This window comes from Mustelus asterias, chromosome 10, assembly GCF_964213995.1.
Source record: "Mustelus asterias chromosome 10, sMusAst1.hap1.1, whole genome shotgun sequence".
In the NCBI taxonomy this organism is placed as follows: Eukaryota; Metazoa; Chordata; class Chondrichthyes; order Carcharhiniformes; family Triakidae; genus Mustelus; species Mustelus asterias.
The window spans coordinates 74645521-74706645 of NC_135810.1; the positions used below are offsets into that span (position 1 = coordinate 74645521).

At 41.6% G+C, this 61125-nt stretch overlaps 2 protein-coding genes across 2 annotated transcripts in view; both read left to right on the forward strand.

Annotated features, from left to right (window-relative positions):
• Positions 1 to 14628, forward strand: part of LOC144499679 (mitogen-activated protein kinase kinase kinase kinase 4-like) — a 308944-nt gene extending 294316 nt beyond the window's left edge. The window contains 5 exon segments of the mRNA XM_078221948.1: positions 1080 to 1180; positions 7888 to 8037; positions 9585 to 9744; positions 11804 to 11943; positions 12058 to 14628. Coding sequence (XP_078078074.1) covers positions 1080 to 1180; positions 7888 to 8037; positions 9585 to 9744; positions 11804 to 11943; positions 12058 to 12141 — 635 coding nt within the window. The 3' untranslated portion in view covers positions 12142 to 14628.
• Positions 14629 to 34208: 19580 nt separating this feature from the next.
• LOC144499455 (interleukin-1 receptor type 2-like) lies at positions 34209 to 59788 on the forward strand. Its single transcript, XM_078221441.1, has 5 exons — positions 34209 to 34332; positions 41259 to 41312; positions 54277 to 54409; positions 57192 to 57337; positions 59664 to 59788. Exons 1-5 carry the CDS (start codon positions 34215 to 34217, stop codon positions 59786 to 59788), a joined length of 576 nt encoding a protein of 191 aa, XP_078077567.1. The 5' UTR covers positions 34209 to 34214.
• The last annotated feature ends 1337 nt before the right edge of the window (positions 59789 to 61125 follow it).

Sequence of the window (61125 nt, forward strand, 5' to 3'; positions counted from 1 at the left end):
CCCTCATATTTTTGAATCATGAGATTACATTTACTACCTTCCAATTCTGGGAGATCAGCATCAATCCCAACCATTAACTCTGTAACCACCCCTTTTAAACTCTATAGAGTGCTGACCACCAGGCCCAGGAAATCGGTCAGTTTTTTTGTCTCTTTAATGTTGCAGTACTTTTTCTTTGCTAATAATCAGTTTAAGATTTTCAGTAGACCCTTGGTTTCGAAGGATTAATTGAGGCAAATAGCATATATGCTTTTAGGGGAAATTAGATAAGCGCATGATGGAGAAAGGCATAGAAGGATTGATGACAGTAGGGTTAGATAAAATTGGTTGGAAGGAGACTCATGTGAAGCATAAATTCTGGCATAAACCACTTGAGCCAAATTACTTGTTTCTGTGCTGTAGGTGTACATGCAATAAAAATGTTGTTTTAAAAAAAGTGGAAAATATTTCACTACATTTTAACTGAGATTCCTGTCTGACTTCTGTGCAGACACCCTCTTTTAATATGCAATAATGGTTTATGTTGAAATAGCTAACCTTTTATTTTGTATTGCTCTCAGAACATTACTGAATTCTAACTGTTAGAAAGTTGTCTTAAAACTTTTTCTTTGACTTATGCTGTATTGTTATTGAGTTACATCCATGCAATGGTATCATTATTTTAGTTCACTGATCCAATAAGACTAAAACAAATCAGGAGTATAATTTAACCAAACCTAGATATTGTGTAGCTTGAAAGGTGAATAAGGCATTTTTGGCTTTTCTGGTTAAAATGTTCGTGGTTAAAAATGAAATCTTTCTGAGTACTGGTTTCCCAAAGTTGGTTAACAATTGATGACACATTTTCCAAGATATTTGCAGATCTTAGTTCTTTCTTCCCATGATATTTCCACAGTTTTGAATTACTTCAATCCTTTTCCATTCTGTTCGGTTTCTATTTTATGCTTTTTGTAAACTTTGTCACAGCATCATGTTAACCTGCTGATTGAAATCGTAACGCTACTTGAAATTGTTTAATTATAATCTGCAGATATTTTGCTTCTGTCTATACAATACTAAAAACTATTTTTTTTTCCCAGTAAAATATGAGAGGATCAAGTTTTTAGTGATTGCTTTGAAGAATTCTGTGGAAGTCTATGCATGGGCACCAAAGCCATATCACAAATTTATGGCCTTTAAGGTGAGTGGTATCTCCAGAAAATATTTGTCATAGTTTTGGTTTGCAGTTGGTATTAGCCGTGGCCCAGATGAGTAGCGCTCTGGCTCCGAGTCAGAAAGTTGTGGATTCAAGTCCCAATCCGAGCCTAAAAGACTAGCCTGATGTTCTCGTGCAAATCTGAGGATGTGCTGCATGGATAGACTTTCAGTCAAGGTCTCATTTGCCCCACCAGGTCTTTAAAAGATCCAATGGCGTTTTTTTTGAAGAGTAACAGGCATGCTCTGGCCAATATTCACCCTGCCATCAGTATCACTCAAACGGTTTCCGTGAGTTGTTGTGTGCAGACTGGTTCCCACATTGCCTGCACTACAACAGCGATAACTCTTTTTTTAAAAAAAAGTTAATTTGCTGTGGTGTGCTGCAGGAAACACTATTGTGAAAGACGCTATTTAAATACATGTCCGTTCATGTTTTTGGAAAATTTATGCCGTGTCAACAGTTATGACAATTTTCCACAAGTACTACTACTAAATCTGGTGACATGAGGTTAGCACTGTTGCCTCACAATATCAGGGACCCGGGTTCGATTCCCACTTGGGTCACTGTCTGTGCGAAGTCTGCACGTTCTCCCTGTGCCTGCGTGGGGCTTCCTCTGGGTGCTCCGGTTTCCTCCCACAGTCCGAGAGGCTTGCTGGTTAGATGCATTGGCCATGCTAAATTCTCCCTCAGTGTACCTGAATAGACACTGGAGTGTAGCAACTAGGGGATTTTCACAGTAACTTCATTGTAGTGTTAATGTAAGCCTACTTGTGACACTAATAAATAAACTGTTTTTAAAAAGTCTTTAAAAACTAAATTAAAAAGCAGAATCATAATGATAATGGCTTTATTACTCTGTGGAGTTTGCATGTTCTCTGTGTCTGCATGCGTTTCCTCTGGGTGCTCTGGTTTCCTCCCACAGTCGAAAGATGTGCGAGTTAGGTGCATTGACCATGCTAAATTGCCCCTTAGTGTCCCGGGATGCGTAGGTTAGAGGGATTAGCGGGGTAAATATGTGGGCTTACGGGAATAGGGCCTAGATGGGATTGTTGTCAGCGCAGACTCGATGGACCGAATGGCCTCCTTCTGCACTGTAGGGTTTCTATGATTCTACTATCTGAGCCACAAGTTAAGTGGTACTGGGTCAGTTAAATCAGAGTTGAATGCATGGCTCAAAGAATGGTGTGGGAAAAATGGGTTTCAATTCATGGGGTGTTGGCACTTGTGCTAAGGAAATAAGAAACTTTTTGTTTGGGATGGGTCTCAGGTGAACCATGCAGGGGCCATTGTCCTGGTGAATCTAATAACTAGGGCTAGAGATATTACTTAAATCCCTTCTCATCTGTTTAGTTTAAAATGAGGGAAAATTTAGCAAGTTAAAGAGAAAGGCAATAGTGTAAATTGGTGATATGGGTAATGATAACCAGAGTGTGACAGGAAGGGTTAGTGTGTACCAACATAGGGTCAGAGCAGGGGAAAAGCAAAAAGACCTAATTAAAGGCTGGTGTTTAAACATACACAGCATTCATAATAAAATGAATGAACAGATAGCACAAATAGAAAAAGAGATTATCTGATAGTCATCTGAGAGGTGTGGTTGTAAGGTGACCAGGGATAGTTGACATTCAGAAAGATAGCCGGAAAAGAAAAGAAGGTGGGGTCACTCTGCTAATAAAGGATGAGATGAATACAGTACTGAAAACTGATCTTGGCTCAGAAGATCTGATGTAGAAATAAGAAATAACAGGAAAGAAGTCGCCGGTGGGAGTAGTCTATCTGCCCCCTAGCAGCAGCTAAACTGTAGGACAGAGCATTAATCAAAAAATAATAGGGGCTTGTAAGAAAGGGACTGCAATAATCATGAGCAGCTTTGATCTTCGTACAAATTGGACAAATTATATTGGCAAAGGTAGCCTTGATCACAGCTCACAGAGTGTATTGGGAATAGTTTTTTAGAACAATATGTTGTGGAATCGGATCAAGTGACAAGATTAATTAAAGATTGCATATTAAATGATACTCCAGGAAAGAGTGATCATTATATAATTGCTTACCTCAGTAATAACTATAGCTCCTCGCCCTTCGGGACCTATAGAGTCATAGAGGTTTATAGCATGGAAACAGGCCCTTCGGCCCAACTTGTCCATGCCGCCCTTTTATTTTTAAAACCCCTAAGCTAATCCCAATTGCTCGCATTTGGCCCATATCCCTCTATTCACATCGTACCATGTAACTATCTAAAAGCTTTTTAAAAGATAAAATTGTACCCGCCTCTACTACTTCCTCTGGCAGCTTGTTCCAGACACTCACCACCCTCTGTGTGAAAAAATTGCCCCTCTGGACACTTTTGTATCTATCTGCAGTCTTTTGACACAGTGAACCATACCGTCCTCTTCCAGTGTCTCTCCACTGTTTTCCAGCTGGATGGGATTATCATCAAGCGAACTCTCCACATGCGGAGTCTGCACATTCTCCCCATGTCTGCGTGGGTTTCCACCGTGTGCTCTGGCTTCCTTCCACAGTCCAAAGATGTGCAGGTTAAGTTGATTGGCCATCATAAATTGCCCCTTAGTGTTCCAAGATGTGTAGGTTAGGGGGACCCGTGGGATAAATACATGGGGTTACAGGGATAGGGCTTGGGTAACATGTTCTGTCAGACGGACAGAGTGCAGACCCGATGGGCCGAATGGCCTCTTTCTGCACTGTAGGGATTCTAAATATTTACTCCCTCCACCACTGGCACACCATGGCTGCAATGTGTTCCATCTACAAGATGTACTGCAGCAACTCGCTGAGGCTGCTTGAACAGTAACTTTCAAATGCATGATCACTATCACTTAAAAGGATAAGGGCAATAAGTGCATGACAACACCACCACCTCTTGCAGGTAGAGTATAAGCAGATGGTTTCCAAGAAATCCAAAGGGAATTCAGAGGAAATTTCTTTACCAAAGGGCGGTGAGAATATGGAACTCAGGATTACAGAAATGTTACTGTGCAGGAGGAGGTGGCCATTGGGCCCATCATGTCTGCATCAACTCTCTGAATGATCAAATAACCTAGTGCACTTTCCCACCTTTTCCACATAATCCTGTCCATTGTTCCTTTTCAAGTGCGATTCTAATTCCTTTTTGAATGCCACAATTGAGCCTGCTTCCAACACAATCTCAGGTAGTGCATTCCAGACCTTAACCATTCACTGCATTAATTTTTTTTCTCCCTATCAACTCTGTCCAGATCCCTTGTAATTTTGAATACCTCAATCAGCATCTCTCTCAGCCGCCTTTTCTCCAAGGAAAACAGCCCCAACTTCTCTGATGTCTTCATAACTGAGATTCCCCATGCCTGGAACCATTCTCATGAAGCCTTTCTGTGCTCTCTCCTATCCTTCATAAAGGACGGTGCCTAGACAGGATGAAATGCCCCAGCCAGGGTTGAGCTAGTATATTATACAAGCTCAACATGATATCCTGGTTCTGGCACTCTAAGCCCCTATTAATGAAACCCATGATACTTAATACTTTTTGTTTAACCACTCTCTCATGTTATCCTGCCACCTTCAATGTTTTATGCACATATACACCCAGGTCTCTTTGCTTCTACATCTCCTTTGGAGTTGTACCTTTGTCAAGGAGCAGAGGTAGTCTTAAGTGATCTTTGTTTGTCCTATTGGATATTAGAAATAGGTGTAGATTTATGTGAGTTTAATTTCATGTTTCTGTGTAAGGAAGGGTAAAACTCTAGTTACATTTGTGTTGAGCCAAGATGTTTGTTTCAGGGATTTTTTTGTTTCTGTTCAAGCTGTGACTGTGTTGTGCTGCAAGAGTTTATGATGTGTAAAGTAAATAGAGATTGGAGAAAGAATGAACTATTGCTTAGCAACCAGGGGCCACTTTCAGGGAAGAGATCTTTTTGAATTTTGAAGCGATCATAAGTTTGGTGTCCTTATTTCCAGTCTTTGATAATAATAGTATTCTGTTGTGGACTGAGTACCTGAGAGTTTGTGTGGAAGTTTAGATGCTATGGCCATTCGAGACAAAGGAATACTGAAAGGGGAGTTGGACAACCTGGAGGTAGATCCTTGCTAAACAGCTGTGAGAGTGCCTTGTTTGAAAAGATAGTTGGAAAGCCTGGATGTGAAACCATGATGAAAACAGCTGAGGGAAAACAGTGTTTGGAAGATTTCAAAGCATGTCATTTTGAGAGGGAAGTTTGGAAACACTCATGTGACAATCATCTGGGGGAGACTTTGAGGAGAAATCCATAGAGGATCAATTAAGTGGCATCTGCCACTTGGTTTCGGAGTGGGGTGTTGTCTGACCACCGTTAGTCTGTTGGGTTAGAGGGACTGAGAACATTATACATAAGATTTATTGTATAGTCCGTGATGTCCTTGAAATTTTTGTACATTTGTGCAGGTAAGGGGAGTGAAGGAATATTTATTCTGGTCAAACTTTTCATGTTTAACATTTTTTGTTGTCAAAAGTTAATTGGCATTCCTGTGACTCTATTCCTCCATGTTTTTTTCAAATTAAATGTTTTTTTTTGAACCAGGGTTCCATTCTGGTAGCTTCTCATCTAGCAGTAAGATTAACTGGGATTATGACACCTTTATTTTATACTGTGTCTCCATGTTCTTCCTACCAAAATTAATCTCTCACATTTCTCCACGTTAAACTTCATCTGCCACCTGTCCGTCCATTCCGCCAACTTGCTACTGTGGGGAATAGTTGAAGTAAACAGTACAGATGCTTTTAGGAGAAATTGGACAATCATTTGAGGGGGAAGAGAATAGAGGGATTATTATGGTAGATTTCAATGAAAAAGAGGGGAGAAGGCTTGAGTGGAGCATAAACATTGGCATGGACTAGTTGGACCAAATAGCCTGTTTCTGTGCTGTGCATGTAAAGTGAGCCAGCTATTTCTCAGTTTGGCTTGCTTCTGAAATTCATTTTCTTAAAACTGCATGCACCTTATAGCCAACATATCCACTGTATCAGAGGAAGCGTTTTTAATTGACTGAGGATCTGATTTTTTTTTAAAAGAGTCTATTTTTGATCGTGGCTTTTTACTATGCTCAGTCACTCCTCTCTGGTAAGATTCTAGACCAACTCTTGTTCTTTCCCTCCCACTCTCTACTGTCATGAAGTTATCCATTGAACTCTTTTTGCTTTTATTCACTGCATCTTTTGAACTCTCAATAGCCTCTCCTGTTCATTGTGATCATATTCTGCTGTCTCTATTTGTGCCCTCTTCTCCGGCTTCAGCTACAGGGCACAATCCCAAGTTAAACCAGTGATCAAATATGTAATCGTTCTCATAGATAAGCTGAAAGCCCAGACAATCCTGCTTTCAAACTAAAGAGCTCCAAGTCAAAAATACTAAATAGCTTCATTCTTTGTAAATAGGTCTGTAGATAGGTGTGGCTAAAGTACAGGAAGAAGACTGGTACTCATGAAAAGTACACCAGCTCTTACTGTCAGATTAGATCACGCTATGTGCCCTTTGGGTTCATAAAACTTAAATCCATTGGATTGTGGAAGTTACTTTAGAAGTATATAGTAGCATTTGATTTCAAGAATGTGTGCTAAAATACTTTTGACCATTCAAAACATCAATAATATGATGTAGATTTCTATTTACAGTATAGGTTATGTGAATGACACTATTATGTAAGCCATGAATTTGTTAAATCCATGGACTTGCAAAGATTAAGGATCAGCAAGAAAGATGAGATGTTGTGATAAAGTGGAAATTATCATTTCTGACTGTCCTTCACCCACAGCAATCTCCTGCCATCAGGTTAGGTTGCCCATCAATAAAGGGAGCCTGCCACCTCTTCTACTCTGGCCAATACATGACAATCATTCACCCAACATAGTTGATTCTTAACTCCTTTGGGGCAATAAATGTTGCCTTACCGGTTTCACCCACATTCCAAAAATAAGTTTTTCATTAAAGGTTCTTTCATACTGTCTAAGTACTATTAGTAAATGCAAATTTAAAAAATCTCATATACTCCAGCAATGTCACCTTGAGAGAGAAAGATGATTCAATTTATGAACAATAAACATTTAACAATAATTAGTTTATTCATGTTATAACTACAAGTCAGCATTTATTTCGTTAGAATGCCCATTATCAGCATTAATTCTACATCATTCTGAAGAAGAACACATGGTATTGGTGTCATAGAATCATAGAATCCTTACAGAAGGAAGCCATTCGGCCCATCGAGTCTGCTCCGACACCAATCCCACCCAGGCCCTATCCCCGCTTAGTTGATCCCTCTAACATCCCAGGACACTAAGGGTTAATTTAGCATGTCCAATTAACCTAACCTGCACAGCTTTGGACTGTGGGAGGAAACCGGAGCACCCGGAGGAAACCCACGCAAATACGGAGAATGTGCAAACTCCACACAGGCAGTGACCCAAGCCGGGAATTGAACCCAGGTCCCTGGAGCTGTGAGGCAGTAGTGCTAACCACTGTGCCACCGTGCTGCCCACATTCAATGTCAAGTCCTGAGGCCACGTGCAGCTTCTTGGCAGGTGGGGATAATTCAGAATTTATCTGCACATGAGAAATTATTTGAAGCTGTACAATAGATTGAAAAGGTTACTGCAGAGATACCTATGAGTTACTAGATTAAATGTGCAGTGATGCCTGACTTTGTTTTTTTCCTTGCAGTCGTTTACAGACCTGTTGCACAGGCCATTACTGGTAGATCTTACAGTGGAGGAAGGGCAGAGGCTAAAAGTGATCTATGGTTCCAGTGCTGGGTTCCATGCTGTTGATGTGGACTCAGGAACGGTGTATGATATTTATCTGCCAACGCATGTAAGATTATGTTCATTCCCTTTTCTGGAGAGTAAAATAGTATCTAAAAAAAAATTACTGATATGAGACGCAATGATGGTGTTCAAATGCTTGACAATTTTTGCGTGATTTTCAATATTTGAACAAAATTGCTGATTCAGAGTTTAATTTCATTTAAGACAAATCAAAGGTGATCAAAATTGCCACTTGTTTTGTCCTACTATAATTGAGGATTAATAAAAGCTTATATAGATGTATCTTAAAAACAAACTCTAAGTTCTGAATAAAGACCTCATAATTTATAAGTAGATCAAAATGCTGGAAATGTAAAAAAATAAATACTCATTTTTCCAAATCTGAATCTCAGGATATAAATGTGTTTTGTATAAACTCAGTACCAGAAAGCATCATTGAACCTCGGGTCCTTTGCACAACAGTGCAAGTTAATTTCAAAGAATGTGCATCTTATCTCTCAACACTGTAAATTTCTGGCATTACAGATGACTGCTGAATTGCATTGATACCTGCACAAGATTTAGAAGTGTTTTAAAAATGTTGTGCTTCTCACTAACAGAAGCTCTAAGGTATCCATAAAACAAATGTTTTTTTTTATGACAGCCAATTTTCAGCCTATCATTCCTTCCTTTTGGATATATGTCAAATACAGCAGCAAGCAATGGATAAATATATAGTGTGTGTGTATATAAGAGACTTATTACAGCAATATTAAAGGGAATAAAGCTATGAAAACAGATTGATGACTAGTAGACAGAAAGGAGAGAATAGAAATAATAAAAAATCAGTCTTCTGGATACCTTGGAGCTTAAGGTAGTCAGAAACTCATGATTATTTGAGACTCTTCTAAATCTTGTGCAAGACTTCATTTCAGCAGTCACTTCTCATGCCAGATCTTAGTGTTGACAAATAAGATGCACAATTTTTCAAATTAATTTGCACTTTTATACTGAGTTTACAAGAAACACATCCTGCGTATTGGATCGATGAATGTCCAAATTGTATTTTTACACCAAGAAGACCATTTTCGTCATTTTGATTTACTACTTTGAAATTGAGTGATAGAATGTAGATGCTTTGGTGGAATGTGGATATTTGTGTGCCCAATATTCCATGCTGTGACTGTCCACACATTTAAATGATTTGGAAATGGAAAAGCTGGAATAATATTTGCTGATGATATCTAATTAGGGGCGCAGCAAAGAGCAAGAATGTAAAAGATTGCAGGAGGAACAAGACAGGTTAATAATATTGGAAGGTAGACTGCAGACACAGTTCCAATGCAGAGAAATACAAATCAAGATATTGTGGGGAAATGAACAAGAAAAAAATGCCTTAAATTATCTATGGGAAACCAAAATCTTGGAGTATAAGTACAGAAATCTTTGGAAGTAGGAGTGCATTAAACAATGCATGTATTGATGCACCAATTGTTAAGGAGCTGCAGTAAGCATTTAAAATTAGTGATACAGTAAAACTATTAAAAATATCTAGATTGAGATGCCCATTGTTATTAAGTACTATGGGCTAAATTGAAGGCTGTTTTCTGGCAGATCCAAAGCAGCATCCAACCACATGCGATCATCATACTTCCAAACACAGATGGAATGGAATTATTGGTCTGCTATGAGGATGAAGGAGTCTATGTTAACACATATGGGCGAATTACTAAAGATGTGGTTCTACAATGGGGAGAGATGCCTACATCTGTCGGTATGTAAATGATGGATCATTTTATGTGGCTGAATTTGTCATTTTCTCATTTTATCCTTTTGCATTATTGAATATGGTAGTAGCCAACAGTTCATGTAATGTTTTATTTATTACAATACCATTTTACTTCACTAAAGAGCAAGAAACTGAGAAATTTATGCCTGTTAATTGATAATGCAGCTTTTCAAAAACTGGTCTTCCGTATTTTGTGTTCCCAAAGTTCCCTGATACAGCCACTTTGTAATATTTGCTACTAGGAGGCAACAAGCATGACCCAGAATAATGTGGCTTCTTTTTAAATTGCATTATACACGAGTGGTCCCATTCAATTGTAGCTAAATGAGAGGCATGAACAGGCACACTTATCATTGTGTTGTACTGTTAAAGCAAGTCACTCATTTAGTTTATATATTCATTAATTACATTGCTTTTTAAAAGCTAAAATTTTCCTAATTTATCTCGAAGTTTTATAAAATATACATTTATATGAAATTGTGATCTGCATCCCAATCCCTATTTGCAAGTGGTCTGTTAAATTTTCCTAATTTAATGTATAACAACAATCTATATTATTATTTCCAGTGTGCATATTTACTTTTTAAACTGAACATCCAAGAACAATTTGTTCTTCAAAGGACTTTGCCACATTAGTATTGAACCATTATTACAATAAAACTTCGGACCCCAACATATATAATATACATAGTTTAGTAAACTCACTTCAGAGGGTACAATAGTAAAGTTGCATTAGAAAAACATTTTTATCAGCATCAATAGCCAAATAACACTTTTCAACTTTTAATGTAAATGGTTCCTCCCAACTTTTTCTCCTTTCTTTATGCCACTGATTCCAGGCTGTAATGTATCATTGTTTGACCATTCGTGCCATCAGGGTTGGAGTTTACATCTCAGACTTCCCTGGTTTGCCTGCCTCAGCTCTTGCATTAATAAACTTGCTGAGCCATCAGCAAATTCCTTTCATTTTTTACAGCTCAAGTAAGCAGATTGTATTTTGCAGTTTTTCATTATAATTTTTATTTTGACTTTTTTCTCCAAAAACACACATCATGTTACAAATCATGGCAGAGACTACATAGCGATGGTTACATAAATTTACTTGCAGCTATCTTACTGGTATTTAGTGGGGTATTGACAAGAATTTTTAAAATTCATAATATGTGAAGTAGCTCTTTAAATGAAATACTATGTCCAAACTTTTCTTCTCCCCGAAAATTAAATTGTTGTCCTTAAAGTTAGTTCTGGCATTGTATTTGCTCTAACTGGAACAGCAGGATTAACTGTACCACAGAATAATAATTATTAATGTTTCTTTATACAAGATGAGCATTTGACTGGACTGATCTTATTATTTTTTCCTTCCCCGAGGGACTGAGTGTTATTTTTCCTTCCCCAAGGGAAATGCTATTCTGCTGCTATTTGACGTCAGCCAAATCAAAACATTTTCACCACTAGGCAGTGCAACCTCTCATGACCAGCACATTGCAGTTGTATGTCGCATTATAGATGTATTTCTGGGTTAATCCATATCTAGACTTGAGCCTTTCGATATCAAAGAACAAAAAAATTACAGGCCTTTCGGCCTTCCAAGCCTGCACCGACCATGCTGCCTAACTGAACTAAAACCCCCTACTCTTCCGGGGACCATATCCCTCTAATCTCATCCTCTTCATATATTTGTCAAGATGCCCCTTAAAAATCACTATCGTATCAGCTTCCACTACCTCCCCCGACATCATTGTTTCATCACTAATGAAATAGTGCTACTAAATACTGCAACTGATCAAAAGCATTGAAGTAATATCAGACTATCACAAGTAAATAAAGTCTTTTCATTCACATAAAAGAAATGGTGGCCACTAGGAAAATAAAATAATTTGAAGCAAGTTTTAGTTATATTTAGATCATGCACTTTCTTGCTAACCCTGGAACCTTTCACAAGCTGAATCCTTGTCGGCTTTACAGCTAACATCTGTGTCCAAAAAATTTTGACTTGGATTTTGAAATTCTGATACATTTTTCCTTTCTGTTTTAAACTCAGCTTATATTCGTTCCAATCAGATTATGGGTTGGGGAGAAAAGGCCATTGAAATCCGTTCAGTAGAGACTGGGCATTTGGATGGTGTATTTATGCACAAAAGAGCGCAACGATTAAAGTTTCTTTGTGAAAGAAATGACAAGGTACGTGCGTTTACATGAGTTTTTTTTATGGTAAGGCGTACTTGAACTTGATCGTTTGCTAATCTCTGCCTGTGTTGTAGAAAATGTGTCATATATTCAATTTTCTCTTAAAAGGTCTTCTTTGCTTCAGTCCGTTCTGGTGGAAGCAGCCAAGTTTACTTCATGACACTCGGTAGGAGTTCACTTCTCAGCTGGTAGGAGAACAAGTGATGGATTAAGAGCAACCCGAGTCTTCAGAAGATCTTTGAAACCTTGAATTAACTAACAACTGGAGAACAAAACTGCACTGATGCAATGCATTGCCCAAATCTGTCACTGAAATTAAGTGATCCATAAAAAGGCCGCAATGCTACTGGTGCTGTTAGAATTTTACTGTCAGGTGACAGCCAGTCTAGAATAGAAGAAAACACCTCATCTCAATTGTACATCCCTTGACTTAAGATGACTGCGTTTTGCTTAAGAAAAGTGCCCCAAGAATGCAAAAGGTTGGTTCTAATGTGGTCGGGCAAATGGGAAGTGGAAGCAATGACATGCTGACAGTAGAGAAATGTGTAACATGGGAAAGGGGAATTTTTTTTAATGTATATCATTCTAAGTGACTTTTCTTTTGTAAGGTGACAGAGTGTTAAGAAGAAAGAAAATGCAAGTTAGGAGTTTTTATTGAAATGTGAATGGCAGAATCAGAGCAATTAATTGTGTTGGTCTTTGCAAGGGAAGGGTGTTTTTTGTCATTTTCTGTATATCAGGTTTTGCTTGTGTTCTCCGAAACTTTTTTAAAATAAAAGTCAATTGAAATTTGTGTGGAGGACAAGGCTTTCAGATTTGTATGGCTTTGTGGGACAGACCAGAAACTTGATGTTTGGTTATGTTACAGTATTATAGATGCCTCTCTTCAAGATTTGACTTATTTGTAGCAGTGCAAAAGCAGATTAACAAATCCTACACTCGTAAATCTCCCAAACTACTTTTTTAAAAAATTTGTTTTGCCTACCTCATTTGTTTAAGAAAGGAAAAAAAAGAGGTGGTTTAGTCATTTTAATGTTATTTGTATCTAAAACTTACACATCTTTGTCTAATTTAAAGTTTATTGATACCAAATTTATGATCAAAATGTTTGTCTACTGTTGGTCAAATTGCAGCTCGTTTTAGCAGGCAAACAGTGTGACTGTTTTTGTAATTGGAAAATGCCAGCTGAGACCAGAGTGACAGATCAGTGGTCAGCTGTTGTGGTTAGAAGCAGAAAATGGAGGCAAATAATCAACTGTTCTAAATGTGGTTGACAGAGATTGACACAATTGTAATCCTCCAGTTATGTGCAGATAGCAACAACTGACTTACTTGTTACTCGGCCAGAATCAGATTCAAGTAGCAGTTTGAAAATAGTTTTACTAAGCTATTCTGTTGCATTCGAGTAAACTGTATATGTAGTAGGGAGCAGGTGGTTGATTTAAGATGCAATGCACTAAAACACTTAATTTCAAGAATGTAGTGAAACTGCTTATCAGTACAATATATCTTCCCAAACTTAGATCCAAAATTTCGCCGTGGAAAGATTTTTTTAATATTGCTGTCAACAGAATTTTATTTTACAAATGTTAGACATTTACACGTGTCTACAGTAATAATCTGTTGAACTGTCACTCAATTACTTGAGATACCTATAGTGTATAATATACTATACTGGTGATGTAATAATGCACAATAGCATTATATTGATCCTATGATATGTTAAACTTTTTTTGGTACTTTTTAGACAGCTGCCTTATGCTGTTATGTGCACAGGATCTCAACACTACAGGGCTTAGTTCTCTCAATGGAGACTGTTCATTCTACAATGAGATATTCTCAGTAGTGGTACAGTGAAATCAAAGATGTACCATGGGAATCTTTCATTCATTCATGTCACTGTGATTTTTTTTCCTCTACTAGCTCCTGGTCACTGAATAATTTGCAATATTTGTCCTATAATCCTCTGTTAACTGTAAAAATAATCATAGAAACTTCCTGACGTAAGTAGGTTTACCATGAGCAGAATATTTTTTGGATTTAATTAAAAAAAAGAGAGTTAAAGGTCCTGATGACAGTTAGAAGTAATCCTCTCACTCAGCAGAGTCTGTGATTAGCAACTCCCACCTATGAGAAGTGCCAAGGTGGTGTAACAGTATTACAAAACCACTACGTCTATATGTTTGAAGAATAATTTCAACACGTTAAGTTTTAATACTTCTAGATTTAGTGAAAATGCCTATAATTACTTTTGAATTTGCAACTTTATTTTAAGTCAAATAACGCTTGTTGTATGACTGCAGTGTCTTTATCTTATGCACGTTATGTTTGAGAAAATGTTTACAAAAATTGTTTTGTTACACTAATGTGCATCACATATTTATGTTTTTTCTGAAATTGTTTGTTATAAGTTTTAGTTTTGTATTACGAGTACACTTGATGTTTATAACCCTGAACTCTGCTGATAACCTAGAAGCTGATCTAAGACAAAATTGAGGTATTACTGTGTCTAGCTGCAAAGCAGATTGGGAAATATGGTTACAAGTAAACCTCTTCAAACAGTTTTCTGCTATGTGATCTAACTTATGTCCTCTGTGTATTATGGGAATTCCTGTATTTTCTCTGACGTTCATCTTTTCTTGAATAAAATCAACTAAATGCACACTGTGCATAACACACAACTGTAGTTTTGTGAAGCTTGTCCACAAAGCTTCAACTCTTTATTTACTTGCTGTCCCAGTGCCATTGCATGTCCTGTGACTAAGGGGAAGAGGATCTGCTCCAAAACTGCTTAGGGGTGTGTAAAAATATTCTTATCTCTCCACAAGCACTCCACCAATCTTCCTGACTTCAACTTGGTCCCATCCCAACACAGTATAGATGAGATAAGAGGGTAAAGGTTCTGGCTGGTAAACATATTTTTACTGGCACATACAAAATTGACAACTTCTGAGAAGTGGCAAGTTGGTGAACTATCTAACCTGCTGCTTGCCTGATTAACAACTCTCAACAACTTGCTTCAACTGGTTTCCTGCTGATATTGCTTGCTGGCGTCAGTCTGCTGTGCAGATTATGATGAAGTCTTGAATTCGATTCAAGATTCAAAAACACAAACTAAACAAAACAGCAGGATACGTTCATGTGAATCATTATCGCCAAAAACCAGAACATTGCCTTGAAAGTTAATAGCATAGGTGTTCTAACCTACAAGAATTTCCATCCTGGTGGCTACACATGTTGACGTTCTAGTTACTTACTATCATGTATAATAATTTTCAGTAAAATAGGTGCATTTGAAACCTTGTCAGATATATCCCAACTCTCTCATGGATAATGTGGCAGAGTTTAGCGGCATGATGGCACAGTGGTTAGTACTGCTGCCTCACAGCGCTTGGGGCCCGGGTTCGATTCCCGGCTTGGGTGACTGTGGAGTTTGCATATTCTCCCCGTCTCTGTATGGGATTCCTCTGGGTGCTCCCGTTTCATCCCACAGTCCAAAGATATGCGGGTTAGGTTGATTGGCTATGTTAAATTGCCCCTTAATGTCAGGAAATTAGCAGACTAAGTAAGTGAGGTGATGGGGATAGGGCCTGGGAGGGATTGAGATCGGTGCAGACTCGATGGCCTCTTCCTGCACTATAGGGATTCTATAATAATATCCACCAGAGGCATAAAATTACATAATAGCAAGCGCAATTTTATCACCCATCTCCAAACTTCCTTTTCTCCCAGGTCCTCTCTCCACCTATGCTGTGGCCTTCTGAATCTATATCTTTCCTGTAATTCCTTGTTTGACTAACCCTGTTCCAATGCTGTAGCTTGGCTGAAAAAATTCAAAGTCATAAATAGCACCTACTGTGACCATAATGCATTTTTCCTCCTTGATCACTCTACAGCATTCATATGGCCAACCATACCATCACCTTGCAGTGCCTTTTCGCCATTGTCCAGCTCAGTGCAACTTGGTTACATTCTTAACTACCCAATTGCAGCCATAATATCTCAAGAAAATATGTTCTTTCATACTTAAGACATTACCCTGAGTTTTCCATGAACCTATCCTTCACCCACCAACCTCCCCTCCCCTTCTCTCTCATCTAAATGCTTCTTGGCATAATCATCTGAAGATAATGGGACCAGCTTTCACATGGTGTCACAGGTCTACCCTTTCTTGACCTCCTGAATTGCCACAATTCATACAGTTCCCACTGATTTCATCCTCCTTCCCAGCTATTGTCACAGGGTGAACCAGACAGTTGCCACCTCAGCATTTGACCCAAGGCTGAGATTCTGATTCCACATACCCTCCATCATAATGACCACCTCCTTGTATCCACAGAACAAGCCACCTCCTCCCCCATCTCAAGCAACCTGCCTGTGCCATCTTTAGTCTTGACTATTCTAATGCTTTTGTGGTTGATGTTCCATTCTCCACACTTTATGAATCTACACCTTGTTCATAGTTGCATATCTTATCCTGCTTACACATTACTTCTGTTGTAGCTGACCTGAATCCTTGCTCTTTAAGATTTTCTCTAATATCCAACTCCTTGACCAAGATAATTTTTCACCCCTCATAGTATTTCATCGTTCGCACAATGTCAATTTTCATTTGATTAACCTTCTTTTGAACTGTTGTGGATAGTTTGTTCATGTTTCATTAGTTGTATAAATGTTGTCAGTTGTCTTCATTTCCATCTTTAGGATATGGCTACACTGTAGTGTGCTGTGTATTGTGTATTACTTGGGTAGGGAGTACAACTGATCTAATGCTCATTTTGCACTCCAGTAGAAGTTGAAAGTTATGACCTAGATACCCATTTCGGAAGAATAAATGGGCATGGCTTGTAAAACCATATGTGGCTGCATTCATATGTTTTTAGTTCAACGGTTGGTTAACTCTCACTCCATTTCTCTTGTAAAGTCTCGCACCAAATATTCCTCATGTTTCCCCATGTTTTTCTTTGTGTAACACCTTGTATTTATTATTAAATTTCATCTGCAACAGTTCTGCCCACAGGCAACTTTTGTCCAGGTCTTTCTTTAACTCCTTGGATTCGACATAAGATTTTGGCTGTTCCCATAATTTAGTGTGTCTGTGAATTTGACCAAATTGATTTTATTTCGATCTAAAAGCAGAATACCTATTCATTATCATATTACTGTTTTGGGAGTTTGCAAATCTCAAATTGGTTGTCATTTTTCCTACCTTAAAACAACAAGTAGACTTAAAAATGCATCATTGGTTGCAAAACAGTTTAGGACATCTTGAGATGATGGAAGATGATGTATAAATGCAGGTTTTTATTTTCTGAATCTAGCTGATTTACATTGGTTAAGAAATAATAGGGAAAGAGTTACTCATTAGAGTGGATGAATCCCCAGGTAATAAGAACAAAAGAAATAGGAGCAGGAGTAGGCCATCTAGCCCCTCGAGCCTGCCCCGCCATTCAATAAGATCATGGCTGATGTTCCAATGTACTCCTGATACAGTTAATTTACTGTCTATTGATGCAAAAGTAATTGATGTTTAGTTCCTTGATTTTGTTTGAAAATGAGTACAACATTGACTTGTTTCAAGCTAGATGACATGCCCCATTCCGTTAACTCTCTTCTGATATGTCCTGATGCATCCATGCTTGTTTCGCAAACTTTAAATTCAGAATATGTTTTGAATATATTTCAGTACTTGATTGCCATGTTGCTAATAGCTTTGTGATTACTGGATATTTTCAGAGGTGACGTGCAAGTGATTCTGCCAACTCTCTTCTATGTGCTCAATTAGCCGAATCAGCCAATCTTGGGAATTACAAAAATTGAGATGTTAGAATTAATCTCAATATTTTAGGAGATGGGGATGAAATTTAGCTGCTGTTCTTACTCCTCATCGTTATCCTACTCGAAAATGCTTATCTGTTCATGTCGCCTAGGAAGAATATTGGCCTTGGATTTGAAGCTGTCTGTAGTCAGATAGCTTGCTGAGGTTCCCACAGGAAGAATGATCATATGAACAAGGTACCTATGGATGGATGCCCCAGCTAAGGAAAGGAAGAAAAGTTGGGAAACTTCTCAGCTTAACAATCGAGCAGTGAAGTTGCTCAGATTTTCTTAAATTCTAGTGACTGAATTAAATGGGAAATGTATACTATATGTAAATTTGTGTGAATATTGTACAAGTGTGAATATTTCTAATCCTTAAAATGTGTACTTTTCAGACAACTTTGGTTTCATAATAAGTATTTAACAATTTTAATTATACAAAACTTTGTTTTTTTTAGCAATAGTAACTTTCATTTAAAATTTGCCATATGGAATTCTTGGCTCTGAAATTTAGTGCTCAAATTTTATATATTTGGCAGCATTGGTGGTAACATTGCATTCGACAAGCAATGTCATATTACTTGAAATAAAACCTGAGAAGCTTCCCTTACTGTTGTTCAAAGTATTAAGTGATCTTTATTTACCCTCGTTCATCTTTTCTGAAGTGCATATTCCCTTTTGTTCCATGAACTATATTTACTAATGTCCTACAGCTCACATCGGTATCAGCGCAGATTGATGTCACCATGATTCAGAGATATTTTCCCCAGTTTTTTCAGTGGTGCAGTAATTTTGCTTCTACTTCGTCTTGTCAATGCTGGGCATTGTTGAGTCATCGTGGTCACTGATATTTGTTTAGATAAAACATGTTGAATCATAATGTCATTTTTATTGCACATGTCTAGCCTTTGGGGCCTCCTTCACAATAATAATATTGCAGGTATTGATTTGTGAAATAACCCCCCACCATCTCCTCCACAATAAAACCATTACTCTCTTTTATCCAGTCTGACCCTCATCTGTACTCCCTCAAGTCAAAGGACATAGAATTGAAGGAACATGGCAGACAATTAGTTTAGCCACCCACCACCAATCTGGCTGAACCACCTTAAGCACAAATGGGCCTTGCTTTTGTCTGCTAAAACTGTTCACAATTCCAGAGTCATGCCCAGCTGCTCTATTTCTTAAATTCCTCTTTACTGTCTCCTCCACCCACACTAACAATAAGGGGCTTATAGACTACTTTGACCCTACGATCAAAACCATCCAATTAGCTGCCTCCACCTCATCTCTCCCACAATTCCAGACTTCTTTTAAAACTCCCTGCTGCCTAACCTTGAACTCGCATCTTTCTCTAGTTTGTCTCCTATCTGGCCCTATTTCCACTGAACTGCTGACCACCCAACATCCCCTCCTGGTCCCCGTATTAGCTGGTGTTAAATGATTCTTTCTTCATGTGTTGTCTCTGTCTCCTTTAAAGCAGCCATCACCAATCCTTAAAAATACCAAACATTGACCCCACCATTTTTGCAAGCTACTGTCCCATTTCTAATTTTCCTTTACACTACACTTGAACATGTCACCTCAAATCTATTTTTATTTTCTGAGTATAATATATTTGAATCTCTCCAAACAGTTTTCCACCCCAGCCACTTCCCCCAAAACTGTTCATCAAAGTCATAAATAACACCTCATTTGACTGACAAAGCTAAGCTATCACTCCTTGTCCTTCTCAGTCAGTCCGTAGCTGTTGGCATCATTGACCAAACTGTCCTTCTCTCCACACTTCTCCACTGTTATCTAGCTGGGTGAGACTGTTCTTGTCTTCATTCATATTTATGTAACCATAGTCAGCGTATCATTTGCAATGACTGTTTCTCTTGTTTTCAGACTGTTGCCTCTGGTGTCCCCATTTGTCCTTGGTCTTTTATTTCTTTTGTGCATACTGCCCATTGGCAACATCATCTGAAGCCACAGCATTAGTTTTCACATGTACACTGATGCCACCTAGCTCTGTTATCTATCAACAGACCTTTGCATGGTCCATGTCCTGCCCGCTACAACTCCCATGGCGGGCGGGGTGGAAAACTTCCACCCCAAAAAGAAAATGGTAGTTCAGGAGAGTGGGAACCATAAAACAACAGGTGAGATTACTTAGCTGGAGAATTGAAGATGCGGGCCGGAATTTTACCAGCCTGCCCGCCACAGGTATTGGAGTGGGTGAGGTGTGGAGCATGGGAATGTCCCTTGATCTCGGGTGGGATTATGTTTTGGGATGAGTGAGGCTGTAAAATCCCACCCGTGATGTCTACATTGCTTGCAAAGAGGTCCAGTCCAGAAAAATGTTATGTTTTTTAGAGTTAGAGCTAAATTACTTGAGCATTCAGTGAATCCTGAAAGGCTTCACCGTCATGGAGATGGATGGGGCTTTACAAGGTTTTCTGGCCTCAATTTATCTGTGATTTTGCTGGGAAAGGGGTTGGTTGAAGTTTGTACACTGCATGGTTTATAGCTTGCAGAGTTAGGGCTCTAGAGATGTCCTGGGGAGCTGAGAAGGTGGCAGAAAGTCACTAGTTCCATCCAATTCAGTTAGAGCTCAGAGAAACCCTGGGAGCCATTTATAGCTCGGTACAGCCTGGAGCAACCTGGGGCAGTGTCAGCTTAGTGAAGCTAGCGGTCTGGAAAAGAGGTAAGAGTGCAGCTTTGTAAATCTTGTGGAGTGCGATCACAGGAGAAAAGATTGAATTATTGGGATGTGAGCAGTCTTTGAGGCAATCATGAGCGGGAACGGCTTTGAGGAAATTCAGAGGCTGGCTCTTCATCAGGGTGCGTTGCTGAGAAATCCATAGGTTCTATCTTGGTCACATTTTCCATTTCACTATGCAATTAGGTAGATGTATTTGAATGCAGTTTGCCTGTTCATTTGTATTCGCCTCGTGTTGGTTCTGAATGTGTGTATGAGAAATAAATTGTTTTACTTTTCTGACTTTGTAAAGTTTATTTTGTTTGTTTAAAACTGGAATCTTGTGGCTTTATTCCTTTAGTGGGTAACTAGGATTTCAAACTTAGCCCACTTTAAGACAAAGGTCCCTAACTGCATTGCAATACTGTGTTGAGATAAAATCAGATTGTTCGCAACCTTGGTGTCATATTCAACCCTGAGATAAGCTTCTGAGCATACATTCATGCCTTTACTAAAATCATCGGTTTCCATCTCCATAACATCAGCGACCTTTGTCCTAGCCTCAGCTCTTTAGCTGCTGAAACACTCATTCATGCCTTCCATGACCCCCTTGGAGACTGATAACTTTAACAAAGAAATTTGAACTTCAGTTAATAGCTGATTTCCCATTTTAAAATGTTTACTATTACAGAAGAAAATCTCCATTGCTAAGCACTATTCTTGTATGCACATTATGCTCAATGTATATAACCATGGAATTGATAATCCCCTTGATTTGGAGTTGGGGACCAAGTGGAGTGTGTCAAAGTTCACAGATGATACTAAGCTGAGTGGTAGAGCAAAGTGTGCAGAGGACACAATGTCTGCAAAGGGATATAGATAGTGTAAGTGAGTGGGCAAGGGTCTGGCAGATGGAGTACAATGTTGGTAAATGTGAGGTCATCGATGTTGGTAGGAATAACAGCAAAATGGACTATTACTTAAACAGTAAAAAATTGCAGCATGCTGCTGTGCAGAGGGATTTGGGTGTCCTTGTGCATGAATCTCAAAAAGTTGGTTTGCAGGTGCAGCAGGCAATTAAGAAGGCAAATAGAATTTTGTCCTTCATTGCTAGAGGGATAGAGTTTAAAACAGGGAGGTTATGTTGCGGCTACATAAGGTGCTGGTGAGGCTACATCTGGAGTACTGTGTACAGTTTTGGTCTCCTTGAGAAAGGATGTACTGACACTGGAGGGGGTGCAGAGGGGACTCACTAGGTTGATTCCGGAGTTGAGGGGGTTGGCTTATGAGGAGAGATCGAGTAGATTGGGACTATACTCAGTGGAATTTAGAAGAATGAGGGGGGGGGGGATATTGTAGAAACATAAAATTATGAAGAGAATAGATAAGATAGAAGCAGGGAAGTTGTTTCCACTGGCAGGTGAAACTAGAACTAAGGAGCATAACCTCAAAATAAGGGGGAGCAGATTTAGGACTGAGTTGAGGAGGAACTTCTTCACCCAAAGGGTTGTGAATCTGTGGCATTCCCTGCCATGTGAAGCAGTTGAGGCTACCTCGTTGAATGTTTTTAAGGCAAAGATAGATTTTTGAACGCTAAAGGAATTAAGGGTCATGGTGAGCGGGTGGATAAGTGGAGCCGAGTCCACAAAAAGACCAGCCATGATCTTATTGAATGTTGGAGCAGGTTCGAGGGGCCAAATGGCTCCTAGGTCTTATGTTCTTCTCATTTTTAGCATGACTGAAAAAACAATTCACAGCTGTCCATTACACTGCCCTTTGAGTAGAAATTCAATTCTGAAATCAGTCCAAAGTGATTCTTAAACTAATTTTGTTTTCCATTCTCAGCCTCCGAACTCCCAATCCCAGAACTGGCCTTCATGGTAGGAGTGTAACTGGAGCTCCTCCCATGAATGCAAGCTAGACAAATCTTGCAGCTTTGTTTTAACTCAGTAATTTGGTTTTAGTTGGTTTTGTAAGCTTACTACTATAGTCAGTATTGTGCATAATAGAGACTTTCAACCTCTAGCTGCTTTCTTGCTCAGGGACCCTGGCAGGCTAATCTTGTCCATGAGCTTTCAAGTATACCTGCCCCCCATAAAGCCCATTACATGGCATTGTGAACCACATGGGCCATGTATCCAGGTAGAAATGCCGATTATCTATCTTTGAGACCCCAACACACTTTTATCTTGGAAGTAAATAGGAATTTAAAGCACAACTGTTTACAACCTGACATTCCTAACATTTCTCTGGAACTTTGGAGACTCAGTCTTATGAATGTTAGCGCCATAGGCTGCAGCCGCTGTCTTCGGCATCTTCTTGCTGGTAAAACAACATGGGTCCCTCATATTTGAAACAGTTATCTCCAGATTTAACTAGACAGTGTCCCGGATTCTAACTTCCATAAACTTGAATTCATCCAAAACCCAATTGTCCAAAACTTCCTTAGCTATGTGGTTAGGTTCTCAAAATTCTGACCTCTTCCATGTCCAAAATACTTTGTTCTAAAAAACTAAACCATGTTGAGTTTACTAGTGGAGTTTTAGATGTTATTACAATCATACTTAACGATATTCAAAATTGCAGTTTTACTCAGCAAATAGTGCACTGTTGTATCTTCAGTTTTAAAGCAGCTATATTAGAACCTAGCCTCAAAACTTTCATGAAGGCTGTGAAAATTGGTTCAGTTAGTTCTCAAATCATTAAGTTGTTTCTTCGATATTAAGGTCTGGATTTTCACACAGTTGGAATGACCCAATAGCAATTTAGAAGTGGCAGGTGGGAGCTGACTCCAGGATTCCCGCCCCCATTGTCAGTGCCCATTGTGGAACCATTCAGTTACCATCAAAAGAGACTCTGGTTTCAAAACTTTAATCTGATGTACGAAGGGAGAAGGTTTTAGGCAACCCAAGACCAATTCTGAAGATTTACATCAAAGTCACACTTTATGCACAGTTAGTTGCACACCTATGCCATTAATCTCTCTACTTACAATCATGTGTGAAACATATGTCTCTGACTCGATTGCTGTTTCCCATGAGTATACGCAATAGACATTGTCACACAAATGGAGGCCCCTATCTTGCAAGCCCTGACCTTGTTGGGACATATGGCCTGCATACTTAGCATCATGTTGACACTGAAATTCATATACCACATTACTCGTTTGTGTGATAGGCAGAACTTTTGGTTTGACAGCAGCATCCTGTTAATGGCGAATACCATTTGTGTTGCTACAGCGTAGTAGCAGTGTGAAACAGAATCCCAAAGACTGGTGGATTGTATCAAAAGGATATCCCTTCCAATGTTTGCAACTGAGGGAAGGAAGGTGCAGACCTTGCTAGACATAACCAGCCCATGCTTAAAAAATTCAAAACACTGTCCAACATTAGATGTGATTCTATGATTGGGCAACTTTAAATAAGCCTCAGTGTGCTAAAAGTTATGCTAACAACCAATTTAAGATTGTCAGTCAGACTCAGTGTAGCATAAGAACCTAAGAAATAGGAGCAGGAGTAGGCCATCTAGCCCCTCGAGCCTGCCCCGCCATTCAATAAGATCACAATTGCGTATACTGGAAACTACACTAATTTTTACACAGAGCACTGTTGTTTGCAGACAGAAATATCATGTACACACACACATTGCACCTTGTTCAGCTAAATAAAATAAGTAATAGCCATTTGCTGGTTCATTCCTCAGAGCAATGCCTTGACCAATCGGAATCAATTTTTCAAACCATGCTTGTCAGCTCACTGTCGGTGGCCATTAACTGGTTCATTCTCCATGGTAACACTTTTACCAATCAGAGTCCACTTTCCAACACATCAATACTCTTACAGTATAAAATTGGTGTTTCCCCAGACATTGGGATTCTTGTGATTGTCCTGATGAGTACAAGGCAAAAAGCTTTGACAAAATGTATTTTTTCAGCAAAATCTAAGTTTTGTACTATCAAACCACTATTGTGTGTAGTAATTTGTTCTTTCTGTAATTCATTTTAGTCAATGTCTCAATGTTCATTTGCACAAAACAAGAGGTGTGAAGTGTTTCAAGCCTCTGTTGTTGATACTTTGATGGCCTGTTTGATACTTTTATTGGGGTTGTAGGAACAGCAGTTTTTTCAAACTAAAATTTGTGAATGTGTGTTTCTGGCATGTACGGGATGCTCGTTGTTAAAATATGTTTCATTGTTTCTGAGCAGCGCTGAGCAAGTATGTGCCATTTGGGGTCTTTCAACTGAGACAGACCTGGCAAGATAGGAAATTTCCCAATTCAAGCAACCTGCCTTGGTAGTGAAAACCCAGGCCTAGGTGATCATGAATTATGATGGTTCTTCTGGAGAACTTTCAATTATATATATTTTTTCCCTGATTATTGTTGCATCAAAACATTAGACATCAGGTGAAATACCAATTTAGAGATAGCTGCTAATGGAGGATTTCAATGAATAACTCATCTATACTCTTGCATCTAGAAGTTTGACTATTTAAAGTTATGGGAAACTGTTTTATTTGACATACAATGCATTGAGAAAAAGAACTTAGTGGAAAGATACTAATGTTTTCTTTTTAATTACATTAACAAAGCAAATTGGTTATAAGTGATGTAAATAGATAAACTTTGCACCTGGGCAAAGTAATCAGGAATAGTTGTGCCATGATGTTACACATCAACAAAAATAAATTGTTTAGAATTGGGATTGACCATTTTCTGGTATGAAATACTTAAATGTTTAACTTGCAGACGACTTTCTTTAGTTGCATGTACTCCAGTGATCAAAACAGGCAGCTGGTGGGATGGAAAACCATGATAGTTCCAGCTCCTAATGGCTTGTCAGTGATTGAAGTAAGTTGTGAACACCTCCACAGCTGTATAACCGGGTGGCACTGGTGAGATGAGCAATAGTCTTGTTCAAACAATGGGTGAAGAGGTGACAAGGCCATCTTTTTGAACCCAGAATTCAACATGTGTAAATTCTGAGTTTGTTTCCTGCTTTTGTGAGTTGAGAATGTAATTATTGTTTCACTAATAAAAGTTACTTTGATAAACTCTTGGTATACTGGTTATAAAATGCTTAGTTTAGATCATATGTTGTAATAAATTGAGTAACCTAAACAATGAAAAGTTAAGTTAAATTTTCCCTTGGATGGAATTGTGGGCGGCACGGTAGCACAGTGGTTAGCACTGCTGCTTCACAGCTCCAGGGTCCCGGGTTCGATTCCTGGCTCGGGTCACTGTCTGTGTGGAGTTTGCACATTCTCCTCGTGTCTGCGTGGGTTTCCTCCGGGTGCTCCGGTTTCCTCCCACAGTCCAAAGATGTGCGGGTTAGGTTGATTGGCCAGGTTAAAAATTGTCCCTTAGAGTCCTGGGATGCACAGGTTAGAGGGATTAGCGGGTAAATATGTGGGGGTGGGGCCTGGGTGGGATTGTGGTCGGTGCAGACTCGATGGGCCGAATGGCCTCCTTCTGCACTGTAGGGTTTCTATGATTCTATGATTCTTTCTGTGTTGGTAAACTAAACGTGCCAAGAGTTTTATAGCACAATTGTAAAATCAGATGCAGCAATCTCCCGTCAGAGGGTTTTACCAAATTAGAATGAAATCGTATTTAATTTTAGAAACAATTCAATATAAATAAATTCTGAAAAGTAGGTGTTTCAGTCACCATATAAAATAAAGGTGCAGGTGGTTCAGGACATTCTGCTTCACCCACCAGCTCAGCCACATTATTCTCTCTTTGCCTGGCCATCGTCTCAACCACCTCCTCCTTTAGGTATGGTCACCAAGAAACAAACAAGGAGGAAGAAAATGTATGCATAGCAGGGCCTTATTTCTCTGGCATTGACAGCACTTCACATAGAATGCAGCAGTTCATAGAATGCACCATCATTTAGCCTCAACCTCACAAGAATGAACCCAGATGCATTCACCCTAATGGTTGTTAAGTCGTAACAAGTGAATAGGGTGATGGGATCATAGAAATCATAGAAACCCTACAGTGCAGAAGGAGGCCATTCGGCCCATCGAGTCTGCACCGACCACAATCCCACCCAGGCCCTACCCCCACATATTTACCCGCTAATCTACGCATCCCAGGACTCTAAGGGGCAATTTTTAACCTGGCCAATCAACCTAACCCACACATCTTTGGACTGTGGGAGGAAACCGGAGCACCCGGAGGAAACCCACGCAGACACGAGGAGAATGTGCAAACTCCACACAGACAGTGACCCAAGCCAGGAATCGAACCCGGGACCCTGGAGCTGTGAAGCAGCAGTGCTAACCACTGTGCTACCGTGCCGCCCATGAACTATGCTGCACGCCAAGACTGAACAGAGCCAAGAGTGAACAGGAAGAGGTAGGGAGGAAGACATTGTTGGCTAGGAGTTAGTTGGAAGAAAGTGATATGACTTATCGGCTGAAGAGTCTTCCTCCAGTCCAAACAACAACAACTCACCACTACTCTGTTTACTCAGCCAACTTTGTATCCATGTTACCGTTGTCTCTTTTATTCCATGAACCAAAACTTCTCTCAAGCCTGTTGTGTGCCAGTTTATCAAACATCTTTTGCAAGTACTTATACATCATATCAACAGCATTACCCTTACCTACCCTCTCTGTTACATCATCAGAAAACTCAAGAAGATAGTTCAATATGATTTGTTCTTGAAAAATTCATGCTGGCTTTCCTTGATCAGCATTTGCCCACGTGACGATGTTATCCCAAACCATTGTTTCTAAAAGCTTCCCCACCACTAAAGTTAAATTAACTGACCTGGAGTTGCTGGGTTTATCTTTGCATCCTTTTTTGAACATGGGTGTAACGTTTGCAATTTTCCTGTCCTCTGGACTAGTTCATGGCTAGTGTCTCTGCAATTTCCACCCTCATGTTCCTCCATATCCTTGGATGCATACCATCCAGTCCCAGTACTCAATCAGTTTTAAGTGCAGTCAGTCTATCCAATACCCACCACCTCATCAATTTAAAACCCATCTAAGTGCAGTACCTCCTCTCAGATGTTCTGAGGAGCATCATCTTCCTTGATATAGACTGATGCAAAGTTTTCATTTAATACCTCGGGTATGTCCCCGTGCAAATATGACCTTTTTGTCCCTAATTGGTCCCACTCTTTTTACTATTTATATACCGATCGTTGGGTTCCTATGATATGAAGTGTATGTTCAATACTTTATTCTTGCTGTGGAGGCAAGCTGTGGGGGGTTACTGATAATGTGACATAAATCCAACATCCCGGTTTAGACCGTCCTCGTGTGCGGAACTTGGCTATCAGTTTCTGCTCAGTGACTCTGCGCTGTCGTGTGTCGTGAAGGCCGCCTTGGAGAACGCTTACCTGAAGATCCAAGGCTGAATGCCCGTGACTGCTGAAGTGCTCCCCCACAGGAAGAGAACAGTCTTGCCTGGTGATTGTCGAGCGGTGTTCATTCATCCGTTGTCGTAGCGTCTGCATGGTTTCCCCAATGTACCATGCCTCGGGACATCCTTGCAGCGTATCAGGTAGACAACGTTGGCCGAGTTGCAAGAGTAGGTACCGTGTACCTGGTAGATGGTGTTCTCACGTGAGATGATGGCATCCGTGTTGATGATCCGGCACGTCTTGCAGAGGTTGCTGTGGCAGGGTTGTGTGGTGTCGTGGTCACTGTTCTCCTGAAGGCTGGGTAGTTTGCTGCGGACAATGGTCTGTTTGAGGTTGCGTGGTTGTTTGAAGGCAAGAAGTGGGGTGTGGGGATGGCCTCCTGGACTTGCACAATTTCACAAGCTGTACTGTCTGGAGACAATACACATCTCTTTAACCTGTGTTGAATGCTCCCTCCACCCACATTGTACATTTAAGACCTGGCTGGCTGTAGAGATTTGCATTCTAATCAGTATTCTGTAATTTGATTTCTGTGTCTGTGCCCTGTTTGAGAACAGAGACCACTCCATCTGACGAAGGAGCATTGCTCCGAAAGCTTATGGTATTTGCTACCAAATAAACCTGTTGGACTTTAACCTGGTGTTGTGAGACTTCTTACTGTTCTTCCATTGAGCCAGTGTCTAATCCAATTTACTACCTCCCCATGTATACCTAGCGACTGAACCTTCCTAACTAACCTCCCATGAGGGACCTTGTCAAAGGCCTTGCTGAAATCCAGGTAGACAACATCCACCGCCTTCCCTTCATCCACTTTCCTGGTAACCTCCTCGAAAAACTCTAATAGATTGGTCAAACATGACCTACCACGCACAAAGCTATGTTGACTCTCCCTAATAAGTCCCTGTCTATCCAAATATTTGTAGATCCTATCCCTTATCACACCTTCCAATAACTTGCCCACCACCGACGTCAAACTTACTGGCCTATAATTTCCCGGATTTCTTTTGGAACCTTTTTTAAACAACGGAACAACATGAGCCACCCTCCAATCATCCGGCACCTCCCCCGTGAATACTGACATTTTAAATATGTCTGCCAGGGCCCCTGCAAGTTCAACACTAGCTTCCCTCCAGGTCCGTGGGAATACCCTGTCTGGTCCTGGGGATTTATCCACTCTGATTTGCCTCAAGACAGCAAGCACCTCCTCCCCTTTAATCTGTAAAGGTTCCATAACCTCCCTACCTGTTTGCCCTATTTCCGTAGACTCCATGCCCGTTTCCTCAGTAAATACGGATGCAAAAAAATGTTTTTCTATCCCCCACCACTACTACACCCATTTACTCTGTGTAGTGGAGTGGGTTTTGAATGTGAGCTAAACAAACTTTGAGTTAATCATAATGTGAGTTTGCTGCTGGTTATTAGCAAATTGGGCCTCTCAAACAAAGGGATTCGGAAAATATACTACCGCATACATTGAAAAATAATTCTTTATTCATTTACGGGATGTGGGCATCACTGGTTAAACCAGCATTTATTGCCCATCCTTAGTTGCTCTTGAAGATGAGCTGCCTTCTTGAACTGCTCCAGTCCTTGTGGTGTAGGTCTACTAACAGTGCTGTTTGGCAGGAATTTCCAGTGTTTTGACCCAACGACAGTGAAGGAATGGCGATATATTTCCAAGTCAGGACAGTGAGTGGGTTTGAGGGAAACTTCCAGGTGGTGATGCTCCAATGTATCTGCAGTCCTTGTTCTAGATGGTAGCAATCATGGGTATGGAAGGTGTTGCTTAAGGAATTTGAGTTCCTATTGTGCATCTTATAGATGGGTGGCATGGTGGCACAGTGGTTAGCACTGCTGCCTCACAGTTCCAGAGACCTGGGTTCGATTCCTGGCTTGCGTCACTGTCTCCTTGGAGTGTGCACGTTCTCCCTGTGCGTAGGTTTCCTCCGGGTGCTCCGGTTTCCACCCACAGTCCAAAAATGTGCAGGTTAGGTGCATTGGCCATGCTAAATTGCCACTTAGTGTCCCGGGATATGTAGGCTATACAGGGATTAGCGGGGTAAATATGTGGGGTTATGGGAATGAGGCCTAGTGGGATTGTTGTCCATGCAGACTTGATGGGCCAAATGGCCGCCTCCTGCACTGCAGAGATTCTATGATTCTAAACATTGCTGCTACGGTGCATCAGAGGTGGAGGGAATGTTTCTGAATGGGGTAACATTCAAGTGCACCTCAGAGCTCTGCAATCTCTCACCATTTAGATAATAAAAGTACCTTTCATTCTTCCTGCCAGAATGGACAATTTCACATTATACTCCATTTGTCAGATTTTTGCCCACTCACTTAACTTATGTGTGTCCCCTTGTAGCCGCCTTGCGTCCTCTTCACAATTTATTTTCCCACCTATCTTTGTGTCATCAACAAATCTGGCAACCATACCTTCAGCCCCTTCAACCAAGTCACATATAAATTGTAAAAAGTTGAGGCCCCCAGCACTGATCCCTGTGGCACACCACTCCTCATATCCTGCCAACCAACCTGGCATGCTTAAAAGTGTTCACATTTTTGCATTTTGAAGATGGCAGCTCATGATTTTTGTGGTGAAGAAAAGTCAAATCTTTACAGAAGAAGAGTTGAATATTTTGTTGAATGAGGTTGAACAGAGGTGAATGCAAAGTCTAGGGTGCAGGTAATCTAAATCTCCAAGGAAACTTGAAAATATAGCTTGGAAGCAATTTGTTGCAGCAGTGTTCAATGCCAACAGCATCATACCTAGCATGGTGGATCAGTGCCAGAAGAAACTGAATGATTTAATGCGTTCAGGCAAGGTATGCATATCTGTGAATACAGATCCTAGTTTCTGATTTCAGAACTTAAGGGCAAAATAGTTGTTTGTCTACTCAGTTCCTGAGGTGTCAAATCCAATCTTGATAAGACACTACTTTGCGAACTTTGAGGTGTAACATGCAGTTATCTTGGAATTGGTATGAACTAGTTCCATCCAATTTTCAAAGGACTACGTAGTTTCTGTGCTAACTTTTGAAGTGCCATAAAATGCAGTTACTTCGGAGATGGTTCTGACTTGTCATTAATGTTATAATGGAAAAGTCCCCTTGGGTACAAGTTGTCTCCAGAAATCATAAAATGTGCCCCAGGACAGGGTAGTCAGATTTTAAAAACACGTTTCCATTTCTTTTTGTAAGCAGAGCAGGCCCATAATACCCAGGAACGCTCACTGACTGGAGGAGGGCTGGTGTATATTAAGGATCTTATCGAACAGGAGGAGCACACCTGGAAACTGATGGGTCTCTCCATTGCCATGATAAATAGCAGTGATTCAGATTTGGAGCTAAAGCAAGGTTTAAAAAAAAGCTAAGTGATCAGATCATCAAGACTACAGTTAATGTGTTGCAAAGTAATTGTACGTTCTTTGCTCTCTCAGATGCCACCAGTACATCAGAGCCTCATATAATTGAGTCTGCTACAGCAGCTGAGATACCGGAGAGGGATAGCAGGGTGGCACAATGGTCAGCACTGCTGCCTCCGCAGTACCAAGGACCAGGGGTTCGATTCCAACCTTGGGTGACTGTCTGTTTGGAGTTAACATGTTCTCCCTGTGTCTGCGTGGGTTTCCTCCTGTTTCCTCCCACAGTCCAAAGATGGGTAGTTAGGTGGATTGGCCATGATAAATGAGCGGAGTTACGGGGATAGGGTAGGAGGGTTGACCTGGGTAGGATATTGGTTTAGGGAGTTGGTGCAGACTCGATGGCTGAATGACTACCTTCTGCATTGCAGCGATTCTATGGATGTAATGGAGGCATGCACATTGCACTGCAGCAGAGGAGGGAGAGGCCTTGCGGGTGGGTGAGATTTCGACATTTGAAGGTGATGCTGATGAAAATCTGGTGCTAACACTAAATTTAATGGTGGTTGAGGAGGGAGAGGCCTATGATGACTTGGCTGCTGTGTCAGAGGAGGGCACTCAGAACCTTCAGGAGGTGAGGAGCCTGTGGCATTGGTAATCAAAGATTTCAACAATCTTGTAAGTAATTTTCAGATCATACAGTTGATGATGTAAATGATGAGTTGACCACATACATGTATCGGGATCTATTTGCAGAGGGCTGAATGTTGAGGCCAATACAGAGGGCCAATACAGAGTTCCAATTCCAAGCCTTAAGTGATGTCCCTCTCAGCAGCTTCAAAGATTAACTGAGGTCAATACTCAGCATGTGCAGATTTCTTAGGAGCAGAATGAGCTTATAAGAGAGTACAATGAGGTAATGGGACAGCAAAAATGAGCGCCTCTGAGAGATTCTCACAAAAATGCTGACATCCGCTACATCTCCTGTCCACTGCCACCCAGTTTGGAGAAACCTGCTACCGGGTCTGCATTAGGGACACAGAAGGTTACGTTGCATGGAAAGGGAAGGGTTCGGGGGTGACGGACTCTCCAACATCGCACACTCTACCTCATCCACCTCTTTTTGTATGGGGCATATTTTTCATTGCTCTGTGTTTCCCTTTTATACATCTGCCACCGACTTGAATGTAAATTCTGATTTTGTTAACATGGATTTATTTTTGGTTGAGTTTTTCAATCGTATATTGATGCCTCCATATAAAATATTTCCTGTTCAGATTTATTGTTTTTGTTATTCAGTTATAGTTATCTTCTATTTAAGTATTGTGTTTTGATGTTGTAATAATACATTTATAGCATTCTGCAAAGTTTTATGAAAAACATTTATTAACAAGGGATAAAAAAAAGATAAATTTCAACACCATAGTAACTTAAGCAGCTGCACTGTAATGTTTGGAATAAGAACTGCCTCAACTTTTTCAAATGTTTAGAAATAAAATAAAACTTTATGATTTCACCGCAACAGTTCTGTTCTCTTATTTTGGGAAGGCGAGAGGGACCTTTTGAAATTTTAAAAGTTCAATGTCCACAAACAGTAAGGAATAAATGATCTCAAGATCTCACTTGCGGCAGCTGGAGCCTGGGCCGCCTCCTGTGCTTCAGGGGACATGTCTACATCAGGCTCCACATTGTTCTCCTCCAACTCCTCCATTTCTGGTGCCGAATCATCTTCAGGGTGACAGTTCAGTCTTTGCTGGAGGACTAAGTTCTTCATTGCAAAACATACAACAATCTTTGAGACTACTGCAGGTGCATATTGTAATGTTCCCTCTGACCTGTTCAGGCATCGAAAATGTGACTTTAAAAATTCAATTGTCTTCTTCACCACCTGATGTCTTGCTACAGGTGCCCAGTTGTACTGCTCCTGTGCTTCATTGGTAGTCCTCTGAAAAGCTGTCGTAAGTCATGTTCTCAGTGGGTATTCCACATCACTCAGCCAATCTGTAATTCCTGCTGGTGTTGTCATGGTCCAGCTTCACATTGAGTTTGCGAGGATGAATGAGTGATGGGGACTTGCCCGGTTGTCAACGTTTACATCGAGGATCCTCATATCATCACATTTAAAGAATGGAACTGCTTCTTGTTGATGACTGGAAGTGCCTCATCTATTGGTGCCTTCAGTGGAGTATACGTTCCACTGGCAACCCCAATGACTTTTGGGAAACCTCAAAGTTGCTACACAAGAGGCTTCTTGGGATCAATGTTGCGTTACAGAGACTGTTAAAACTGGAATACAACACACAGCATTAAAATGCATAATTGAAAAAAAATTACAACTTAACTATAGCTGAAGCTTATTCCAGACGCTTCCACGATTCCAACCCACTTTCTTACACATAAAAGCACTTTTTCATGGAATTAACAGCAGACTTGTACAAGAGAGTTGTAAAAGGATTAAAATTTATACATTTTTTTCATTTTCTGCACATTTTCAACACCTTTTAAACATGTATACAAAAGTTTCACCCACCTAAAGAATCTCCCACATGTCTGCTGCCTCTCCACCGCAGTTAGACTGAGAATGAAAGTGTCTAAAGAAGTCAATGTAAATGCTTGCCTATTATTGGGCATCTAAGCAAAGTTAGCATTATCGCATCGATTTGTAAGGTAGCGTAGTCAGTTTGACAGCCAAAAAATAACAATCGGGAGGTTCGAATGCAGTGTGTTTTTAGGGCCCATGCACATACATTGGGAATTTCACTGTCTCCCAGCGCAAATCTCCAGCTTACGCTGCCAGAGCAACATAAATCCCAAGGAAGTTAAGGGCCATTGATTTTCACCATTAACAGCACAACTGGCAGCATTTGAAAGTGTGATTCATCTATTGCATAATTGCCTTGGTTGTGCTGAATTAATGTTTAATGCACATTTTACTTCCCCTATGCCCAACACGGAAGTCTTTATTTTAACTGTTCAACACACGGACAATTTGAAACTAAAATAAGAGAAGAATCCATTCCATGTCATTTTGTTACATCTGTAAGATGACTGTGCCTTTGGTTGTGTTTATTTTCATCTGTGAATCCATCAGCAGTAACAAGGTTTATACTCTGTCAGTGCAGTCCCATCATACTTCAGGTAAGAGATTAGAGCAGGTACCATACATTTTTAAAAAGACTTCAGCTTTATTAGTTTTAACACTTTTTGAAAAAGGCGGCGCAGGTTTCGTTATGACTATTTCAGAATCCGTATTTGGAACAGTTCTAAGAATTAAAGGCTTTTGCTATAATCTGTTGAAGTAGAGATTTTGAGCTATGATAATCAAAAATAAAAATCTTATGGGTACAACTTACTTTAAAATATCTCTAGTACACTTAACAGAAGCTGGAGATGTTAGTTTATATAAAACTGTGGAATTAATACAGACATACTAGAGTTTAGAGAGATCAGACATTTCTTGGTGAAGTTCTGCTTTGAAATGATTTTGTTTTGTGTTTGTGTTACGGACAAGGGTGGAACGTTAACTTAAACGGCCTTGATTTCTCCTCTCACTACCTGTCTATAAACAGAAAGGTGTTTTGAGTTTGACTTCCCCTTTTGCAAATGGTGGTGTATTTTCCCCAACCCTTAAATTTGGCGTGTTCCAATCGTCTATGAATAATTTCACAGCAAATGAGATAAAATGAAAGAGGTTAGTTTATTTCGCACAAACAGAAAATGCAGTGAGCAGTTTTGCAAAGTCTACCCCTTTGCACCCCTACAACACAGAGGGATAAGGGAAAAGGAAGGAGTTTCAGTGCTAAACCACAATAAAATAGAAGTTATATCCAGAGTCCAGAATCAAAAGTCTAATGGGATGTTCCTTCAGTTGGCTGATTATTGCAGGATGATCCGTCTTTCCAGAAGCAATGTTGGGAGACACGTAGAGTTGGGTTAGTCTTGAAGACACGAGTTCCATGCTCTAGCAGTTCTACAGTTTTGACCAGAGCCAGAGTTCTTTCTGCTGCCACCTGCTTGATGGTAAACAGCGCAGGCTGCTTGCCTGGAGCTACTGTTTCTCTTTGGAGATCAAACTGGAACTGCCTACAACTTCCAACAGCTTGTTAGAGGAACTCAGAGCTCAAGTCTCAGTCATGTGACACTGGTTTCAGATTGTTAAATGAACCCCATGGTTGGAAGCATTTTGTGTTGGAACAGGTAACACTTAGGCCAAAAGCACCAGGTTATAGACTAGGGGGGAATTTTTCCATCCCGCCTGCCAAGGGAATCGTAGTGGCTGGAAGTGTGGGAGGGCGGAACATGCAAAGGTCTGTTGACTTCGGCAAGATTTTCCAGTTTTTGCAGCTGGAAAATCCTGCCCTAGGAGTTGCAAACAGCAGTTCATAGTTGGATGGGGCAGACATCTCATCTGTGAAACCATTGGGCGAAATCTTACTAAAAGATGGCAGAGTACTGTTTCCGGTGGAAAAATCAGTGTGTTTCACCAGAAAAACTGGCTGGTTTTCTCTCCAGATCTTACAGCACTCTGGCAAAAATCCCGCTGCTCAGAGATCGGCATCTTTAAATCGCATAAACATACCAGCCAAGCCAACACAACAGGGGTGATTTTGGGTCTGCACTCTCCATCTGCGGGAATGGCGTCGCCGGAGAGTGTGATTCGTGCCTTTAGTTTCTGAGTTCTGATCTTACTGGCCCCTCGCCAGTTAAAAACCTGAATAAACCTCAGCATCCCCGCACAAAGCAGAGGTCTCAGGCACCCTCCTCCAAACCCTCGATCAGAGTCATCACTCCGCTACTTTACCTGACCACTGGCCCCATCTCTCACCATCCACTCCACCCCCCCCCCCTCCCAAACGATCATCAGCACTTAGCCCCCCTCACAGACTGAGCTGGCACCCACATCCACATATCCAATTTATTATTGTCACATGTATTAGTATACAGTGAAAAGTATTGTTCCTTGCGTGCTATACAGACAAAGCATACCGTTCATAGAGGAGGAAACGAGAGTGCAGAATGTACAGTGATAGCTAGGATGTAGAGAAAGATCAACTTAATGCGAGGTAGGTCCATCCAAAAGTCTGATGGCAGCAGGGAAGAAGCTTTCCTCGAGTCAGTTGTACGTGGCCTCAGACTTTGGTATCTTTTTCCCGACGGAAGAAGATGGAAGAGAGAATGTCCGGGGTGCGTGGGGTCCTTAATTAAGCTAGCTGCTTTGCCGAGTCTGCGGGAAGTGTAGACAGAGTCAATGGATGGGAGGCTGGTTTGCATGATGGATTGGGCTACACTCATAACTTTTTGTAATTTCTTGCATTCATGGGTAGAGCAGGAGCCATACCAAGCTGTGATACAACCTGAAAGAATGCTTTCTATCAGCAGATCTGACAGCATTTGTGGAGAGAGAGTAGAGCTAATGTTTTGAGTCTGAAACCAGGCTCCCAAAAGTGCTGAGTTGGTGGGAGAACTGTTCTAAATCCTGACTGTTTTGTCAGTTCAACTTCTCACCTGAATCTCCGCAGTCTGTGCACTGCAGAGGTCCCAGTCATAAATCTCATTTAAAAACCCAGGGGGGTGGGGCCTATTCACACTGGAGTTTGACAGTTCTGGAACTCTGCGCAATCTCCGATCTGTCAGTCTGCCCATTTGCTGGCCAGCTCGATCACTGGCCTGGGACCCCCGCAGTGCTGCCCCTCCAGCCCCCTCCATGACCCAATTGCGGCCCCCACAGCAATTCCCGGGCCAGCCCTGACCTCCTCCCCCTCCTCCCCCTGCCCCCCCATTCCCCCGTCCCGGAGCGCCCTGATGCACAGCCTACCTCCACCCCCCAACCCAGCAGTGGCGATTCCCCCCACCTCCCTCACCCTGGCTGACCCCTCCCCCGGGTCAGACCCCTCCGGAGGCAGGCCCCTTCAACCCCTCCCCAAGCCCGTTCCAATCGCTGCCCTCCCTCCATCGCAGACCGATCCTTCTGCAAAGTGGCAGCGGGACCCCCCCACCACCGCCGATTGCTCCTGGGCCCCATCCACAATAGGCTCTGCCTCTTGGCACTGCCCAATGCCCGGTTGGCAGTGCCAAGGTGCCCCCTGAGCATAGGTATTTTGCCCTTTGGGCAGTGCCAGAGAGCACAGGCTGGCACTGCCAGGCTGCCTATGCCCAGGGAGCACTGCTCCCTGCTGCCCGACCCCCTGGGGGGCCCCAATTGCCCCCCCATTCATTCCAGCAGGGTCTCCCACTCATTCCCTGAATGTGGGGGGCTAGTCTGAACCCTGCCGGAATGAAGTACTCCTGGCGGGGTGGGAGATTCAACTGGGACCTGATAATTAACGAATAAACATATTTAACACACATTTAAAAAAAAATTAAATTACTTACCTGCCTTCCCGCCAGTTTCCAGCATGGTCTGTCTAGCGACTGTTCGCCAGCTCTGGGAGATGCGCATGAGTTCCTGGCGCATGCGTTCCTGGCGCATGCGTTCCTGGCGCATGCGCAAATCCCTGTTCAAGGCCGGAGATGCGCATCTCCCACCCCGACCTGACAGAAAAGTTGCGGGTTGTGATGGGAGAATCACGGCCATTGGCTCTATTCTCCCTCCATAGGTGCTGTCAGACCTTCTAAGATTTTCCAGCATTTTCTGTTTTTGTTTCAGATTCCAACATCTGCAGTAGTTTACTTTTATCTTGATGTTTCACGTAGAATTTGATGATTTTAATACTTAACTGCATCTCAATCATCATCATATCTAGATATCTTTGCTGAAAGTCTAGTCTACATGACTAGCCCTGAGAATGCTACTTAAACTAGAGTCTATTTGTTTTGTGCTTGTAACAAATGATCTGTTTCCATCCTTGCCTTTCCCAGCATACTAACACCAAATTAAAGGTAGGGGGCCTATAATGTACATAATGGGCCGAATTTTATGGTGGTGAGACAGGTGGTGAGACCATTGTGGCTAAAGGTGGAAAGTGAGCCTGCTTCAGTGGTACCTGGAGTTGCATTTTTTCAGTGGCAGCCAAGTAAGTGAATGCAGATCAGCCTGTCATATCTATTCAGCTGCTAGCAGTGGCCATTGTTGGGGCTGCACCTGCAGGATGATTGATGCATCAATGGACATGCCCCCTCAAAGTCAGACAAGGGGAAGCTAGGAGTGCTGGGTCCAGTCAGACTGCCCTCAGTTAGGTGTGATGTGGAGATGCTGGCATTGGACTGGGGTAAACACAGTAAGAAGTCTCACAACACCAGGTTAAAGTCCAACAGGTGTATTTGGTAGCAAAGGCCACGAGCTTTCGGAGCACTGCTCCTTCATCAGGTGAGTGGGAGTTCTATTCACAAACAGGGCATATAAAGACACAAACTCAATTTACAAAATAATGATTGGAATGCGAGTCTTTACAGATAATCAAGTCTCAAAGGTACAGACAATGTGAGTGGAGAGAGGGTTAAGCACAGGTTAAAGAGATGTGTATTGTCTCCAGCCAGGACAGTTAGTGAGATTTTGCAAGTCCAGGCAAGATGTGGGGGTTACAGATAGTGTGACATGAACCCAAGATCCCGGTTGAGGCTGTCCTCGTGTGCGGAACTTGGCTATCAGTCTCTGCTCAGCGACTCTGCGCGGTCGTGTGTCGTGAAGGCCACCTTGGAGAACACTTACCCGAAGATCAGAGGCCGAATGCCCGTGACCGCTGAAGTGTTCCCCAACAGGAAGAGAACACTCTTGCCTGGTGATTGTCGAGCGGTGTTCATTCATCCGTTGTCATAGTGTCTGCATGGTCTCCCCAATGTACCATGCCTCGGGACATCCTTTCCTGCAGCGTATCAGGTAGTCATGATGTGGAGATGTCAGGTAGACAACGTTGGCCGAGTTGCAAGAGTATGAACCATGTACCTGGTGGATGGTGTTCTCACATGAGATGATGGCATCCATGTCGATGATCGGGCACGTCTTGCAGAGGTTGCTGTGACAGGGTTGTGTGGTGCCATGGTCATTGTTCTCCTGAAGGCTGGGTAGTTTGCTGTGGACAATGGTCTGAGGTTGTGCGGTTGTTTGAAGGCAAGAAGTGGGGGTGTGGGGATGGCCTTGGCAAGATGTTCGTCTTCATCAATGACATGTTGAGGGCTTCAGAGCCTCCGGAGTTGGGGAACACTTCAGTGGTCACGGGCATTCGGCCTGTGATCTTCGGGTAAGCGTTCTCCAAGGCGGCCTTCACGACACACGACAGCACAGAGTCGCTGAGCAGAGACTGATAGCCAAGTTCCGCACACATGAGGACGGCCTCAACCGGGATCTTGGGTTCATGTCACACTATCTGTAACCCCCACGACTTGCCTGGACTTGCAAAATCTCACTAAATGTCCTGTCTGGAGACAATACACATCTCTTTAACCTGTGCTTAACCCTCTCTCCACTCACATTGTCTGTACCTTTGAGACTTGATTATCTGTAAAGACTCGCATTCCAATCATTATTTTGAAAATTGAGTTTGTGTCTTTATATGCCCTGTTTGTGAACAGAACTCCCACTCACCTGATAAAGGGGCAGCGCTCTGAAAGCTAGTGGCGTTTGCTACCAAATAAACCTGTTGGACTTTAACCTGGTGTTGTGAGACTTCTTACTCAGTTAGGTGGATAGGGCTGTGTCACTGAGGGCAGTCAGTGCTGTATCTCCCATTGCTGCTAGGAGCCTTTCCCTGGGTCAAAGGAAAAGGGAGGCATCCCCCTGGAACCCATCAAGATGCTGCAAGAGTTACCTGGCCGTCGCCCCATGTTATTTGATTTGATTTATTATTATCACGTATTGGGATACAGGGGAAAGTATTGTTTCTTGCATGCTATACAGACAAAACACACCATTCATAGAGTACATGAGGAGAAGGAAAGGAGAGGATGCAGAATATAGTATTGCACTTACAGATAGGGTGAAAAGAAAGATCAGCTTAATATATAAAAGGTTCAATCAAAAGTCTGATGGCAGCAGGGAAGAAGCTGTACTTGAGTCGGTCGGTACATGATCTCAGACTTTGGCATCTTTTTTCCGATGGAAGAAGGTGGAAGAGGGTATGTCTGGGGTGCGTGGGGTCCTTGATTATGCTGGGTGCTTTTCCGAGGCAGCAGGAAGTGTAGATGGAGTCAATGGATGGGAGACTGGTTTAGTGTGATGGACTGGGCTACGTTCACAACCTTTTGTAATTTCTTGTGAACTTGGGCAGAGCAGGAGCCGTACCAAGCTGTGATATATCCAGAAAGGATGCTTTCTATGGTGCATCTGTGAAAAATTGGTGAGAGTCGCAGCAGACATGCCGAATTTCCCTCTCCTTCTGAGAAAGTAGAGGCATTGGTGGGCTTTCTTAACTATAACTTCAGCATGGAAGAACCAGGACAGTCCAAAGCACTAAGAAAATGCCAGAAAAGAAGCAAAGAAGCCCTTAATTGACCACTTGGCTCAATGAGCTCCAGGCAGGAGCCTTTCCGCAGTTTGCAAGATGGCATGGCTGTGTGAAGAAGACAGAATGTCACTGGCTGGTGACATTCCTGCACTGTTTTACCAACCTTCCCACTTCCCAGCCTATCCTCAAAGGATTGATAAAATCAATAGTTAAATGTAGCCTTACCAGTACTATATAAAAAAAACATGTATCATTTAATGTCAAATGTCCTTGAAATGCATGAGTAGTTTGGTTGATGATTTTCCTTTGTTTAGATACTTGCCATTAAATCAAAGCCCATACATCCCCAAGAAATGTAGTTATTACTCAAAGACATTCTATTATATATAACTTGATAGATGACATTTGCAAGGTTCTGTATGATTAAGTTGGAGAGTCTGTTGCTGTGCACATTTGGTAGGAATCAATTCAAAATCCTGGATGGTCTTTTCTTCTTATTTTCTTGCATAGATTCTATTTTAAGTACATTTTTGATGAGTAGAAACATATTTTATGAAAGCTCGCAACAGGATTCTTTCATCTGGAAATTGTTTTGTGATTTTAAATTCTGAATTTCTCAAACTATGTTCAAAAATTACTGACATTTTCACAGCTTACTTTTTATCTTAAAACTTATTTTCACAGGTCATGTTCCCCAGATTTTATATCCGTGCAATAATACTATTGAAGCATTGGTTGGTAAGTGAAGCCAGTAAAATAAAGCAATGAAATAAACTTTTGCATCCATTCTGGTTTTTCCTGATTGCTTCCCAATATAATGAGCCTTTGAGACACCAATTCCTCACATAAATGCTTTGTTTAAATTCATTCTTGGGATATAAGTGTAATTGGTAAGAATGGTACTTACTGCCCATTCCTAGTTGCACCGAGGAGATGATGTTGGGGCCAACTTTGTGAACTGCTGCATTCCTATGCCACAATACTGTTAGATAGTGAATTCCAGGATTTTGATGCATCGAGGATAAAGGATTGGCAACCTGTTTTCAAGTCAAGGTGGTTTGTAGTGATGATGTTCCCATATGCCTACGACCCTGGTGGAGATTGGAAGTTTAGTGTGTTTCTGTAGTGCATCTAGTAGATGGTGCACACTGCTGCTAACAAATGCTAGTTGTGGAAAGGGGTGGGATGGGTTGTGTGGGGGGGTGGGTGGGGGGGGGGGGGGGAATGGATGACCGGGCTTTTTGATGTGTTAAATGTTCTAATTCTGTGCATATTTTGTGTTTTTGTAAATAGAACAGTAGAACATAGAACAGTACAGCACAGAACAGGCCCTTCGGCCCACGATGTTGTGCCGAGCTTTGTCTGAAACTCAGATCAAGCTATTTCCACCCTATCATCCCGAAGTACTCCATGTGCCTATCCAATAGCTTCTTAAATGTCCCTAAAGTTTCTGACTCCACTATCCCTGCAGGCAGTCCATTCCACACCCCAACCACTCTCTGCGTAAAGAACCTACCTCGGACATCCTTCCTATATCTCCCACCATGCACACTATAGTTATGCACCCTAGTTACCGCTCCATTCACCCGAGGAAATAGTCTTTGAACGTTCACTCTATCTATCCCCCTCATCATCTTATAAACCTCTATCAAGTCTCCTCTCAACCTCCTCCGCTCCAAAGAGAAAAGCTCAAGTTCCCTCAACCTTTCCTCATAAGACCTACCCTCCAAACCAGACAGCATCCTGGTAAATCTCCTCTGCACTCTTTCCAGTGTCTCCACATCCTTCTTATAGTGAGGTGACCAGAACTGCACACACTATTCCAAATGTGGTCTCACCAAGGTCCTGTACAGTTGCAGCATAACCCCACGGCTCTTAAACTCAAACCCCCTGTTAATGAACGCCAACACACTATAGGCCTTCTTCACGGCTCTATCCACTTGAGTGGCAACCTTCAGAGATCTATGGATATGAACCCCAAGATCTCTCTGTTCCTCCACATTCTTCAGAACCCTACCTTTGACCCTGTAATCCACATTTAAATTTGTCCTACCAAAATGAATCACCTCGCATTTGTCAGGGTTAAACTCCATTTGCCATTTTTCAGCCCAGCTCTGCATCCTATCTATATCTCTTTGCGGCCTACAACAGCCCTCCACCTCATCCACTACTCCACCAATCTTGGTGTCATCAGCAAATTTACTGATCCACCCTTCAGCCCCCTCCTCCAAGTCATTTATAAAAATTACAAATAGCAGAGGACCAAGCACTGATCCCTGTGGCACTCCGCTGGTAACCCGTTTCCAGTCCGAAAATTTTCCATCCACCACCACCCTCTGTCTTCTGTTAGATAGCCAGTTACCTATCCAATCGGCCAAACTTCCCTCTATCCCACACATCCTTACTTTCTTCATAAGCCGACCATGGGGGACTTTATCAAACGCCTTACTAAAATCCATGTATATAACATCAACTGCACTACCTTCATCTACACACTTAGTTACCTCTTCAAAAAATTCTATCAAATTTGTGAGGCAAGACTTGCTCTTCACAAATCCGTGCTGACTATCCCGGATTAAGCTGCATCTTTCTAAATGGTCGTAAATCCTATCCCTAAGGACCTTTTCCATCAACTTACCGACCACTGAAGTAAGACTAACCGGCCTATAATTACCAGGGTCATTTCTATTCCCTTTCTTAAACAGAGGAACCACATTCGCCACTCTCCAGTCCTCTGGCACCACCCCCGTGGACAGTGAGGACGCAAAGATCAATGCCAAAGGCTCTGCTATCTCATCCCTTGCCTCCCAAAGAATCCTAGGAGATATTTCATCAGGCCCAGGGGACTTATCAACTTTCAGTTTATTCAAAATTGCTAGTACATCTTCCCTCCGAACATCTACTCCCTCCAGCCTATCAGCCTGTGACACCATCTCTTCCTCAAAAACATGCATTAAATAGCAGCATTAACATATGCAGGTTTCTAGCCTAGACAGGAGGGAACTTGATAACTGGCAGGGGAGGTGTTCAACAAATGTACAGAACTTGGAGAATCTAAGCTGGCCTCTGAGTTGTCTTCCACTGATGGGTGTGGTATACAGACCACCAAACTGCAGTGGTAATGTAGGGAGAAGCATTAGATAGGACATCAGAGATGCATGTGTTAAAGGAACATCTGTGATTATGGATGACTTTAATCTGCATATAGGTAGGGAGAGTCAAATTAGTCGCAGTACAATAGAAGAAGAGTTTCTGGAGTGCATACGGGATTGTTTTCTGGAGCAATACGTTGGGGAAATGACAAGGGAGCAGGCCGTATTGGACTGGGTGTTGTGCATTGAGAAAGGATTAGTTGGCAATCTAGTTATGAGAGAACCCCTGGGAACGAGTGACCATAATATGGTAGAATTCTTTGTCAAGGTGGATCATTATGTAGCTGATCCTGAGACCAGGATCCTGAATCTCAGTAAAGGTAACTATGATGGTATGAGCCATGACTTGGCAGTGACAGACTGGGAAACATTACTGGGAAAGACCGTGTCCAGGCAATGGCAGGCATTTAAAGAATGAATAAGTGAAATCCAGAAGTTGTTTATTCCTGTTTGGTGCAAGAGTGGTAAGGGAAATGTGGCCAAACCGTGGCTGACAAAGGAAATTAGGGATAGTATCAGATTCAAAGAAGAAGCATACAAATTGGCAAGAAAAAGCAATAGTAAGGATTGGGAGCAGTTTAAAATTGAGCAAAGGAGGACCAAGGGATTGATTAAGAAGGGAAAAATAGAGTATGAAAGTAAGTTAGCGGGGAACATAAAACCTGACTGTAAAAGTTTCTGTAGAGAGGTAAAGAGAAAAAGATTGACAAAAACAAATGTAGGCCCCTTACAGTCATAAACGGGAGATTTCATAACAGGGAATAAAGAAATGAGGAATTAAATGTGTACTTTGCTTCAGTTTTCACAAAGCAAGAATGAATAATGTGCCAGAAGTGCTGAGAGAAACATGTTTTAGTGAGAAACTGAAGGAAATCAGCATTGGTTGAGAAATTGTTTTGAGGAGATTGGGATTGAAGGTGGATAAATCTTCAGGTCCCGCTAATCTTCATCCCAGAGTACTTAAGGAAGTGGCCCTGGGAATAGTAGATCCATTTCCCTGGCCCTGCACTCAACCCTGGAATACCTAGATAACAAGGACACCTATGTCTCTGGTGCGGCCGCACTTGGAGTACTGTGTGCAGTTCTGGTCCCCACATTACAGGAAGGATGTGGAGGCTTTGGAGAGGGTGCAGAGGAGGTTTACCAGGATGTTGCCTGGTATGGAGGGGAGATCCTATGAGGAGAGGCTGAGGGATTTGGGATTGTTTTCGCTGGAAAGGCGGCGGCTAAGAGGGGATCTTATTGAAACATATAAGATGATTAGAGGTTTAGATAGGGTGGATAGTGATAGCCTTTTTCCTCTGATGGAGAAATCCAGCACGAGGGGGCATGGCTTTAAATTGAGGGGGGGTAGTTATAGAACCGATGTCAGGGGTAGGTTCTTTACCCAGAGGGTGGTGAGGGATTGGAATGCCCTGCCAGCATCAGTAGTAAATGCGCCTAGTTTGGGGGCGTTTAAGAGATCCGTAGATAGGTTCATGGACGAAAAGAAATTGGTTTAGGTTGGAGGGTCACAGTTTTTTTTTTTAACTGGTCGGTGCAACATCGTGGGCCGAAGGGCCTGTTCTGCGCTGTAATGTTCTATGTCAGACTCCTATTTATTGACTACAGCTCAGCCTTCAATACTATTATTCCCACGAAACTTATCTCCAAACTCCGTGGCCTGGGCCTTGGCACCTCCCTCTGTGACTGGATCCTGAACTTCCTAACTCACAGACCGCAATCAGTAAGGATAGGCAACAACACCTCCTCCACGATAATCCTCAACACTGGTGCCCCACAAGGCTGTGTTCTCAGCCCCCTACTATACTCCTTGTATACCTATGACTGTGCGGCCAAATTCCCGTCCAATTCGATTTTCAAGTTTGCTGACGACACCACCATAGTGGGTTGGATCTCAAACAATGACGAGTCAGAATACAGGAATGAGATAGAGAATTTGGTGAATTGGTGTGGCAACAATAATCTCTTCCTCAATGTCAACAAAACAGGAAACGCAAAGGAGAACATGCCCTTGTCTACATCAATGGGGACGAAGTAGAAAGGGTCGAGAGCTTCAAGTTTTTTGGTGTCCCAACCTGTCCTGGTCCCCCCATGCTGACACTATAGTTAAGAAAGCCCACCAATGCCTCTACTTTCCCAGAAGACTAAGGAAATTTGGCATGTCAGCTATGACTCTCTCCAACTTTTACAGATGCACCATTGAAAGCATTCTTTCTGGTTGTATCACAGCTTGGTATAGCTCCTGCTCTGCTCAAGACCGCAAGAAACTACAAAAGGTCGTGAATGTAGCCCAATCCATCATGCAAACTAGCCTCCCATCCATTGACTCTGTCTACACTTCCCGCTGCCTCGGCAAAGCAACCAGCATAATTAAGGATCCCACGCACCCTGGACATTCTCCCTTCCACCTTTTTCTTTTGGGAAAAAGATACAGAAGTCTGAGGTCATGTGCCAACTGATTCAAGAACAGCTTCTTGCCTGCTGCTGTCAGACTTTTAAATTGACTTACCTTGCATTAAGTTGATCTTTCTCTACACCCTAGCTATGACTGTAACACTACATTCTGCACTCTCTCGTTTCCTTCTCTATGAATGGTATGTTTTGTCTGCATAGTGCACAAGAAACAATACTTTTCACTGTGTGTTAATACATGTGACAATAATAAATCAAATCAAATCCATTGGTAGTTATATTCCAAAATTCTTTGGACTCTGGAATAGTTCTGACAGATTGGAGGGTAGCTAATGTAAGACCGCTATTCAAAAAGGGAGTAGAGAGAAATCAGGGAACTATAGACCAGTGAGCCTATTGTCGGTATTGGAGAAGTTGCTAAAGTCTATTATCAAGGATTTCATAACTTGGCATTTGGAAGGCAGTGGTATAATCAGACAAAGTCAGCATGGGATTTACAAAAGGGAAATCATGCTTGATGAATCTATCGGAATTTTTTGAGGATGTAACTAGTAGAATTGACCAAGGAGAATGAGTGGTTGTGGTTTATTTAGACTTTCAGATGGCTTTCGACAATGTCTCACATAACAGACTACTGTGTAAAGTTAAAGCACATGGGGTTGCAGGTAATGTCTTGAGATGGATAGAAAGCTGGTTAGCAGATAGGAAGCAAAGAGTTGGCATTAATGGATCTTTTTCTAATTAGCAGCCAGTGACTCATGGGGTTCCACAAGGATCTGAGCTAGGACCCCAACTGTTCACATGTGTTAATGAAGAGGGAACTGAATGTATTATCTCCAAATTTGCAGATGATACAAAGTTGGGTGGGAGGGTGAGCTGTGAGGAGGATGCAGAGATGCTTCAGCATGATTTGGACAGGCTGAATGTGTGGGAATCTGCATGGCAGATGCAGTATGATGTGCATAAATGTGAGGTTATCCACTTTGGTAGCAATAATAGGAAGACAGATTATACTTGAATGGTAAATTGAGAGAGGTGGACACTCGAGATCTTGGAGTCCAGAAATTGGGAAAAATTATAGTGAGAGGATTTGAGGATAGGGATAGGGTTGTTTTGCTGCAATTGTATAAGGCATTGTTGAGCCACACCTGGAGTATTGTGTGCAGTTATGATGTACTTATCTGAGGAAGGATGTCCTTGCTATAGAAGGAGTACAACAAGGGTTTACCAGGCTGATTCCTGGGATGGCAGGTCTGTCATATGAGGAGAGACTGTCAGTTAGGAATATATTCATTGGAGTTTAGAAGAATGAGAGGGGATCTCATAGTAAATTCAAACAGGGTTCATTTAGACAGGTACATGGGTAAGATAGGTACATAGGGATATGGGCCAAATGCGGGCAATTGGGACTAGCTTCAGAGATTTAAAATAAAGAGCGGCATGGACAAGTTGGGCCAAAGGGCCTGTTTCCATGCTGTAAACCTCTCTGACTCTAGACAGGATAGATTCAGAACTTTTAGAACTGAGGTGAGGAGAAATTTCTTCACCCAGAGGGTGGTGAATGTGTGGAATTCACTATCACAGAACGTAGTTGAGTCCAAAACATTGTCGGATTTCAAGAAGAAATTAAATATAGCTCATGGGGCTCAAGGGATATTGGGGGAAGGAGGGATCAGGATATTGAATTTGATGATCAGCCATGATCAAAATGAATGGCGGAACAGGCTCAAAGGACCAAATGGCCTACACCTGCTTCTACTTTCTATGTTTCTATGTTTCTGTGTTTCATCCAGGCAAATGCAGAGTTTTCTATCACACTCCTTTAGGCCTTGTAGATGCTGGACAGATTTTGGGGAATCAGGAAGAGAATTGCTTAGTGTATGATTCCTAGCCTCTGACCTGCTCTTGTAGCCACAATTCTATGGATAGTCCAGTTCAGTTTCTAGTCAATGGTAATCCTGAGGAAGTTGATTGTTGGAATTCAGCAATGGTAAAATGCTGTTGAATGTCATGGGGCAATGGTTAGATTCTCTTTTGTTGGAGATGATCATTGCCTGGCATTTGTGTGGCCTGAATGTTGCTCGCCACCTACCAGCCCAAGCCTGGATATTGTCCAGGTCTTGCTGCATTTGGACATAGACTGCATCAATATTGAAGGAGTCACGAATGGTGCTCAACATTATGTAATCATCAGCGAACATCCCCATTTTGAACTTATGATAGAGGGAAGGCCATTGATGAAGCAGTGAAGGTACCCTAAGGGACTCCCATAGTCTTGTCCTGGGATTGAAATGATTGACCTCCAACAGTCACAACCACCTTCCTTTGTGTGAGGTATGACTCCAACCAGAGGAGAGTTTTCCTCCTGATTCCCATTGACTCCAATTTTGCTCGGTCTCCTTTATGCCGCACTCAGTCAAATGCTGCCTTGATGTTTAGGGCAGTCATTCTCAACTCACCTGTGGATTTTATCTCTTTTGTCCATGTTTGAACCAAGGCTGGTGTGAGGTTAGGAGCTGAGTGGAACCTGAACTAAGTATCAGTGAGAAGGTTATTGCTAAGCAAGTTCATCACTTTACTGGTGATTGAGTGTATAACTGATGGGGTGGTAATTGGCTTGGTTAGGTTTGTCCTGCTTTGGACAAATTTTCCACATTGATGGGTAGATGTACTGGAACAGCTTGGCTAGGGGATGGCAAGTTCTGGAGCACAAGTCTTCGGTACTGCTGCCGAATATTGTACTCGGCCGTTTCTTGATCTCATGCGGAGTGAATCAAATTGGCTGAAGACTGGCATTTCTGATGTTAGGGTCCTCCAGAAGGGACCATGATTGTTGCAAATGCTTCAGCCTTATTTCTGGCACTGATGTGCTGGGCTCTCCCATTTAGTGTGGTGATAGTGCCACCTAACACAGTGCCACCTAACACAGTGCCACCTAACACAGTGCCACCTAACACAGTGCCACCTAACACAGTGGAGTGCATCTTCAATGTGAAATTGGGACTTTTTCTCCACAAGAACTATGTGGTGGCCACTCCTATTGATACTGTCATGGGCAGGTGAATCTGTGACAGATTGTTAAGGATGAGATCAAGTTTTTTTTTTACCGTCTTGTTGGTTCCCTCACTGCCTGTTGCAGACCCAGTCTAGCAGCTATGTTCCTTAGGAATCAGCCAGCTTGGTCTGTAGTGGTGCTACCAAGCCGCCATCTTGGTGATCCCAGAGTACGTTCTGCACCCTTTCTACCTAAGTTCTTCCTCCAGATGGTCTTCTTTGTGGAGTAGTATTGATTCATCAGCTGCAGGGAGTGGGAAAATACATGGTAATCAGCAGGAATTTTTCGTGCCCAAGTTTAAACTAATGTCATGTGAGTTTGTGGGGCCCAGAGTCAATGTTGAGGATTCCCAGGGCAACTCTCTCCTAACTGTATGCCACTGTGCTGCCACCACCTCTGCTACTACTGGATAGTGATGGTTCTGTCTGGGGTATTAGGCTGAGTGGTCAAGCCTAGGTCGACATCAGGTGGTCCATTCACAACAAATCCACAATTTGGGGCGGCACACTGGTTAGCACTGCTGCCTCACGGCTCCAGGGATGCAGGTTTAATTCTGGCCAAGGGTCACTGTCTGCGCAGAGTTTGCACATTCTCCCTGTGTCTGTGTGGGTTTCCTCCGGGTGCTCCGGTTTCCTCCCACAGTCCAAAAATGTGCGGGTTAGGTTGATTGGCCATACTAAATTGACCGTAGTGTTAGGGGGATTAGCAGGGTAAATATGTGGGGCTACGGGAGTGGGGCCTGGGTGGGATTGTGGTAGGTGCAGACGCGATGGGCCGAATGGCCTCCTTCTGCACTGTAGGGATTCTATGAACTGAGTGGTTTGCAGAGGACATTCAAGAATCAGTCACATCACTGTGTGTCTGGAGTCACATTAGTCAGTATTCTCTGACAATCGTTTTATGGTCATCATTAGACGTTCAATTCCAGATTTTTGTTGAATTCAAATTCCACCATCTGCCATGGTAGTATTACTCTGGGTCTCTGGATTGCTGGCCTCGTGACAATATCCCTGCACCATCACCTCCTCTTGTGCTCCTGGGGGAATCAGAGTTTAGGATTGTCAATTATAATCTAATCCTCACAGCTGTCAGTGGATCATATGAGACACTAAGTTAAAAAGAAAATACCAAAACATCAAACTAGTGCACATTGGGTTGTTTACAGTTGAACATTATGTCAAATCAATTCAAACTGACAAGCTCTAATTTATTCTTATTTATAAACGAGAATAAAATAATCCATAAAGGACTAAAAATGTCCCTTTTTAGTTTCATAAATTATTGGACTTGAGAGGAAATAGACTTTTGGGGCATTTTGCTAATGTAAATTGCATTTTGATATATATTCCTGTTAGACCTAAACTAAATTGCAGCAACTTGAGCTGATGCCATGGAAGTTCAGTTACTTGAAGTTAACAGTTAAACTGAGTATGTGGTAAATCCCACTTGCACAGGCCTCCTCTCCTCCCTGGCCCCAACTGAAAATCCTCCCTGTCTCAGGATGCATGCCCTTGGCCCGGCTTCCCATGCAGTCTCTCCCTTTGATCTGACCCACAAATGATCACCCCTTAATGTGGTCATGTTATCACACTCCTTCCTCTCCCCCCCCCCGCCCCCCCCCCCCCCAATTCTTGGTTTAGCTATGAGTGAAAACAAAAGAGGAATAACATTATACATGGCACGGAGACACAATATCACATAAGGGAGGCCAAGGGAAAATCTATTCATGAAGTCAATCTGTCGGGAGACATTCGGACTTTTGCAGACCACCTCAACTCAACGCAGGGTCCTTCAGCAAGCAATGAATCTTGTCCGGCCAAAGGGAAAGGCACACTCATCAGATCAGGGTCAGCATCCGCCCCGGCAGCTTCTTCCTCCTCAGCTACAGAAGCCAGAGACTTCTAGACTTGATGGAGGTCGCAGGTATCCCTGGTTCCGTAGCTGATACGCAGGAGTCTGCAGTGGGACACACCTTATGGTCCTATGGATCAGGGCCTGCTCTCTTCCTGAAATGATTCACATGTATTTTCACACCGTGACCTGGTACTTTCAACACTTATGAAACTGGTCCCCTTCTCTCTACGATCCTTGCTGACACTTGGACCGGTCCACCACCACAAATTTCTTGCCGTGACTAGGTCATTGACCTCAAACGCTCTGTCCATTTTCTTCGAGTCATGCTGTTCTTTTTGAGAAGCTTGACTCATCTGCACCCTCCCCAACAAATCTGGAAATACCAAATCCAAGCGGGTTCATAAGCATTGTTCCATTAATAATTAAGCTGGTGTAACCCCGGTGGTAGCATATGACATAGTATTATATGATAACAAAAAACTTGCTAAATATAAAGTCAATGGCCTTTGAGCTTGCTTTTTCATAGAAGCTTTAAATGTTTGTATGGCTCACTCTGCCAAGCCACTCAAGGCTGGGTGATATGGGGCTGAATGAACATGGCATTTCCCATTTGACTTGACAAATTGGTGGAATTCCTCAGTTGTAAATATTGTACTTTGTCGGACATTAAGACCTCAGGGATGCCACAAATGGCAAAAATATCTGTCAAAACTTGTCGATGGTGGCGGTGGCTGTGGTAGACTTCATTAGCTGGACATCTAGCCATTTTGAATGTGTATCAACCTGGATGAGGAATGCAAGTCCCATGAATGGTCCTGTGAAGTCTATGTGCAAGTGCGATCACAGCCAGCCTGGCCACTCCCACAGATACATTTTTGGCAGCAACGACTGCTGCGTTTGACAACTTGGGCACTGGCTCACCATTCTTTCAATCTCTTTGTTGATGCCCGGCCACCAAACAAAGATTTGGGCTAGTTCCTTCATTCTACTTTCCCGGGGTGTACATCATGAAACTCCTGCCATAAAAGCCGTCGCCCTGGGGTGGCACTATAACACGAGCCCCCACAATAAGATGCCATCCTCACATGTTATCTCCATCGTACGCAGTACGTAGGGTCTGATGTGCTCCAACTTGTCATAATGCCAATCTTGTAGCACCATCCTCTTAACTTTGCAGAGCAATGGATCCCTCTCAGTTCAATGCTTTATATGGGCAGTTGAAACTGGCAATGTCTCTAGCGGGTCCAACGCCAACACTATTTCGTGCAGCACAGGTGGTGATGGTACAGTCTATGGCAGAGGGAGGTGAATGACTGCATCCGCGTTTGATATTTGTGTCTCTGGTTTATCCTAGAAGGAGTAGCTTAATGCAGCCAACCGTAAGGCCCATCTCTGTACCCTCAGATGCAATTGGTCGTACAGACTTGTCCTTTTGAAACAATCCTAACAGAGGCTTGTCATTGGATACAATAGTGAAGTGCCTTCCATATATATAAATATTGACAAAACTTCTCCACTGCATTGAGTCTCTCCTTGTCAATTTGAGAATATTTGTTCTCAGCCTTGAATATGGTTCTTGATACGAATGCAATTCTCTATTCCGCCTGAAATCTTGTGAGAAAGGACTGCTCCCGCTCCATATGGTGATGTATCACAGGTTCAGCACATTCAGTTGCCTGGCCATCTCTGTGTTTTTCTAAAGAGATTTTAGTCTCAGCCAGCAGCATTTTTTGTATGGTGAACTGTTAATCCCACAGACCGAACAGTCTCTTTACGTCTCCCCTAAAGCTGGGCCGAATTTGCTGTGCTCTGCTAAATGTCATAGTCTGACCATGAACCCAGAGACCATCTCCCCTGGAGCCCTCACAGCCGAATGAAACTTACACGCAATATAACGATTGATGGTCAGGGGTTAAAATGGTATTTAATAAATCCTACCATTTGATCGTGTCCAGAGCATCAGGCGATAGAAATCATAGAAACCCTACAGTGCAGAAGGAGGCCATTCAGCCCATCGAGTCTGCACCGACCACAATCCCACCCAGGCCCTACCCCCACATATTTTACCCGCTAATCCCTCTAACCTACACATCCCAGGACTCTAAGGGGCAATTTTTTTAACCTGGCCAATCAACCTAACCCGCACATCTTTGGACTGTTAGGCTCCTGATGTTAGGCTCCCCACTAGGCTGTGAGTTTGAGAGCCACCGACTGTGAGTAGTATCATCTTTTGTTTTTCCTTTACAGTGATCTCATTAGCTACGAAGAAATAATGCATCCTTTCGATATACTGCCCCCAGCTCTCAACTTCTGGGTCAAATGAATCTATCTTCCCGATTAAAGGCACCTTAAGAGTGTTTGTATCTGTTTCTTCTTAGCTTTGACAATCACCTTCCCCCACTCGAACTGCGCATTGCAATCTCCTGACATCTGATATAGTATTTCCTCATTGCCAGTGTATTAATTGGAGGTGACTCAATGTGGCTCCAACAACAAAGGGTTTATCAACTAATATAACTATATACAAGATAAGATGAGAGGTCACATGACACCAGGTTATAGGCCAACAGGTTTATTTGAAATCATAAGCTTTCAGAGCGCTACTCCTTTGTCACTTCATCTCTTCAACTGACGAAGGAGCAGTCTCTGAAAGCTTGAGATTTCAAAGAAATCTGTTGGGCTATAACCTGGTTTCATGTGACACCTCATCATGTTCACCCCAGTCCAACACCATGTATCTCCACATCATATATAAAAGATAGGTTCTGACAGAGACACTTGCACAAGTCTACTCTTCTCCTCCCTGGCTCCAGCTGAAGATCCTCCACAAAGCAGGATGCGTTCCCTTGCTCCCGGTTGGCCCAGCTGCACCATAGGGTCTGGCCTGATCACATGATCTGCATAGGATTGCCCCTTAAAGGGGCCACGTTACTACATGATACAAAAATGATAGATTTCCTGGAGATAAAGTTGACTGAAGTCATTTTGAAATCTGATTGTTTTACTCTATTTAAAATCAAATGCTGTAAAATATGGAAATCCCATAACATTTTTCAGCCAAGTAATGCATTGTACAGAAAGTTTATTCAGAGGAGGAAGTGTATAACTACTGGGCTAAAATTAAATGTTTTCAAATAATTTTGGTGTACTACAAGTGGAGCTGTTAATTATCTCAATGTTATTCTGTTTCTCTCCAGATTTCTTTGAAATGTGCATATTTTTACAGGTTCAAAACTAGAAATAACTTGCAGAGTATTGACTGAACTTCATCCAACAGTTCAAGTAATGGTGTACTGGCTAGCTAATCACAGTTACATTGAAGACTACAGCAAAAGTGCTAGAGTTACGGAAGTTCTAACGTATGTATTGGTAAACTTAAAAAACAATTTTGTGGAAATTTGTGAAAATGTAAGATATTACTGCTGCTTGTGGGTCTTCTGGTCATCATTGTGGGCAGGAAACATGCTGTTTCATTAAAGCCTGCATTGTGACACAAGTTCATTACATCTTCTTTTACTTTGGCAGCCATGAAACTGATGAGAATGTAGATCAATGTCTGTTGTTAATTGTTCATAGGAAAGTAACTACTACATTAGTCTCTGTAAGATACCTTGTTAATTGAGTGTGCCTGACGTCTTTGGCTTGTCCTTCTTCACAATTTTTGAATCTATCACAACACCAAGAGGCTTATAACTAACAGTCAGTTGGGAGTACAGAACTTGAATATTGCTGAAAAGAGAGACAAGTTGCTGAATATTTTCATCTTGCACTCATCATGACAAATGCAAGAATGCCAAATTTCAAATAATCATTGCAATTTATATTGGAGGAGAAAAGGGTGCAAACTAGATGAAAAAATCCAGCATATCAAAGCTGTCCTGTGGGACAGTGTCTATCTTGATCAGATCATTGCTCACTTTATTATGCAAAATCAGCAATGAACCAAAAACCACCACTTTCAGACCTGAAAATTGCCTTTGAAGAAAAGATTATGCAAGCCATTTCTTCCTGCTAATATGTATTGGTGATAGTCCTAGTTTTCTCCAATAGAATGCTGCCACCTGCCCAAAACAACATTCTGCCTATTACAGATGTAAGCTGTATGTCCCAATGATATGGCTGCTTGAATCAAACAATATGTTCTTTTGGCTACTGTAATAAGACTGTATTCGATCAGTCCACAAAATTTGCATAGATCCAAAACATAAAGTCTGCTGTTAGATGCGAGTTTGCAACTGGCAAGCATTTTCTGAACAATCCTGAATGTGCTAACAGCCGTACTAATGACCAATTGCAGATAATCAGTCAAGCTCATAACCTAGAAGCAACATACATTGATATGCAGGGACCAGTTCTCTGACAACAAAAGGAATATGTTCAAGCCTTTCTCCAAAAATTGGGGAGCCTATAGTTCCCCATTTTTTCTACATGGCAACACCTCAGCCAATCAGAGTTGACTTACCAACCAACCTTCTGGAGCATAAATTGTGTTAATTTGAAATTTGGCTCACTTGCCTTTGTCCTGATGAGTACAAGATGATAAGCATCAGCAAATGTCTCTCTCTTCAACAATATTCAGACTTAAAACCATATTCTGACTTATGCAGTATCTGACTTATCCTGAAAATCCAGTGTTCCGTGTCGATCATCATTGGTTGTAAATAGGTAAGTAGCTGCGGCTGAAGTTCTACGTCTAACATAACTGTTGTTATCTCAGATCTGATGTGTCCATGCAGTGGTCAGGCATACAATGCCAGTGCACTCCCAAATTCTACTGTGAGTCATGCTGCTCATGAGGAGCTCATTGTAGCTGCTGCTCACCTAACAAGCATTAAACCCACACTTGTTCAATGATTATCTAGTGACTGCTCTTTTACGAGAAAGTAAGATTTTTGTGGCCCAAAATGGCTTCAAAAGTGACACCACTTACAATGGAAGTTCAGAACTAAATCAGTCCTCTGAACTAAGTTGTACAATAACCTGAATCAAGCAAGTTCATAGCATCCAGAGCTCCACTGATAAAACTGAGCAAACTGTATGATTCATGAACAAATGGGTAGACATATCAATGAAAGCTAGGTTTATTTTCATTTGTGTTCAGGCAGAGTAAGAATAGTCTTAACTGAACTGCCTATGTGTCTTTTTTATTCTTTGGAATGTGGGCATCGCTGGAAAATCCAGCATTTGTTGCCCTTGAACTGAAATTCCAAAGATGTGCGGGTTAGGTTGAATGGCGATGCTAAGTTGACTGTTAGTGTCAGGGGAATTATCAGCGTAAATAAATATGTGACGTTATGGGGATAGGGCCTGGGTGGGATTGTTGTCGGTGTAGGCTCAATGGGCTGAATGGCCTCCTCCTGCAGTATAGGGATTCTATGATTCCATGAATATCTCGCCTGGCCATTTCAGAGGGCAATTTAAGAGTCAAATGCATTGCTGTTGAAATGGCGTCATATAAAGGCCAATTGTTGCAAAAGCCCATCTGGTCCACTAATGTCCTTGAAGGAAGAAAATCTGCCATCCTTACCTAGTCTGGCCTACATGTGACTCCAGAACTACAGCAATGTGGTTGAATCTTAAAGGCTCACTGAAATGCCTAGCAAGCCACTCAGTTCAAAGGTTACAATGAATGGACAACAAATGCTGGCCTTGCCAGGGCATCCACATTGCATGAAAGAATTTTTTTAAATGGTGATCTCTAAATGTGTGCTGTACAAACATGTGTTCAATCTCTGGAAGCTGGTAAGTGTGATTTGACCCTATGGAGAACTCTGTTGTGAAGGCAAAAATTCCACAAACAGCTTTCTCAATAGCTTTTGTTTGGAGACGGATGTTTATTAATGTCACATACTCAAAACATTGCTCAGGATCATGATTCTTGATAAATTGTTGGGGGTAACCCTGTTGTGATCTTGATGTTATTGTGCAACAGCTTAATTAGGTCAGTGAACAATCCATTTTCTCATTATATAGTGAAATTCCTAAAACTTGTTGGAAAATAACTATTCAAAATGATTACCCAGCTAAATCCTCAAAGTGTGAATACATTAGTGTGATGTCTTAAAGTTTTGAATGCTTCCGTGCTGAAAACCACAATATGCATTTTAATTCTTTCTCATTCGTGTCTCTTTGAATTACAAGTGAAAGAAGAGACGAGAAAGCAACTTATATTGAAGTTGACCTGAGCTTTTCAGAAGTTAAAATAAAGGATTTCGAAATAAATTTTCTGTGTGTTGTCTTAAGTGAAGAAATTGATCAAGAAAGATTTGTTTTCATCAAGCCAGCTGGTAAGTTCATCCTAATTTAGGATAAAATGAATGGTAATGTCAGTCATTCCGTGATTTATTTTACAGCCAGTAGAAAATAAGAGGCCTGATTCTATAAAGTTTCTGTAATTAATCACATTCCAACTGAACATAAATAAAAGGCAATTTATTAATTTAGCTAAAAAGCAGTGCTCCGCATCAATTGAGGATTTGACGGCTTAATACAAATTTTCATCTGAATACCATAACTCTCAATTTTAACTGTTCTTTGCTGAATGAGTATAAAGTTATGGATTTCTGTTTGTGAGATGGAATGCATGAACTGGGGAGTACAGTTTGGTCTTGACGAATATACTTCTCAAGTGACCATCAAAGGAGACTGAAGGAGGTTGTGGAAAGTTTGTAGAGTTACCTCTTAATGACCGCTGCTGTTAGGTTTCTTTTACACAGTAATCCGATACAATTCTTGGACTCCAGTATTGGCTTCTGAGACTTCATTGTGCTTGAGACTATTTTTCTACAACTAATGTGTCCTAATTAAAAGTTATCCAGAAATGAAAGTTGCTGGCAGTAAAATCTTCAGTCCCTGACAAATATAGCCATTTGAAATCATAAGATCTTACTAAAAAGCTAACTACTTTATAGAATACTTCAATAATGTAACTATGTTATTTGAAAGATGTCGGTGGATCCTGATGCAGTTGTGGCCCCAGTGAAGTCAAAAGTTGTACAATTTTCCTGGTCTCTAAGCAATATACTTGTTTGTTATTAAGCTCAAGTGTGTGTTTGTTTTCAGTCTCTTCCAACGTCTCCCCCAAATCCAATGTTAATCTACAGCTTTGGGAATAAAAAATTGGAGATGGTGCCTTTAACCTCTTAAGGGGTCTTCATGTTTCGTTTCTCGTATCTGCTTATAGAAATCAACCGAAGTCCATTAATGATATAGGGTTCTGATGAAGGATCATCCAGACTCGAAACATATGCCGGAATTTTACTGCCTTGCCCGAGGCTCGTAAGATCCAGCCTGAGGCCAATGGAGAAAGTTGTTCTATGAGCCTTGCCCGCAATGATAAAATTCCGGCTATTGGCTCTATTCTCTCTCCACAGATGCTGTCAGACCTGTTGAGTTTTCCCAGCATTTTCTGTTTTTGTTCCATTAATAATTGTTCCTAAATCAAATCATTTTGCAATATGTGCTAGATTATTTGCTCTGAATTCACTCTGGTTACATTGTGGGCTGAAACTGGCAGAAGGTTGAAACTGGCAGAAAACTGAAACCACTACTCATGAATTTAAGCTTCTGGTCATGTGAGGAAAAGTCTGCATAGATTAGGAATATGCATAAATCTGCATTACAGATTATCCCACCGTCAATATGATAGTATATACTGCGGTAGAAGGCGTTTTTAAAAAATACTTTAAAAGCATCTGCACAAGCAGCATGCCCTCACACACAAATGCATTTCTGAGAGATTTCAAACCACTGTATTCATATTAGGTAGGGTCACGTCACTAACTGGGAAATTGCATTCAAACAGGGCATGAATCACTGTCCTACCCCTGCACTGAGCTGATCCTTGGTACAGTACTATTTTTTGAAATTACTCAGTAGAAGGAGGGGCTGCACAACTAGAAGTGAAATCAACTTTCAAAACAATATGATGCCTTTGAAAATTTTAAGCTGAAGCTTTTGTCATTGGAAGCAGTATCTTATAATAAGAGGTGGATATGGAAGAGGTGGATGTGTTCTATAAAGAGGTGGATATGCAAGAGGTGGATATGTTCTATAAATCTTTCCTGTTAATAGTATCAGCAATACTGTACACAGAAACAGCCTGAAAACTGAATGCAGGGGTACCAACCATCTGAGTACTGAAACTTCCCCAGATCCACTAAGGTTTTTCCAGCAAATGTAAGTTTACTTTTTTCCGTGAGACAGTTGTGTGAGTGTGGTTTAAAAATGTTTTACTTGTGGTTTTTCAATAAGTACAGTCAGTCTGTGCAGGTGAGCAGCAGAAAAATTATGTCAGTACCTAGTACTTGTATGAATCATGTTACTTTGCTGCCTTGCCCCAGCACATTTTGTCAGTAATTGGGCAGAATTGGCCTCAATTAAAATGTGCAGAATGACTTCCTGAAGTGTTTCTGCAACTTAAAGGGGAAAGAGAGCATAAAATTTATCTCCTACAAGTAAAGATATTTTTCAAGCCTTCTATTTAGCAAGAGCATTATAGGAACGTATGTTACATTTTTGCAATATAGTATTATAATTAAGCATAATTGATTTGCTAAGTGATATTGGTTTGTCTTATCTTAGTAACATCAATTTTTTTTTAATTCTTTGTAGTTTCAAATGTTGCATCAGATTTTGTGGTTATTCTTGTTGTACTGCTCAGCATTATTCTGGTGAGCGTTTGCATGTACAAGTTTGTGAAGTCCAAGCATCCACTCACTTATGGAATCCTAAAGTAAACAAAAAATACAGGTAAGCATTGATCCTTTCATCCCACCTAACTCACCAGTAATGTTGCATTACAGTTTTAAAATAAACACAAAACGCAACATACAAACAGTTATCCAATACATATTTTAATTAAATATTTAGTTTCATATTTCTTACATCTACGCTTTAAATTGATATTAAATCACATTTCAAGATTAACAGAACCAATAGTTTCAAGCTTAAGGTTTTAATTCTCGGATCTTGAGTAATTGTATTCATAAACATCTACAAGTTATGGATGAAGAAATGTTTCCCTTTTTCATTTTTATTTTCAACTCCTTTACCACCAAAAACCATCTTGTGACATTGTATGGACAGAAACCAGCAACATGATATTTGCTGCTGATATCCTGGAACCACAGGCTGGATGAATGGAAATGCTGAACTTCCATTCTTTCCCTTCCAGCTTTGCAATGAAGCTTTTTGCCTCCACTTGGCGCTTCATATTATGCATGCAATACTGTCTATCTGGAGAACGAATCCTGGGCATGAATAACTGTCCTACCTTTGCACTGAGGTGATCGTTGGTACAATATTATTTTCCTCAAGTCTATGTTGGACTAACGGTTTAACTGGTCTCAATTCCAATCTGTAATTTAATGGTGGTCGTTGTGGCCCCAACAGCAGGTTGAAAAGCTGGGGGTCAAACCTACTGAGGGCGCTTCCCAGAGCTCCGACACAATTCAATGCTCATTGGGCAAATAATTGCTTGACATTCGATCTTCAGTCCCAGCAGTGTCACTGAGAGCATAGATCCCTAGCCAGGACCTGTCATCATGGAGAAGGCTGCAGGAACCAGACAGGGTGGTGGGATATTGTCACTTATGGCCTGGGCATGTTTAACCAGGGTTTGCCCCCCTTGGGCACAGAATGTCCAATCAGGAGGCACCCCAGAGCCTACAGGAGGCCACCAGATTTTACTGTGCGACCTCCCACCTAGTGTGGCCCCCGCCCCACCCCACCCTAGTAGAATAGTAGGGATGGTGGGACAAGGCCCTTAATTGGCCAATTAAAGACCTCAATAGGCCTTTGGGAGAGGGAGGAGGGGTGTACTCTACCTTCCCCACCTCTGACTGAATTGCAGGGAGTCAGGAAGGCAGCAGGCACTCAACTCCCCCAGCACCCATGTCCATTTTCCTCCCGATTCTACTTCCCCTTCCCTACCTCCCAGCTCCTATAAGTTCATAATTGAATTCTGTCTTATATGTATTGTTCAGGTAGTGATGTAAAATTGGTATGCTATTATACTCAGAGCCTTTGAGCTTACAAAAAACTGTGATAATCTCAAACATTACCAAATTCTTCA

What these genes read in the sequence shown, in the direction of transcription:
- LOC144499455 (XM_078221441.1), top strand. Translation starts at nt 34,215, where the DNA reads ATGTCATTTTGTTACATCTGTAAGATGACTGTGCCTTTGGTTGTGTTT. An exon ending in GCAGTCCCATCATACTTCAG is followed by an intron (nt 34,333 to 41,258) that starts GTAAGAGATTAG and finishes TTATTTTCACAG; the next exon opens with GTCATGTTCCCCAGATTTTA. An exon ending in TGTTTTCATCAAGCCAGCTG is followed by an intron (nt 57,338 to 59,663) that starts GTAAGTTCATCC and finishes AATTCTTTGTAG; the next exon opens with TTTCAAATGTTGCATCAGAT.